This window comes from Scleropages formosus, chromosome 15 (assembly GCF_900964775.1).
Source record: "Scleropages formosus chromosome 15, fSclFor1.1, whole genome shotgun sequence".
NCBI lineage: Eukaryota > Metazoa > Chordata > Actinopteri > Osteoglossiformes > Osteoglossidae > Scleropages > Scleropages formosus.
Genome location: NC_041820.1, coordinates 19,212,809 through 19,284,343, shown reverse-complemented (window position 1 = coordinate 19,284,343; position 71,535 = coordinate 19,212,809). Strand labels below are relative to the sequence as shown.

At 47.0% G+C, this 71,535-nt stretch overlaps 2 protein-coding genes across 4 annotated transcripts; one reads left to right on the top strand and one right to left on the bottom strand.

Annotated features, from left to right (window-relative positions):
- The first annotated feature begins 34,892 nt into the window (after positions 1–34,892).
- c15h14orf180 (chromosome 15 C14orf180 homolog) lies at positions 34,893–50,985 on the top strand. Of its 3 annotated transcripts, XM_018727722.2 has the most exons (10): positions 34,900–35,403; positions 37,680–37,710; positions 40,552–40,638; positions 42,289–42,418; positions 45,320–45,350; positions 45,562–45,670; positions 47,016–47,167; positions 47,876–48,005; positions 48,806–48,832; positions 49,484–50,985. In XM_018727722.2, exons 1-10 carry the CDS (start codon positions 35,251–35,253, stop codon positions 49,687–49,689), a joined length of 1,056 nt encoding a protein of 351 aa, XP_018583238.1. In that variant the 5' UTR covers positions 34,900–35,250; the 3' UTR covers positions 49,690–50,985. The 3 variants fall into 3 exon arrangements, with proteins under 3 accessions (XP_018583240.1, XP_018583238.1, XP_018583239.1); XM_018727723.2 differs by lacking the exon at positions 48,806–48,832 and having other exon boundaries at positions 34,901–35,403; XM_018727724.2 differs by lacking the exons at positions 45,320–45,350; positions 47,016–47,167 and having other exon boundaries at positions 34,893–35,403.
- A 230-nt stretch (positions 50,986–51,215) lies between these two features.
- On the bottom strand, positions 51,216–62,626 carry tmem179aa (transmembrane protein 179a, genome duplicate A). The gene is made up of 4 exons (XM_018727726.2): positions 61,932–62,626; positions 57,263–57,400; positions 56,829–56,907; positions 51,216–53,035 (listed from the first exon to the last, which is right to left on the bottom strand). Exons 1-4 carry the CDS (start codon positions 62,306–62,308, stop codon positions 52,856–52,858), a joined length of 774 nt encoding a protein of 257 aa, XP_018583242.1. The 5' UTR covers positions 62,309–62,626; the 3' UTR covers positions 51,216–52,855.
- Between the last annotated feature and the right edge of the window lie 8,909 nt (positions 62,627–71,535).

Sequence of the window (71,535 nt, the reverse complement as noted above, 5' to 3'; positions counted from 1 at the left end):
TAAGAAAATAACCAATTTAAAAAAAACTCCTCCGGGTGCAGCAGATCTTGTGCATGAGTTACAACTAGCTATTTACAAGACTTGATCAACCGCTAGACCCCCCCAACCAGGCAGCTTTGCTCGTTTACTTCTGCTCGCTCGGTGGTCCCGCGTATGAAAGGTAAAGCACTGAGGTTCTCAGTTCTGGCTCCGTTGTGGTTGAATGACCTTCCCCTCTCACTCAGAACTGCAGAAACTGTCTACATTCAAGAAGGGTCTGAAAACTCACCTTTTCCAGACTCACTTCACCCATGATCTCGCAAGCTCATGTATGGTGTAAATGTTCATGCACTGTGACTTTATGATCATACCCAGATAAGCATTTACACAACCGCTACTCCTGTATTGCAAGTAAATGTTTGTGTATCTATCTTTTTTTTTAAAAAAGAAAAAAAGGGAAGGTGATCAGGATTAGTCTATCCTGAGTTTTATACACCTACTTGTGTGATAAACACCGGTGCATAAAGTGGAAAGAAATAAACTGTTTACTTAAGAATCACATATCTGCAACTATGTCTCTCTTTCTGCTAATATAATGCACAAACTGTATTTTCTCTGAGATGTCTCTCTCTTTGGAGAAAAGCATCTGCTGAATGAATAAATGTAATCTATTTTAAACATAGGATTTATGGATTAGCATGAACCTGATCAATGTTCCTTGATAACTCACAGGCATGGTTTTGTACAAGAAAAGCCTTGGGGGTGAGTGGGAGGGATGGCTACCCTTCAGGATCTGCTCTTTTGATTTCTCTTTGTCCCCGTTATACGGCTGATGATATTTGCTGAAGTTCATTTCAGATAAATAATCAGATCACATACACACGTTTTGCCTAAAATCTAGCCAAATGAAACTTGTGTCCCAAAGCTGTCTTCCGTGAACAAAGTTACCTGAGATAAAGATGGCAAAAGGCAGCAAGACAAGTGAGTTCGTTCAGAATTGTGGAACGCTGAGTCATTTTCTCTCCAATATAAATGAGCAACTGTAATGATCTCCCTATATCAGGGAAAGACAGGCAGATGGATCCTGTGCCTCTCTGTTCTTTTCACGGACTGTCAATGTGTTCCAAGCCATGGGGATCAAGCAACATGAGGTGGAAGTGGAAGGTTTCTTTCGGTAGTCCAGTTGCCCATGTTAAATGGAGCACCTTCATTTGAGCTGATGAGGTTTGTTGTTTTTGCTGGCACACAGATATAGACATATTCTCTTACCGTCTGCATCTCAACCTTTCCAAGACCGAGAGGTCCTTTACCTCCTAGCAGTCCGTCCACCTGTCGGAAGCTCTATTAAACTGGACAGCTTGGTCATCTAACCTGCTTCATTGGTTAATAGCCTGAGAGTAATAGTAGACTCAAGTCTATACTTCTTTCACAAGCACATTGATGCCATAACCCGGTCCTGCATAATATGGCCAGGATCTGCCCTTATCTCACAACAAACATTGTGCTCCAATCAGACCATTACATTTGCCCGCCTCTGGTGGTCCCGCCTGCAAGAGTTTCAAAAGCATGGAGGCTTCCAGTTCTGGCATCAGTACGGTGGAATGTGCGCCATCTGTCACTCTGAATGCTTCTCAATGTTCAAGAAGGGTCTATTCTCAAGATTTGAGAAAAGATCTTCTATATTTTTATTTTATATTCTGTATTTTTCTATATTTTATATATCTTCTGGGTGTCACAACGAGTAGCACAGCCAGCTCACAGGACTTGAGTGGTGCAAGAGAATGTCGGTTCAATGCCCACTCAGTCTGTGTGGAGTTTGCATGTCCTTCTCATGTTGGCGTGGGTTTCCTCAAAGTGCTCCAGTTTCATCCTACAGTTCTTAGTTTCAGTAGTTTGTGAATAGGTGAGTGACTGTATGTGTGTGCTGATATCCTGCAATGGACTGGCATCCCCTCCAGGGGATACTCCCCTCAGCCTTGCTCCCAATGCTTCTGAGATAGGCTCCAGAACACCGTAACCCTGTTCAGGACAAGCAGACATTGAAACTTTGCCATTTTCAAGTGTAACGGTGAAACTCAGTATGTGGGCAGTTTAGTAAGGTACCCCAAAATTAGGTATTTCAAGTTCTGTTGATCGTCGTTATGATCTTATGCATCCACCCTAATGAGGGAAGCCATATTCATCGTCCTCTTGTATTGTTTCCATGCTCATTTGTTAGTTTATCCATCTGGCTTCTCAGCCTGAATCCAGGGCTTCTCACAATTGAAAATTGCTCTGCTACTTCTTGACACTTCCACACACAACCATCTGCAGCTCAATGCACTGCCTGCTTCTCCTAACACCACATTACATCTTAAACATACTCTCTACGTCCTGTGCAATCAAGTGAATGAGACAAGCAAGTGTGATCACAGCTGTAGCATCTCCCAGAACCGGCTGTGGTGTACTCCCTTTCCTTGGTCTTTGGAGATGGTATTGCCCTCGGTCTGTCCTTGTCACAACTTAGCAGTTTAATTACAAGTTTCATTGCTAACATGACTGGTGACGAAGGGCCACTGATGTTTAATAACACTTGTTCACCCGAGAGGAGCTTGCTTTCTTTCTTACGTGGATGCTGAAGAAGCAGACTTTTTCGTTTTTTACGAAACGGGGTGGCGGGGAAATCCTTGTCTGGGAACCGCACAAAAAAAGTTTTATTTGCACTTCTCACTGAAGAAGTTTGCATTTATAGATTTCTTCCCTTTAATTTTTCGGGTAGAATTGGGAGGGAATGTGGAACTGGGTGGATTCCAAATACTTCAGATTGCTCGATAATGTGCAGATAACTCGCAGATGTTGTCTTATGAAACATAATTTGACTAATATTTACATACATTCCATTTACTCATTATTTTTAGTACTTGTGGTACTTAAGATGTTATACGATGGGTCTTTGCTATTTTACTAACAGTCCAGTGATAAAAACAATGTTTTCAACTGTGCAGGTATTGGTAAAGGCTGAGCCAAAAATACATATACTCACAAACCCTCTTACTGACCACCCCTCATTCAATGTTCACTTTAAGAATTACTTAAATTCTCCACTGAGCTTGGCTTTCAGCTTTATTTCTCTCCTTGGTAATCTCATATGGCTTTGTTCCTTCTGGCGATTATGTCTGCAGGACGTAAATGAAATGTTAATTTTGTACAGTGTTTGTCTGGAAAATCAGTGCTGTTTGAAAATGGAGTGCCTGGTGGGCACTCTACTGGAGGTCCGGGTCCCTCTTATAACACGGCCTGCCAGTCTGGAGAAGGGGGGAGGGCTTTGACCTTCAACTGTGTCAATCCCAGTCTGCAGGGGACCTGGGGACATGTCAAGGCGACCATCAGTGTCACTTAGGAACTGTCGATACTTACTGAGTTCTTGTTTGCCTGAGACCCTTTTATGCAAAAAATAAATTGGAAGCTCAGTTGGAAGGGCACAGTTTAAATTACTATTGACCCAGTTATTTACCAAATCCTAAATGTGACCTTTTGGGATATTTAATATCCCAGCTTTGTGACATTAAACACATTGTGTACACTGGATATACTGGGTGTATAGAATTAATTTCAGATGCTTTCGTTATAGTATATCTTAACAGTGCACATTATACTGAACAGTAAAATAGCTCTTTATGAATAATTCATGTTTGCATTCTAAGGTTTTTCTGAATAACACAGGAGCCTGGCAATGAGACAAACTAGACATATAACCGTACCCTCTGCTCACGATAAGTGCTTCCTCCACCTTTCTGCCCCCTTCGTAATAACTCGCCTGCTGTTTAAAAGTGAGTGTGTAATGTGCACACCATCTTACCGAGGGGAAAGGTTCAATTTAAACCGCATCTCAGTTTAGCTGCAGCAATGGAGCATGACGCTGTGCTTGGACCACCCACAGAAGCATTGTGTAATTTGCCAGGAGATGCATTGCAGTGCAAATTTCATATATTTTTATGGGTCTCTCACATCAAAAAACAATGCACTGTTATGTGGTTACTATAACAGCTCAGTGCAGATGTTGTTTTGTTGTACTTAGACTTGTGTTGTGTTAGTTGTGTTAGCCTCTTCTTGACCACAGAAGAGATCTGGCTTTTTTTGTTGGTGATTTCCATCAAACAGCTAACCCCACCTTTGTTACCAAGGCCTTTCTGTAGCATGTTGCTGTATTTTAACAGATTACGCCTGACTGGTCATCCTTACTTCAGTTCTGCCAAAGGTTTGCACAGTTGTGTGCTGTTAACCTGCTCCTCAAAGTGCATTAGTGTTTCTCTTGAAATGTTCAGTGAAACTGCTAGCAAGCCCCAATCATTTTTGGTGCGCTCTCAGCCATTCTATGAAGTGTCAGCTACTATAGGCTATGAGCTGCAGAAGTGCTCGATTGCAGACCACCAGGCTCATCTTTGTCCTTAGTTCCCCGACAGTCACCACTCCACCATCCAGCATTTCCATCCTGAAGCATGAAGGCTTAGGGTGGCTCTGCCTGGATGCGAACCACAACCATCTGTCCTTTGGAAAGACACATCTTTTTGACACAATGGTTGAGTGATGATATTAGTGCCAGATGAAAATGACCACTTTGGATCGATCAATCAATCATGAGTGATTTAAAACCCCTTCAGCAAGGCATTGCTGCCAAAATACTTGTCTTTTTTGGCAAGTTGTTGTCAAGAGGATTAAACATCTGGTTAGAGAGATTCACATATTTCATACAGCATAGCTGCAGAAATGAGCCAAGCTAACAGGCCTGGAGTAGAATAACAAAATTTTAGCCACATTGGTGGAATCACTGTCTAGACATGCCACCACTAGATAGCTCTCAAAACACACTTTACACACACTCTACATTTTACAACATCATTGTTTATTTAATGTGTGGAATTATTTCACATTTATTTTTGATTTTATTTTGTCTGAAACTGTCAGCTGGATAAGAGACAGTGGCATTGCTTGAAAAACCACGCAAAAGTTCTTAGGTGGACTTGCACGACAAGAGGAAACCAGTGTGACCAGTGCCTGCATGGTGTGCTTAAATGTGCTCTGTCAGGTGAGAAGGGTGCAGAGGTGCGTACATTGGGGGAAAAGGTCAAATACAAATTCCAAAATGGCATCTTGTGGCAGTGTATTCCCCTGGTAGGGAGAAAGGTGCTGTTTCAGTTTGTCTGTTTCATACTTGTACAGAGGTATTGATGGACTGACAATGACCACATGTCTCCAGTCCTCCGGTCCTCCGCCCCCAACCCTCAAAGTAAAAGGCATGTGACATGTATTACTGATGCAGATAAAAGACAAACATCCATGTGTTGTTTTGTGCGAAGTTTCAGTAATACAAGGACATTTCCGGGGCAGCAGATTCCGTAGGGATCAGAGCTGCACTTTGCTCTCAAAGGACCCTTGTTTTAGTGCCACCTGCTGCTGTAATACCCTTAATTAAGGTACTTCCCCTAAATTGTTCCAGTAAAAGTTAGTCCACCATAGAAGAGGGTCAATTCTTGTAAGACACTAGAGAAAATGATCAACTAAATAAATGCAAAGATAGGCTGTATTTCATATTTTCAGCCAGGTTTCCCAGTCCTGGGTGAAGCTCCTCATATTGTTGATACTTCAGCACAAGAAACATGCACTTCATGGATACCTTTCAGTTTAAATAAAAATCGCCCATTAGTGAACCAGGTGAGGTGACACAAGTGTGAACACATCTCAGTATGTTGTGGCGGGCCTTGGGACTTGTATCGATGAACATGTTTTTGTTATTCTTTGGAGATTATACTACTTTCGGTTTGTCCTTGTGACAACTTAGCTCTTTAATTAGGAGTGGAACAGCTAACGCTGCGGGTAATGAGGGGCCGGCCGATGCTTAATAAAGTTATTGCCCATGAGAGTGTTTGGAAGCCGTGAGCTGTTTGTAGGATTCCGTCTCAGGTGGAAATTGCAATGCGCGTATGGGAGACTGCGACGCCTTCTGCTAGAAGACAAGAGTGACTGAGCCGCTCATCTCAAGTTCTGGAGACACAGGGGCTTCCACAGGCACTGTGGTCATGTTCCGACTTTGATTTGTGTACCGTTACTGCGTGACATGAATAGTAACAGCCTGCCTGGATGTGAGCTCGAACCTTTGACCTGCGAATGGACCATGGAGGGTGACTGGATGACAACAGCAGGAGGTTCAGCGGGCCTGTCACGTCACACAGCTGCTCTTCTGCCTCGGGTCATTGCCCTTGATATGCGACCACCAAGGTACCAGTGTGAGCGTGAGGCAGCACACAGAAACAGGAAATGGGCTGTAAAGCTGTGCATTGCTTGATTTAGCTGACCGTCCCACACAGGGTCAAGACAGTGTGTTGGGTGCCAGCTCGCGCCCTTTACAATCGTTGTGACGGGGATTAGCGTTAGTAGTGTTCTTGGTCATACTTGCCTCTGGACCTTTTGGTACTTATTGCACTCATGTAAGCGTTTGTGCTGAGAGTAAATTTATCATGACTGCCCAGACAAAGTGATGGCACTAAAACTGCTACACTGCCAGATCTGTGCCATGGGATGTTTGGTCACCTTACCCCCAATGGGTTCCACTACCAAACATGCAAGGCAAATTGACTGCTTTTGCAAAAGCAAACACACCAACAAGGACAACACTCTTTTTCTCTCTCACACACACACACACACGCACACATTGTCCACTGCAACAGGTTGAAGCTGCCAGGTCTTTTTAAGATTAGATTTGAATTTATGAAGATTGCTTCACCTGGTTGTACAGTGTAATGTGCGTCATTGTAGTAATTCACGGTGGCCCCTCGTCTCCAAAGCAGTCAGAGCCCTCGTATTTCAGCATGACAATGTAATCATAGGTTCACATTAAAAAGTCATTATTGTTTAGAATCGAGTTCAGCCAGGAAAACACTGACTATAAAATTCTGCAGCCTTTGTATTTTACGCAGAGGTTTATCCAAGAGTACATGGTGGAATGATTTAGGCCCCTAACACAACTTTATTGATTTCCAGAGGATTTCTCTTTCTTCATACTCTAAGTCGCTGCACTTATGTGAAATGAATCGGATATAATCACAGCAATGAACTCTGCTTAAAGATTACGAATGTTATAATCGCAAGGTTTAAAACTTTAAGCAGGGGGTATTATCCCTCTGATCAGCGTTCCTTTTGTGTGTGAGAAAACAGGTCCATTGCTCGCTCTTTAGTGCCACACGAGTAAGTGAATTTGCCTGCAGCCTCTGTGAGTTAATGTTGTCATTTTTTTTTCTCTGTCGTTCAGACATTATCTCTCCAGGGTTCTTTGCTTAGTTTGGAGAAACATAATTACATGACAGCCAGAATGCCCTGATACAAACCTGCAGCTGTTTTTGTTTAAATGTCCATTTGTTTCATCCAGACCATTTTAATGGGAAATTCTTTCACCAGGAGATCTCGGGATCTCTTATCCTTTGTAAGCCTCAGAAAGCTTGGTTGTTTCAGACATGCAGGGATTCATTTAAACTGTTTTTAATTTCCGGTTACATTTAACTCTGTAGGCTTGCACAGAGGAAGAGGAGCCGCACGCTGACTGCAGATCAGCAGGGGCGAATTCATCAGTCATTGGGATTTATAACTAATAACCTCTCGGTAGGTCAAGGTCATGACTATGGGGGTCATTGTCCTTGACACTCCAGAGCAAGCAGGTTTAAGGCAGAACAAAACATAATTTATTCTGCTTTTGTTACATCTCACTAGGTCTCATGAAGTCCTCTGTGAGAGAAGATTAAGTCCAGCAGAATTGATTGGGTTGGGAGTTTGAGCTGATGCATGTCTGTGAATTGCTGGAAATCATAGTGATGAAGAAATGTGAGAGGGAGCTGATTGTCTGCGAGCCATTGTTCAGCATGCTGGGAATTGAGCTAACCAGTCAGCCCGTGGTCACGTCCTATCACAAAATCAAATGCGGTAGGAATCCATAAAGGATGATGCCAGTACCTTAGTCCAACTGCGCCTTGTTCAGTTTTGCAAATATGTTTTCGAAAATCTCTCAGGAGTGGGTCTCAATGTCTTGGGCATTTCATTCATTTGGAATTTTCTTTGCAGATCAATAGGCTACCTGATGGATTAACTTCCCTTCACCACACACACTTTACCATTGTCATGTGCTGTGTTTTGGGCCTTACGTTGTATCGATTTCACTTGACTTTTTCTTTCTGATTTTCATAAATGATCATGCATCTCTCGACAAAGCCTTTCTGCTCATAAAGTACATCATTTGTCATGGTAAGAAAGAGTCTGGCATAACAAGCCAGATCAGTGGTTTCTTCACATTCCTGAAAAAAACCACAGTTCTACATTTACTTCGTTCTACTGGGAGGGCATGGTGAAGGCTGTCTGTCAGAAATGCACGCCAATGATGTTAGTGTCCCTGGGTGAGTGCAAACAGGGCAGCACTTCACCCCAATGGCATCAGGAACGTTGTCAGTTCACCAAGCCTTCGCCGAACACCTTTGTTGCCGCGCTGATTTACGGCCTCTCAGAATAAACAAACCAAGCCTGCTTGATCACTTCTACCTGTGATTTACAGCTCAGTTTTTAGTGTTCTGAGGAGTCCTCTTTGCCACCTGCCTGAGGCCTGGACAGGTGGGGTTAGTGATGCTGTTGTGTAGATAATTATTTGAGTCAATCCGGCATTTCAGTACAGCTTCTTCAAGAGTTTTCATACTTGAGATCTGCTTTTTTTTGAAGACAACATACTGTCCCTGATGGCAGATTCAGAGTATTTTCCATCTTAGGAGTAACATGTTACACTGCCACTGGAGGTGGACGTTGCAGACTTTGTTGATGTCCGTCATGACCATATTTCTGACCCTGCTTTGTGGTTCAGAAGACTCTAGGTCACTGCATGTTGTTGTATCAAGTGTGGAAATTACCTGGAAGCGAAGGAGAGCTCAGAGAAATGTCATTCAACAGGCAGCAAGGTTTATTAACTTTAAAGCACGCCTGTGATTTATGAGCAGCCTGTCACTTCATTCACATTTAAAGGTTAGTTTATGGCCACAGAGAACTTTCAAGGTTGTTAAATCTTGTTAATGAGATTTGAGTTATAGAATGGTGGGGACAGAAATCATGGGACTTTCGAAACAGAGCATGCTTTCCACCAGCCCCACAGGCAAAAAGCAGAGTATTTCACTGTGTTTTTATGCTAAGGGTTCACCCCAAAGTCACAGGATCACACTCACTTGTGTCTTTGTGCAACACTGAAACTTTATTTCTGAATTCACACCAAGGCAAATTGTTCATTTATATCTCAATGTTTGACAGCTGAAGCCCTAGCACAGTGACTCAGTGCCATTTTAACATAAAGCTCAAGTTCAGTGCAAAGACATAAATCAGCTTTCACATTATTCCAGAAAAAAAATGGCACATGCTGCGTTTTGCCCTGATCTTACATAGAGTCACAGTGGCACTGAATGGGCAAAATGAAGAATGTCGCTGGCATTAACTCCTCATTAGCTCCCATCAGCTGTTCATTAGCTGCGGTCCTTTGCCTGCCGTTACTTGGTGGCAGTTGGTCGGAAGGATAAATCCACATTTTATCCCTGCCGCGGGATGGAGAGGTGAGGACAGGGCCACAAGAACAGGGTGGGTGACTTTTCACACAGACAGGGTGCAGCAGATTCATACGAATGGGAGTGGCCACTCTCCACAGCAAACACACTGCCTCAGTGGTACCAGTCAGATGTAGTCCTCCTTTGGTGGTGGAGTCCTCTACTGGCCTGACTGTAGAAGTGCTGGTACTGGTACTGACACAACATTCCTCTTTCTCTTCTTTCAGCCAATGTATTTTTCACTTTGTCATCTTTTTCATCCCTTGTTAATTTCTTTACCCTATTCACCTCAGTCTCTTTCGGTCTCAGTTTTTCTCCAGCTTGTTCTGTATCTTTCCTGCCTTGTCTCTTGGCTTCTGTTATGTTTTGATTTTGAAAAACCAAAAGGAGCTCCTTTTGTGTTTGATACAGCCTTGAGTAGTGCAGACTGGGAGTTTTTGATCTGCTTAGTCATCTCATCCTAACCCATGCTAAAGCCACAGTCTGCTGCTGGAGAGATGTGTGATTCAGAGCCCGCGGCACTCGCCGTCACCCACCGACTGATGATGTCATGTCGCAGTGAATCGGTCCCGAAGGTGAACTCTTGGAAGTGCATCACGTGCAGTTGATGAAGGAGCGTAGTCCTCCGTCGTCGTTCATTATGAGCTGAAGCGATCAACCGCTCATCACAGAAATTTAACTAACGAATGTCGTTGGAGATCTTCGCAGCCAGCCTTCGGGGGTAATTCTTCATGTTGAACCTTCAGACAGGGCCACTAAATCAGCACTAAGCTGTACCTTCACACTGTGCGCTCCTCTTTTTCCGTAATGGGAATATGGTCGAGCAGATAGCTTAGACCGTGGGACACGAATGACACGACTGATGAATAATGTCTATCATTTTGAAATGAATTATTCCGTGTTATTAAGTTAATTCTCCACTCCGTATGATGAAACACGCACCTCGCGTGGCCTTTGTCTGAACCATCTGTTTAAAGCAGAGCGAAGCGCGCTTAATCAGCTCCGACGAGATTAAATTAACCGTGGGCAGGTGTGGCAGGAAACGACAGCGTAGCCACTTTTCTACTGTTGTATTTGTGGCTTGGCCATGTCGGCACGCCGAGACACGGCACGGCTTCTCTCTTCTAAAAGGGAGATATTCGGGGGAGCATCCATCCTGGTGGCTGCAGAGACGTTGCGGTGTGGCCTCAGCATAGTGGCTGAATACAGGCTTAAAGTTCCAGGAGCGGCGGTGCTGTAGTAGTTTTGAGCATCCTTTAACATGAATTGCAGTGAGACGTTCAGGTGGAAAGCAAGAGCTAAGCAAGAACGTTATTTATGGCGGTGAGAGAACCCCAGCGTTACTGTGTTAATGGGGTTAGAAACAGAGCAGTTCAGAAAAGGCTGTCGTTATTGACCGCAGGACAAGAGCTGTAACCGTCATTTCTCACCGCAGGTTTTCTCCCTACAACGTGACATCGTCCAGCGCACCTCCTCTGTCGGGCCGTTTGCGAGTTTACCGCTACGCAGAGGCACGGGTGACGAGACAGCCGCCCACGTGCTGCATTAGGGATCGGCTGGACGTTCGCGATAAAGAGCGAGTCCAGCTCGCCGCTGCAGGTTGCTTTGTTCTCGGTTAGGCTGAGGTGTTCAGCTGAGCTGTTATTTCAAAGGCTGCTCTACAGTCGCCGTCCTGCCTCGGCAGCTACAGAGAGCCCTTATCTCATTAGAATTTTAATCCCTCTTCGATTGCCATCAGTGGTAACTGGAAAGCAAGTAAATGGATAAAGAATATGAGCTACAGATATCTGCTGTCCTCCCACTCATCAAAGGTCCAGACGGCGAGCGGGGTGCGGCTGTGCCCGGCTCAACATTTCCAAAGGAAAACCCATTTCTGTCCCGATTATTGGGGTCTCGTGGGGAAATGGCAAAGGTCGCTCGGCTTAATCTGGTTATGGCTGTGAAGTGCAGTTTGCGGACTCTTTTTTTTTTTTTGAGTTAATAAAGCTACGGAGAAAAATTTCACACCGCATCATCTGTTTCTATTATCTCTGCCGTCGTTCCTTTTAAGTCTGTTATTCTGAATTCGAACAAACGTGTCTTTGCTTATCATTTGTAAACACCTTGCAAACAAGGTATATTCCAGCGGAACATGGCAATGTCGTAATTATTTTAATGAACTGAAACTTTTGTAATTTCTAAGTAAATGGAAAAGCGCATGTTTAAATCAACAGAGACGTTATTTTGTGGTTTCAAATTCATTGCATGCTTCAAAAAATTGAACATCATTCCTAATTTTTTTTTTTTTTTTTTAAATGAGTCGAAAAACAAATTAGATATACAGTATATAATGTATTTTATAGTGGGATTAGTGTTTTATCAAATTGCTGGTTTGCCAGGGTGGTTTCTGTTGCAGACTAATGCAGTTTGGACATTTCACACTAGAACAATGGTGCCCATTAGAAACAATGTGAAATCAGGAAACCTCTAGGAGTCAATTGTGTCTCTCTCGCACCCAGTATATACCCCTCCACGGTGCCGTGAAGTCTGCACTAGTGAAGATAAAGCATCACAGGATGAATATGAAACCAAACCCTTTGCCCATTTGCGATGTTCTAATACTGATGTTTAACCCCTTCAGCCTGAGCAGTACAAATGAGTGCAAGGCTTTGGGATGAAAACATTGGAGAGCAGGCAGTTATGTCATGCTGTTGTGTCTCCGTGCTGTGTCACAGTGAAAATGTCACTTTTTATTACTTTGTGCCCCTGGTAGCCATAGCATGTTTGTTCATTTCTTCATCGAGATGCAGTAATGTATGCAGTAGCATGAATCTGGACCAGCAGAAACCTAGTGTTTGAGGTCAGGCAGGGGCAAATGGATGTCCTGAGGGTAGAGCTTCGCTGTTGTATGATCGTAACAGAATAGTGAGACAAAATTGAGTTCTATTAGTTCCGGCAAATTTAAGTGTCAGTAGTAATAATTTGTCAGTCTTGCTTGTCATGTCATCGTAGTAGTTTTCCGGTGGACAGAGTAGAGCTGCTGGGGAAGATTGTGTCTTAACAGTTTTCTGCTTAGTGCAGAATAAGTGTGGAGAAGTCTTACTGGAATCAGGCCTAGAGGTTTCGTTACTTAGTGGAGAGGAAGCCATGTGCTCTGTGTGTATTCTCGATCAGGAACTTCATGTCATCATCCAGCGGTTAAAGCAGTGTAGCAGGTATCTGACGAAACTTCAGGCATGACCTCATCTCCTCTGTCTGTCAAGAACCGGGCCACTTTGGACCTGTTGGTTGATCACATGAGCCAAGGTAAGTGTGTACAATTCAGATTGCCTGGCGCCAGGCACAGGCCGCCTGTCCAGGGTGGTCATGGCCATGGCTGGAAGCAGGGCTAATGGCGCGTCACCAGCAACTGTGCTCCCATGGCTGAAAGACCCGAATTTCCTGCTCCTGCAGCAGCGTTCAGCCAACACTCTCTCAGTTCATAACGTCCAATTAGGTGGTCGACTCCGATAAGTTCCTTCCGTGGTGAAAGTAGGCTTGACTTTTATTATTACAGATGAGGAGTTTCCAGACCCAGGGGGGAGTTATTTAGCGGAAGACTGTTTTTGCCATTCCTAATTATTTTTAATGCCACTCATTAGGACTTCCCTCTGGGAGCATTTCAGCACTTCTTTTCTGTATGGACATGATATCATAATGATGCCTCCTTTCAATTAACCTTCCCCTGCTCCCTAATCTGTCTTATCTCGCTGCTGTTACTGCTGTGGATTAAGGAATCGAGAAGCGCAACCCATTGGTCTGAGAAGCACGGAGAGAAACGCACAGACAACGATCCTGGGATTACAAAGTGCCATCCAGTGTGTCCCATAATTCCGCTTGCGTGACACACTTCCTCTTATTGGCTTTTTTTTTTTTTTTTCCTTCTGATGTTGAATTGATAAAAGAGAGAGCAAGGGTGGTTTTGGGAAACTTTTTCCTGATGCAATTTTGGATACTGTCATTTCGTGGTACCTGTCATTGTTTGACAGAGTGACTCCCGTTTGAAAGACTTGGGTGTTTCGTATCGTATCATTGCTGTTGTCCCTTGCTTGTGAGTCGGTAGCTGGATAACATGCCACTGGGTTCACAATCTACGTCACGCATTGCCTGCAGTGTCATAACTTCCTTAAGCAGAAGGCTGTCTGCAAGCTTTCCCACCTAGTGACGTAGTGCTGATTTCCTCTGTGTGTGAATCGAACCCAAAAAAATTGTGCTAAATCATACTCTGGCTTTTTTGCAACCTTGCAAAAGAGATCTGGAGCCAAACATCCCAGTGACAGTGTGCCGAATTTCTTTACGCCGTCCTTCGGAGGCATGATCGCGAATTCTTACAGACACTGATTGACAGAAGCATTAATGTCCATCTGCTCATTATGGAAGAGCATAAGTAACAATATGGAGTGATATATGGGGCCTGACATCTCCAGTCTGTCCTGCGCCACGGCATGATACATGGTTTGGCGATGAACCTCCCTGCCGCTGACCCACCACCATGGATGGACCCAGTGTGGAAAGTGAGGGGCCTGCTTGCATGACATCTGCCTCTTGAGAAGTGTGTTGGACCAGACAGGTGCTGACAGTGAGCCAAACCCACTAGGCTCCGGCCATCCGCCTGCACGCCGTGCCCACGGACACGTCTTCATTTTCTCTCAGCTAGCAGAGACAGATATGAATTCACAGTGTGTTCTGTCAGGGGAACAAGCAAAAAAAAAGCAATTTCCTTTACCCGGATTCTGTACTTTGATAAATATTGATAGCAGCATCTACTATAAAATATGAGCCAGGCTCAAGAAAACACCTTGTGTGTAATATCCTTAGAGGAAGGAGACGAGAGGTTGTTTAGGCAAACCGCCACTCTGCAGATCTGCCTGCGGCTGTGCAGAGGAAGGGGTCCCATCGGTCACCCTGTAACCGCAGCCCTGCCGCGAGGGCATTCATTGCTAACAGACCACACGTCAGCATTCTGCCATGCGATGGGGACACCTCTGTAGTCTCTCCAGTCGATCCGTCCCACCCATTCTGCACAGCGATCCCACCCCATATTTGATTATTCTTTTCTGGCAGACCAGTGCCAACAGCATGGTTGCACATCTCTAAGAAGTGATTATGCTTCCTGAAGAAATGTAAAAAAAAAACACTAGTCATTTATGAGGGAAGATGGGGATCTGGGCCAGTTTCACAACATTGCCTCAGAGTCAACGCAAATTTGCGCCCTCCAGAATAGAAAATGATGTCATCACTTTCGGAGTTCCAGAGCAACTGATTTGATGTCCTTGCCCAGGGTGAGCCCATTACAGCTCTCCCAGCAAATGCTGCTTGTTAGCCGGACATCTCCTCACACAGCCTGAACAGGCCTGGGGGGCACATGGAGCTTGAAGTGGTCACTCTGAGAGCCTGGCGCCACGACGGCTGTGCTCTCTCACCTCGAAGCCTCGTTTCTTTTAGTTAGTTAGGGTTAGCACTGTAACTGGTTGCATTTATGAGCAACTGACTGTCTGTAGATGGTGCCCAGGTTCATCTCAAGGTCACTGGCTTCATTACACATAGTGGTTATTCTTGGAAAAGCTACATGCAAAGCTTTTTCTGCTCCTGTACATAAATGTGTGTGTCTGTGGAGAAGTTGGAAGAAGGGTCAGTTGGGGTTTCATTATAAAATTCATTACATTACCAAATTGTCATTACAAACAAATGATGGGATTTCATGAGCGTTGGGAGTGCTTGCTCATTAGCATCGTTTTTCCACGTGACTGGAGACATGTATCGGCGTCACTGGTATGCAAGCAGCATGTTCGCTTCTACATATCGGCACATCATAATTCCTTGTCTGTAATATTGCGCACCTTGTCTCTTTCCCTGACCCACCCATTTTGGCCAGAATTGGGGGAAAAAAGCCCTGCACTTTAAATGACTGCTCCAGTGGGAAATCAAGACTTGTCATTTAATTAGGACTTGGCTTGGCAGAAGAGCATGTAAGAGCATGGTACCTATTCGAAGGCAAAGACCTTGAATCTTCTGTTCTGGCCTCACACACACACACACACTTCTGCCCACACAGAAAATCCTGAAAGAGGATAGTGAACATGCACATAGACACTGTCATTTTCTGCCAGCTTCATCCTGCGGTGATTTATAGCAGCGGAACTCAAAGGGAAGACATTTTCAGCATTCATGAATCAATTTGGAGCCCATTCATTTCGGTTGGAAACCACTCTCTTGTCATGACAATAATCAAAATATATGCTCTGCAAATGGTCTTCAGAACCATTTGGCGGCGTTTTATAATGCCACCACTTACTTCTTACAGTGGCAAACCTTCATAAAGTACAAGAGTGAGCATGACCATGTGGCAGCCCAATAGAGATCGCACTCTCCAATAGAGATAAAGAAATGTTTTTGTAAGAGGTAATGCTTTAAAGTGGGGGGGGGGGGGGGGTCATTTTTTGGAACTTACGCTCAATGCTCAGTAGAGAGGCCTGAAAGGAAACTGAGGAGACAGAAAATGAGATGAGGCTCTAAAATGAAAAAGGGCTTGTGTCAAGTGTCTTACAGTCAGCTTTACTCATCCAACATACAGCAACAGCAGTGAAATGAAACGTTGCACTTGTACACACAATCAGTTCAACTGCATGAATACTTTGCCTAATCACCTTTGTGGGGGTGATTGCAATGCAGTGTGTGTACAGTTTCTGCATTCATGTGCTCGGTATGGCTTCATCAGCTCGCCTGACTGCCCCCTCAACTGCCAGGTGAATTTGCGCTGTGGGAGTCCAGCGTGTGTGTGATATTCCGAGGAAGTCAGTAGGAGGCGCAACAGAGGGTTCAGATGATGGGATGTAGCTCCTGCAGTCCAGGCGGAGGCTATTCCTGCATGTATGCAAAGGACCTGGGCCCTTGCTGCTCCACGGGCACGTCTCCAGACTGGTCTAAGCGATAGTGGCCATGTGTGCGCAGAGCACACCCGTTGTGTTGGCATGGTTACACTGTGTCAGCGCTGTGCCATTCCCCTGTCTGCCTTTGTCTTTGAATAGCAATGCGATGACCTTGGTAGGAGGATGCTGAGGACCGAAGGTGAGCCCCTCGTGATGAATTTCAAACACATCTGATTTTCCTTTCACACGTAACACAGTGGGCAGCGAAGTGAATTACCTCACTTGTTTGCTTGCTTCACTGCCATGGAGAAAGAGGGTGTGTGTGTGTGTGTGTGTGTGTGTGTGTGTGTGTGTGTGTGTGTGAGAGATGCAGAGGGGGCTCATTCCATATTTATACCTTCTGAGTTCTTTCACGTTGCATTAGTCTCCCAGATCACATAGTATTAATCCTACAAAATTATTAATCTCAGGGTGACAAGACAGATGGGATTGTGTTACAGAAAGCCGTTTGTGATAAAATCTTCCTTTCCAACGATTTTATCTTGTAGCACACAAAGGAATTGGACCAGAAGATGAATGGGAAATGAGAAATTAAATGGGTATTGTGATAAGGTAGATGTTTTTATTGCCTCAGCACAGAGGGAAAAAAAAAAAAAAATGCTTGTATTGTTCTGTTTTATGTTGTGACGCTTCAGCAAACAAGCGCCGTGGAAAGAATTAACAACTCGGAGCAATGTGCCCAACACCTTGGATTTGCGTGATGAACCAAAGTGTGCACGTCACAACGCGGCAGTGACGGAGCAGGTGGCCCGCGTGGTTTTGGATCAAGATGCCTTGTGCTGGCTGACAAAACAGGTGTGTCGGGACTCCTGTGACCCCTCTGGGGGTTCAACTAGGTACCCCCAGCACATCAAAGTGGAAGGGCCCTGGAGGTGTACGCCATCGGAGGATGTAAGCGATACTGCTGGTGTAAGGCACATGCAGTTACCTTAGAGGATACTGTGCTGGAGCAAAGGGCTGCAGGTTTGACTCTCAGGTTGGCCTTACTGCACTGTTAAGCCTGTAGATAGTCTAGATAGGAGAATATACCCATTTTTTATGTAATTGTGTGTGTGTGTGTGTGTGTGTTTGTCGTTTCCTGGTGTGAATGCATTCCACAGTCAATCGAAATTTGGCATCAGGAATGTTGATGACTGTTGTTTTCTTAACTTGAGTCTCTTTACATTGCAATTTTAAACAACTCTTTGCTGTTATAGACAGGTGTGTCCGGTTTCATTCGCACCTGTGCAAAGAGACGGGAGGAGTGGCTGCCGCAGTCCTGTGACCGCCGTACCGGCTGCGAAGCCTTACGAGGGCGCTCCTGCCCTCTTCAGGTGCCGGGCTGTTAGTGCACAGTGCGCGCGCACAGCCGTGTTCGGCGGACCTCGACGTCGCATATTAACGTTCGGCGCTGAGCTGTAATTAAAACCTGAGGACCGCAGACTGTAGATGAACACGCAGCGGTTCAAACGGAAGATTGAAAGTGGAGACCGCTCTCCGGCTCCTGTACCAGACACGACAGCCGTTCTCAGGGTGGCCGAGAAGCGCAAGACGGCGTGTCAGGAGCCACCAAAGTGAAACGCAATCTCATCCTTCTCCCAGGCTTTTCCCCTGGTAATGGAAGTGCAATTAGAGTCTTTCCATTGCCCAGTCTCACCCCCCCAGGCCTCCATTGTGCTGCGAGAAGACCAGTCGCTCTTGCGGTAAACGAGGGTGTCATGAAGCACAGTACGGAGCACTTTCTGTTTCCCCTCCATCGCTTGCCTTGCAGCCCAGTAGAAGGGGGGTTTTTTTCCGCATGCAAGTGGTCTCTTGGGGGCTACACGGTAAATTGGATGCCCCCCATTGCATTACATTAAACCAAAAGCCCAAATGTGATGTTTCGCCTCCCTTGTGGTCCTGTGTGTGTGTGTGTGTGTGTGTGTGTGTGTGTGCGCGCGCGCGCATGAATCCGCGTGATTTTTTTTTTTTTTTTTTTTTGTGTAAAATAATTACTGTACCGTTTTGTATGTTCTGCAGTGGTACTGGACACAGAATGGGTGTTCTGGCTCAGATAAATTGCTTTCAATGAAAATGCATGTGGTGTCATTACTTTTTTCGACTATATCTGTGGAGAGATCTTGAATTCACGGCACAGAAAAGGATGACGGGATCCAGATAAAAAGAAATTGATTTCCTGTTATTACAACATATGTCCTTCTCGCTCCACTGTCACGTGGAGATCGCGTGGCACCGCGCCGGGTTTCCATCCATCTTGCCAAACTCATTAAGGGCTTCCTGTGTGTCCGCGTAATATACATTCAGCGCACGACGCTGTGACCCTGCCTGATCAAATACAATGGATGGCATTAAGAGGAACGAGCTCCCCGGCGTGCCCCCGCTTTCAAATGGGTGTAGCCCATGATTGCAGCCAAACAAAAACTTACTGTATTGCATTAACTTGGTGGAGGGGGTGTTGGGGGGTCTGACGTCATGCTACAGCCCACCAGTGGGTGAAAAGGGGTCACAGAGCTGTGCAGTTCACCGCAAGACACTCACAGTCACATCTGTCACATCCAAATGAGGAAGCACCTCTCAAACCCCGCCTGCCCGAATCCCCCCGATGCCACTGAGCCGAACACAAATGGCTTTAAGTGCCTGCAGCCGCACTCTGATTAAATTGTAGGATTTGAGAGTGGATGGGCGGAAGGGGCTTGTGTCACGGCCGATACGCATTGTCTCGTCTCGTGTGTTGTGCTAAATGACAGACACAGGTGTACCAGGCAAGCAGCAATCATAGCTGATTGTCCAGGTTTGGACAGGACTGCTCCAGCTGATGGGGGGTGCGCTGAGAGGTAAAACATCTGCGTTTCTGAATTTGCTTTCAGAAGAGACTTCTGTCTGCCCTGTCAAACAAAGAACGGTTACGGATCGCGGAGGTATCCTCCCATCAGCCACTACGCTGGATTCGTGAGGGTAAGGAATGCCGGGCTTCGTATCATCTTGGCGCTCTTGGCCAAGCTGACTGGAGAACTACCTGAGGGGTGTGATGCTCTCTTGTAAATTACCTGACAAAGCCCTGGCAATTTCAGGACCCTGCCTCCGTGGACAGCCACTGCTCAATGTATTGACTGGACCTGATGGGAGCTCAGCAGGGTTTATACAGGCCAAAGAGGACATAGGATAAGCCTGGAAATCACCTTGAAAGCACAGTTTGAGCTCATAGAAACCAAAGTGTCCACCCTGCATGAAGCTGAATGCAGCGCTAACTCGTTTCTCCTGGAGGTGGTTTAAATCCGAAATGTCTTTTGTTGATTTTCTCTCTCCCCCCCCACCCCCAGTTACTCGCCATCACAAAGAATTTTTCCAACCTGTTAAGACACGTAACAATAAATCTGCAGCAAAAAACAGCATGTGTTTAGAAACAACCTTGAGTGATGAAGCTAATACAGCAGAATAATTACCATGGATTTCTGCAATATGCTGAGCTGACTCTCCCTGGAGGGACACTCTCAGCATTTTGTAGATGAATTTGGTTTTTTTTATTAGCACACAGTAAAATACAGTCTTACAGGCAGGGAATTAGAACAACAGCCCTGCTTTATCGTCGGAGGAATTGCCAATATAAAAATGAACGCTTGAGCAGATGCAGGCAAAGCTGATGAAGAGAAGGGAGGCCTGACGGTTCACATGGAGCATGTGTTGCTGGGGGATGGCCGCATTGCTGCATGAAAGCTGAGCTGCTGCCACTTTTCCCGCAGTTCAGTTTTAATAACAGTAAATTGCAGAGGTGCGCTTTGATCGGCAGGCTCTCCTCCTGGTTCCCCTTAAATTGGCTCTGCGTTTCACGTCGTAAAGAGCTTTGATTTCCTTTCGCCAGCGAGGAGCAAATCGCAGCAGTTTTAGAGCAGGCCCGAGCTTTGTAAAGGCTGAATTGGTGACCTAGACCTGGACGTTTCTCCTTACATGCTGTCTGGCTAGTAGCTGGCTTTTTAATTTCTGTGAGAGGAAAGAAACTCGATGGAAATGTATTAACGCTGTTGTTTGTTCTGTTTGTCCTGTCCTGCAGTCATGTATTATTGGAGCAGACATTTTGACAAAAAATTACCGGTTTCTATACTCTGTTTTATGTATCCAGTAGTGTTTTATACATTTTTTTTAAAATGTACTGTAGCTCCCCAGGGGGGCGTAGTGGCGCAGTGGGTTGGACCAGGTCCTGCTCTCCGGTGGGTCTGGGGTTCGAGTCCCGCTTGGGGTGCCTTGCGACGGACTGGTGTCCCGTCCTGGGTGTGTCCCCTCCCCCTCCGGCCTTACGCCCTGTGTTGCCGGGTTAGGCTCCGGTTCCCCGCGACCCCGTATGGGACAAGCGGTTCAGAAAATGTGTGTGTGTGTGTGGCACCTCACACTACTGAAAGGTGCCCCCTAGGAGTGGGAACAGGATATTGACTGTAAATATTTCCAGTTAACAAGAGAATAATGGGGTAATGTAAATTCCCCAAATAAATAATGTTGTGTAACTGTAGAGGGATCCACCATAAGAACATGTATAGTTGGTGTACAAGGCTGGCTTGAGGTGCTGGTCCTAGAAGAAATGGGTTCCTCCGAAGAACAGATCTGTTTCCTTATGCATTTGCAAATACTTCTTGCTGTTGCTCTAGTAGATGTTCAATTCTGGACACATTGCGTATGTCTTTGTTAGCCAAGCACCCAACAATATGCACGTACTGTACATCTATTGTGTTCTTGTCCAATATTTCTCAACTTGCTTCTTGACACTTACACAGAATAAATTGCATGAAATATTATAGCTGACATGAATATAGTGTAATATGATATGGTATAATATAGGACATAAAATTTGACAGTACAAATGCCCCACAGGCCAGCTTCTTACTCAATGTCACAGTCACGCTAACAAGCGGTGCTCCCTATGGCCAGGACAAGCAGGATGAGTTGGCTGTCTCTCCCCTGGGCCCCAAGCAGAATGGCTGCAATCTGATCCGCGTGATTATTAATTATTTGCACCGGCTTGGCTTTAAAGGTGGGATATTTACAAGGGACTCAGTGGACAGTAAAATCAAAGGGGCCCCCCAGTTTTTATAGGCCTGTGGAGTCTCCTCTGAAAAGTGGAGAGGACTTGCCTCGGGGGGTGGCCGTTCTTCTTATTGGTCCCATGTCTCTGGTGGGACCAGCATGAGATGCAGTAAATCCTGGACCATCCCCCCGACCCCACGAGGTCTCAGGTCCAGATGGGGGGGAAAAGAGATGAGCATACAGCTGGATCTATAAATCTCTCTTTTTGTGGTTTCGTTAGCGGTGTGAAACCTGTGATAACCCCCTAGGGGTTGGACAAGCAGTGGAGAGGGCCAGCGGGGCACTCTAATTAAAGCCTCTTCATTCCCAAACAACTGAACACGGATTAGGAGCTTATGGGTTTTTGCCATAATGCCAAGACTTTTAATGCAGACCCTCCCAGTCCCTGTAGTGGCTGTGGTTGCATCTCCGCACGAAACGAGAGCGAGCGGCTGTTAAGAGGGTAGGAGAACCAGTCGGCAGAATCTGAAATAATTTCACAGTAGCCCTGCTTGTGAGATTAGTGTAAATGAAAGCATTTAATTTTCTGTGACTGCCACACCTACATGTAAGCTTGACATTCTTTTGAACTTTGCGTGAGGTTGATGAGTGATGGGTGAGAAGAGCCTGCGTGTCCAACGCCTTCAGGGCCATACCCACAGCACGGGAGTCCACCAGAACGTGCAAAACACTGTCCCTGAAATAGCTTGCAGGATAACCCCCCCACCACCACCCAGTTTACACCCACATGCTCTTATCACACACTTCCCCACTGTCTGCGTTCTCTAACTGACATCCCCATCCCTTGGGAGGCCTTGTCTTGCACTATACTCCCCCCATGTCAGACTCGTGCAGTGATGGGTTCCTTTGAGCTGCCCAGGAGAGATGACTCAATCTGAGACCAGACACCATCAAAGAAGATGAGCACAGAGAGATGTGGAGGGGCATTAACACTCATCAGACGTGCCTGATAGACGTATTCACTTGAGGCCACCTCACAAGTCTGCAACCTGCGTGTAAATGCAAGTCTGGAGGTCTGCTGGGTGGTACCGGGCGATGGGCATCAGCACTTCACTGGAACATTCATCAGTAAAGTTTATCTCTTACCTGAGTGATAATTTTTGTGTTGTTTTACAGTCGCTTTAAGCGTTTTCTTTTCTTTTTTTGGTTCGTTGTAAAGGTGTCCATGCTGGTAGTGTCATGGTTATGTGTATCCTGCTGTGAGAAAGGCACTTACCATTAATTACTCTAGTAAAAATAAAAAGCTGCTTAAATGGGTTAATTACTTTGGCTAAAAGTGTCAGCGAAGTAACGAATTCATGCATACTTGATCGTTTGCATGAATCCGTTACTTTGATGCATAGGTCAGCCTTTTTTAGAGGGCGCTAACATGGGGCGAAGGCTGAAGACACACACTGGCAGTTACAGGCATTGCATTGCTCAATATGGACCTATTGACTGCACTAGGATGGGTTTTGATGAGATCACAGTCCCCCTTCTGCCTCGTGACCCATGAAGCACAGTATCATGATGTCAGCCATCTCTTCATCTTCACCTGACTCAAATCGACACTCATTTAAAATAGAATCGGGTGGCAACGTGAGCATTAACAAAATAGGAAAAATGGTAAAATTGCAGGAAAGAATCAGATCGGCTTTAATGTCTCACGTATATAATGTGTATAAGAAAGTCCGAAATACACTCCCTTGCAGAGCGGTGTTTTATTGTCGGTGTGGCACACGCATGCAGTCGCTGTATTTCACCCCTGAAGGACATGACCCTGGGTATTACGCCCCATAACGAGAGTGTCCAGCTTTTAACGTCGTCGTAAATAACTTTACTGTGGCCAGGGCCGCTCCCTGTTGTCTGGTGGGTGTAAAAACTGCAGCGTACCCGGTGTCACCCATGGTTACACCGTGTGCGTTTGCCAACCGGAACAGTGTAAGGTCACCGTCTCTCCAACTGAGGTCTTGCTGTGACTGTATCACGTGCTGCTGATGGCTCGTACTGCTGGCAAAGTGCCACAGCATCCACCAAAGCCTTGCTCTCTCTGATCCATTTTACAGCATTATAATATACCCAAACAAGGTCTGTTTACCCGTCATCAAACCAAGGGAAATCAAGTCATAATTAAATCTCTGTTAATGGTTATCTTCTGTAATGAGGTCATCTGAGAAAGGGCTGAAATGTGGAGTAATGAGTTTGTTGCACTGCCAGGCCTCATCTTGTTGACGCCCAGTAATTGAATGATGCCCAGATACTCACCAAGCATGCTTGGAGGACGTGAAAGATCTCTAAGCTTTGGATGATATCTGGAAATCTCTTTGACATTATGAGTTTAGTTCAAGACTGGAGGCTCCTCATCAAGAAAAGTCTCCGTAAGAACGTATTGCATATGTATATGAGGCTAATGTGTTTTCGTAGAGGAGTAGTAACTCTAGGTAGGCAGAAGTATGAGAACTAATGACGCTGTGGCTCACCACAAGGGGGCAGCTGTTTCTTTTCTTGGGACATCTGGAGTTTTCTAAACCCAAAGAGAGCAGTGTGCACAGGTGAACCAAGCTTTTTCCTTGACATTTTACAAATGGACGTTTGTATAGAAGCTAGAGTTGTCTGACTGAAATCATCCCTTGCCGCATGTGACATTTACATTTTTGTCACCACAACCAAGTCGAGTGCTTTACCTACCCCCCCCCCCCCCCCCCCCCCAGCGCGAATGCACTGCTAAGTTTGCACACCTCATCGTATACGGTCGGATTATGCGTCAGGTCCGGAAATAAAGCCACGGGGCAGTTGAAAGACATCTCCGGACGTTGCCCTGCTTGCTTCCGTGTTGGTGAAGACGACCCTCAGACTCGGTATAAGGTCTTGTTGGCGGAATCCTGTAGCGTGAGCGTGAGGCCAATCACAAGAGTAACTTCTGCACAAGAACACATTAATCCACTCGGGCACAATTAACAGACTTGGCCATAAACCATTAGCCCTTGGTTGCCATTAATGCGCGGTGCTGCCAGAGTGCCTTAATCAGGTCAGACACAGGAAGACGAGTTGCCCTGTTTGTCTTGGGACTCATTCAGCTTCCTAATTATTATTCTGCGAAGTGTAATAAAATCCAGGGATGACCTCTTGGTGGCCTCATCTTGAAGAGGTTGCTAAAGGGATAGCAAGTCACAGACTTTGTTTTTTCTAGTTGCTGAGGGGCGTTTTTTTTTTAGTTCTGAACTTATAATGTAATATATTTTGTTACATAAAAGTCTGGCTAGACATGAAGGGAAGTTTGTGCATGAACCTTCAGTTGTGCAAGAAAACATCAGATATATCGGTGCATTTGGGGAAGTGCTGAAAACTTAGCGTCACGCTGCCTTTGGAAACGGGAGTCAAGACCGTCTGGATCTCTGTGGAACTTTCACTTGTGGATGATCAAAGGTGTAAGCATTCGTACGAAAAGGAAAGGCTGACCTGTTCCGTGATCTAAAGCCATATCACGTGCCAGGCGACACGTCTCCTTTTAATCATAGCAAAAAAAATAACCTGTGGTTCGCCTCTGCAACCCAGGAACCCGTGTGAAAGGCAGTAAGAAAGTGAGCAATGAATTCCACTCCGCTCAGACAGACGAGATAAGTGGCAAGCAGTCGAGGACGTCTTTCTCATACGAGATGGAAATTGCAATATAGAGCCAAATGAAAGTGAATCATAACTGTGCATCTTTGCATGGCCACGGGGGGAGAGAGAAGCGGCAGATCTCCGGAGAGGCCATGCGCCTTACAAATGAGCCAAATAATGGGGTTTCCTGCACAGCGTGCGTGGCTGATGCTGAGAGGAGCTGTGTGTGGCGGTCGAGCCTCATTCTCCATCTCTTTTCCCCTGAACTTGATTAAGGGAACCAGAGAGCAGCCAATCGCCGCAGCAGAACCTGCTTCAGAGGGCCTGCCGGGAGGCCTGCGACCCTGAAATGTGATTCTGAAGGCTATAACGCATGTATGAGACACATCCCCAGTACGCACGCTTCAAGTCAGGTAATGGGGCAGCATGAATGGGGGAGGGATGCACTGCGAGTTTACGGGAACCCTGGGAGATTAGAGCTGTGCCTGACACCCAGAAAAGGTAAAAGGACAGATGCAAGTCACCATGGATGAGGTCAGACCCTTTCTTGCGCTATCTCTTCGCAGGTTTTTTTGTCCCAAAACTAGCAGACCAGCTGCTGAGTCACTCTTGTGTTGGAGATCACAAAGTAATAATCATGAGCAATAATTACTTCATGGTGTCGCAGCCATCGGACCTCGGGGGTTGTGTTTCCCACCTATCCTGGAAGGTCTGTGGGCTGTGGAACGCACGCTGACTGCGGAATAAAAGTAGTAATAGACGGGATCGTGTTACAGTTAGTGTCATCGGTGATGTTCTTTCCTGGTTTTAAATCCGGTCAAGTACAGTATGCACTTCTCTCAGCGGGAAGAACTTGTCGTGAATTATTCTCTGGGAGCGACACTTGGAGATATCGCTCAGTTCAGAGCAAGACGTGTCCAAATGTTGCAGAGATGTCTCCAAAGGGCACTCGGCTGCCCCTCCCCCCATGGGTGTTGTTTGCCTCCTGGAGCCTGCACACCAGCGGGATCAATAAAAGCGTTATTTGCCATAACGTTGGAGGCAGTCTCATCATTGCAGAGGTTTTCCATTTTATCCACAGCCAGACCGATCCGGGCCTGAGCAAACCGCTGGCATGTTAAATGGCCACTTTTTCAGGATGGTTAAATAAGACCGTTTGAAAAACAGACTAAATTTTCTGCCCGATAAAATTTTACAGGCCTTTCTTACCGTGCCGAAGGAGGAAAATAAAACTTCGGAGCTGATGTAGACCGCAGTCATTCTGGGTCCTGGATTGAGAGAGTGATTACACCGAGCTAAGCGGCTCCACCGTTTGCTCCGCTCCATGCTTACCTATTCCCTCTGGCTCGATTCCCTGGTTTATCTCAGTTCTCTTTTACAGCCCAGGGAAAGGCACAATAAGCACGATGCAGGGTTGTACGTGTGTGTGCGCGGAGGGGGTTAATAAACTACAGAATTGCTAAAATGCGTGTTCCCGGAAGGAAGAGGCACACAGTCGCACCAGGGTAAAGAGATGCGAGAGGTTGCATCAAATTCCTGGGTGTCTCCGTGAGTTGAAAAAGGCCCCCACGTTACTCTTCCACGGTGCTCGCACGCACAGGTTTGCCATTCCACATGTCGGAAGACATTTCCAAGCGAACCGTTCGCCAGTGGGGTAGTTTGCGTTTGAGTGCTTTAATGTGATGCGGTAATGAAAACATCATGGAATTTGAATGAGCAGCGAGGTCTTCAGCCCTCCATCTGCTCCTTGGCTTGGCATCCGCTTGCCGCACAGACGCCGTGAGCACCGCCCACTCCGGCCACACCTTCCACCTGGCGTCGATGGAAGGCAACCTCTCGGCGCTCGCTATAAGCACGGAACGCTGACACGGCATGGCAGAGCGCTTCTGGTTTTTTGTTTTCAAAACAAATGACCTTATTCGCTTTGCCCACTGCAGTGAGTGAGGGACCAGTGAAAAGGACTCCAGCCTTCTACCTGGATCTCACCAGGGAGCCTGTGGCGAGAGACGGCGGAGGATGGAAAGTGAAGGCAAAGACGCTGAAGGGATGATGGATGCCGTCACCTGCGAGATGCCAGGAGTAAGGGAGAAAGGCAGGGGTGGAGGGAGATGGGTGAAGAAGACAGAAATTAATCTAAAAGAGAATAATAAGAATGCCTGGCGTACAAGATAAACAATCCTGTTTCATTTTCCACTAAGTACCTTCAAATTGATGCATTGCTGAAAGAAAAATGAGATTAGTTAGGAAGGCAGTAATAACCGGCGCTAAATATCTTATTTACACAGTAAAACCCATTAGGTAAATTACCTTCAATCAGGCAAAAATAATTCCCTAGTCACGTGTTTGTACGACATCTAATAGTTTAAAGGTTTCTGTGGGAAAGGAAGAGATTAACGGCATCTGAGGACGCCGCACCACAGTTTTCCACGTAAGGAGGCAGGCGGATACCCTCAGCGATTATATGGAGATTAAACTGAGCTCATCGCCTCCATTCCTCCCTTTACTGGAACCCAATTGCTCTGCGGTGTAATTCCCTTCCGAACAGACGGCCCCTGGCAGACAAAGGCGGGCGCTGCAGCACGCACCTCAGAAGGCGCAACTCCCTTAGCAGGGCGCTGCCGTCTGCAGCCTGTCGAGGAGACGTGGGACTGGAGGCCATTCGGGTTCTCGCCTTAGCAGCAAGAAGGTCGATGTATGAGTTCTGTACCACCGTGTCTCACACCTGGGCAGTACAGTAGTTACAGCTGTTACCTTTGGACTCAGAGGACCCAGGTTTGTATCCCATTCCTTGATCAGGGTACTATGCCTGAAATAATACAGTGAAAATTACCCAGCTGTATGAACAGGTCAGTAATTGTAAGTAGCTGAAGACCTCAAGATGCCTTAGAGCAATAGTAGAACAGATGTGTACTTGTAGGGTGGTATCACAGCCTTTCAGCGCCTGGGTGGTGCGAGAGGACGTGGGTTCGATCCCCGCTCGGTCTGTGTGGAGTTTCCATGTTCTGCCCATGTCGCCGTGGGTTTCCTCTGGGTGCTCTGGTTTCCACCCACAGTCCAAAGACGTGCTATTCAGGTTCCCCATAGTGTGTGAGTGACAGAGAGAGTGTGTTCCACTGATGTATGGACGAGTGACCCAGTGTAAGTAGTGTATTTAGCAGTGTAAGTCACCACGGTGAATAAGGTGTGTGGCCTGATAACACTAGATAGAGTTCACCGGAAGTCGCTTTGGAGAAAAGCGTCTGCTAAATAAATAAATGTAAATGTATCACACTGGAAAAGCAGCTTTTCAGCCATTCATTCCGGTGATGTCGCAGAGTAGTAGCTGCCTTTAGGTTTTCCTTCAGAGCTCAGCATGCAAGACACGTGCTATCAGAATTAATGTAGAAGTCAATACAGTGCGTATCACAATCTGACTAGGCACACTGGTAAAATAAAAGGAGAATCTCTCGGCCTGGGAGAGAGGGAGGAGAGAGAGAGAGAGAGTAAAGAGCCTCCCTCCCAGCTGTGCTACAATCACCGAGCAATCAGACAAGGCTTCTCGAGTGCTGCATGTAAATTGAGTGAGTCTGATTAATGTGCCGGTGGGCGGTTAATGGCAGCCCGGCATAGGTCACGGAGCACACGCTGCTCCACGGCGCCTCTCTCAGGAGCTGCGGGAGGTAGACGGGCTGCCGAAAGGGAGCCGGGCTCGAGAAACACCCAGGAGCAAACATTGGTACGGTGGAGTGTTTGTTTAGAGAGCGAGAGATGGAGGCTCTGGGAAATTTAAAGTACACTTCACCTGTGTGGATCTGATGACGGGTCAGAGGTGAGACTGGAGCCCAGGTCCCTCCGGGGGACGCTTCACGCTGACCCTGAGCTCAGCCCAGAGAAAGAGACGGTCGAGGAGCCTCTGTGACCACCTCCAGCCAGCTCCTGACAGCGTTGCGCTGAAACTGCCATTCGAAGAAGAGCAGATGTGCCGTACCCGTGTAAACATTTAATGTCGTTAGCGGGTTCGGGTTCCGACGCGGTCCCCTCCATCATGGTGCGCCAGCCGTGTTCTGGAGATAGATCTCGCGTTCGCGGTATTCCGCGGAAACGTGCGGCGCTGCAAAGCCCCAGGCAAAATTTCAGAGCAAATCTAATTAGTCCAGATATGAGTCCTTGCTGTCATTGTGAACGAGAGACCGCCTAAATTGTGACTAAGTGAGGAAATTGTGACCGTGTTAAATTTCCGTGGAAATGAGACGTTAAGGGTTACAGCACCAGTCGGTTCAGCTGGGGCTCTTCAGCACTAGTTTGGGTCTGGGTCCTCCAGCCTGAATGACTGCTCACGTTGTGCTGCGTTACTGCTAAAACCACCGGTTGCACGGATGCGGTCGGCGGACAGACGGCTTTTGTTGTTTGGAGGTGATCCGGCACTGGATTGGGAAAATCGTGGTCTGTCTGGTTGTTGTAGGTGGAGCGTTTGGGTTGTGGAGCCGCAGCCGCTGTGCTGAAACGGGCACAAGGGGGCGCTGGAGTGGAGCACAAAGCGCTGAGTGAAGACGACCGTGTACTCGGTCATATGTGGAACAAGGGAAAGGAGAGAGGTACAGTATGGAGATGAGCTAAACAAAGAGAGATTACTGCTGAGGCTAAAAGCAGATCCGTTGATGAAGATTTACAGCAAATAATCAGTATGAAGTCACCGCGGATAATAACGTTCTCGGTGTTTATATTCGCGGTTATACATCGTTCAGCATTATGAACTGAGAAGTAACGTCCGTTTTTATTTTGCGGGCAGAGGAACGTGGCGTGTTTCAGTAGAATTTAAAGTCGAGGCGAAAGGTTAACGTCTACGCTTTTTCAAACCGTTTAATCCTGGGAGATCGGCGCGTCGGCGTGTCTCCGGAGGGAAGCGTGGCTGCTGTTCCTGGCTGTTTTGAGCTCGGCAGAGCCAAAGGACAAGCGCACGGACGCGGGACCAGCGCCTAACCTGGACAGGATTCGGGCATTCGAGCTGCAATGGCCACGCTGCTAGTAGTGTAGAAGGCCGCAGCGTGGTGCAGCGCACGCGGGTGCGAACGGGTTAACGGCACCAGCTCTGTTTATCGGGAAACCCTGGGAGGTCAGCTAATTGACTACAGCACAGACAGATGGAGGGCGTGTTTTACTACTGATTACATAGAGCTCGTAAAGCCCTTGCTGTGTGCCAGAGCACCGGCATGAGCTATAAAGTCAGAGTCCTTCTAGGTGTGTGTCGTTGGCAACGTGTACGGCAGGGTTCTACGCCACAGGCCCCGGAGTGCCGCCTGGGGGGGGTCTGTGCACCAGCTGACCTCCGTAGGAGAGGGAACTTCAGGTTATTACTAGTGTTGTTGCTGTTGATACTGATGATGATACCGGGGACAGCTGGTAGCGTAGTGGTTAGAGCTGCTGCCTTTGGAGCCGAAAGGTTGCGGGTTTGAATCTCACCTCTGACGGCGGTAGCCTTGAGCAAGGTACTTGCCCTAAAATTGCTCCTGTAAAATTACCCAGCTGTACAAATAGGTAATTGTATGTAGACTAACATTGTAAGCTGCTTTGGAGAAAAGCATCAGCGAAATGAAGAAATGTAAAGGTAATAAAGAGAATAAATGTGCTCTGGGCACATTCAAATTAAGGCTGAATACCACACACACACACATTTTCTGAACCGCTTGTCCCATACGGGGTCACGGGGAACCGGAGCCTACAGGGCATGAGGGGGAGGGGACACACCCAGGACGGGACGCCAGTCCATCGCAAGGCACCCCAAGCAGGACTCGAACCCCAGACCCACCAGAGAGCAGGACCCAGTCCAACCCACTGCACCACCGCACCCCCAGGCTGAATACCAGTATTTTCCAAATCACTTTCAACTGACATATTTGTGTAGTCCATTCTTTTCACTTCGTTGTGTTATTTGTTTTAGTGTTATTTGTATTGTATCTTTGCTTTGCTTTGTCAGTTTAATTTTGTTGATGTTTTACTGTAGTAAGTTATTGTAAATGAGTTCTTAGAATATTATTTGGGGAGTTTTAGGGTATTATGGGGGTGTGGTGGCGCAGAGGGTTTGACCAGGTCCTGCTTTCCGGTGGGTCTGGGGTTCAAGTCCCGCATGGGGTGCCTTGTGACGGACTGGCGTCCCGTCCTGGGTGTGTCCCCTCCCCCTCCGGCCTTGCACACTGGGTTGCCGGGTTAGGCTCCGGCTCACCGCGACCCCGCTTGGGACAAGCGGTTTCAAACAATGTGTGTTTATACCCTTTATATACCACTTCTTACTCTAAAGCTCATTGACAAGCTCCTTTTAAAGATGCTTTATCAAGTAAAATTCATTATTGTTGTTTACAGTAATTTGGGCAATAATGGAAATAATGACTTCAGACTATTACTAATGTGCTCACTTGCTCATAGAGTCCCCAGCAGAACGAGCATCAAAAACCCCTGCTGTCTGGGACAGAGACACTAATGCTGGAAAACTTCTATTTTTCTTTTTCTGTCTTTTTACTCCGTTTTAAAAATCCAATTACAAAAGGTTTGTGTAAACAACATGTCTTTTTTGAAAAGTGCTTGGCTGAGTAATGGCTTTACGTAAGACCTCAAAGCTATTTATGTAACATCCTCAATAAAAGAAAAAAAAAAAACTTTTGACTGAAGGGTTTGATCTAAATCTGTACCGTATTTTAAAAAAAAAAAAAACACATGGGAAAATAGCCTCTGCTATTTCAGTGTCTTTTGTCCCCAGAGAAGCTCTTTGAGAAATATCTAAATATAGTCACCTTTCAGCAAATTATCCTTCGGTGATGCTCTGGCCAACATGACAAGCCATCAGCAGTGAATGCCTTCATCCGGAATGTGCTTGTTGGTGTATCAAGTTCAAGTTGTTTTTATCGTCATTCCTCTATATGGCTTGTATACAGTGGAAGGAAATGTCATTTCTTCGAAGACCATTATTATTTTTTGCTATGACGGTAACACATGTATGCTGGACCAGCAATAATGATCTGTGTTGTTGAGTTTGTGTATATTCTTCCTTTATTATTGTGTTACTTTCTTAGCTACTTAGTTTAGGATTTTCTCTTGAGGAATTAGTAGAATAGTTAGTGTTCACTGCCTGTGTTTCACTTTGCTCTCTTTATATATGTGTCAGTGACCACACACACATTTTCAGAACCGCTTGTCCCATACGGGGTCGCGGGGAGCCAGAGCCTAACCCGGCAACACAGGGCGTAAGGCCAGAGGGGGAGGGGACACACCCAGGACGGGACGCCAGCCCGTCGCAAGGCACCCCAAGCGGGACTCGAACCCCAGACCCACCGGAGAGCAGGACTGTGGTCCAACCCACTGCGCCACTGCACCCCCTGTGTCAGTGACCAAATTCACACAAATAGCTGTTCTCGCGCTGGCAAAACTCCACCGCTGTATTGATGCAGTGGTGTAAATGTTTACTTTGGCGCTATACCAGAGTTTACCTAGGTTGTATAAGTAGTTTATAACTCTGTTCATCGCCTTGCTACTGTAGGTGTCCTGGCTGCTGTGTATTTGAGTGGACTGGAGTCCTGCCCGTCGAACTGAATTGACACGGCTCCGATCCCGGAGCCAGATGGGCTGCGATAGAGCCCTCTCATCATACTAATGCTTTTGTTCAACTTTCCTGAAGGACCCGGAATCAATACTCCTATTACAGGTAGATTTCGATAATACCGCTACTTGAATGTCGATCAATATCCTAATGAAACCAGTGGGCTGCACTCCGAGGAGGCCCGGCGGTCACCCCCGCCTTGGCGCTTCCCTCCGCACGTGCCCTTGCGTTAATCCCCAAATTCACGTGCGACAGCACAGGATCAATAGTGTCGCCAAGGCAAATTCAAGCGGAACAGAAGAATAAATGCACTAATAGAGAATTCCGTTTGAGACGAGCGATCTGACACATGTCTCTTCGCAGTGATTTATTCCTGCCTTATTTCTCAAGCATTTCAGCATTTCCATCACGGTGACTACTTTGTACTCATTTACTCATCTGTCATGACATTGTCTCATTTCTAGCGTCAGCGTCGCATATATTTCTCTCTTATTGCTGCGAGAGGAAAGGCTATATTGGTACATGTATGGTATATGATGACAGCACTTTACTGTGTAAAACAGAAAGGGCGGATGATGCCGAATTTGTCGTTTGCAGCTGAGATCAATGACATTGTCCCCTGCTTTACAGCTTCCCGTGATTTCTCGGAATCCTGTTAAATTGCGTGACGATAATGAAGGTTTCAATTCTCGAGTTTTGAATGAGATTCAAATTTGGGGAAATGTAAACGCGAGTACGAGACACACTTACAGGAAGCGCCGCGCTCGATAGTTGGCCTTCGTGCTGGATGCGTGCATCGCTTATTTGAGGGTGATGCATGACGACTCCAGGGCTATGGGTGTGGGATTCCCGCGCAGGAAAGTTGTCCGCCGTGGCCGCTGGAACACAGAGGTGCGCTCTGTTGACTCTGGTGTGAGATTACGTAACGTATATCACCACAGGGCGTAACATCAAACGGAAACTTCCACGGCGGCGCTCGGCTACGGGAATACACCGCAGCATGGAGAGCGTGACGGGACCCGGGTCCACGCGGGCACAGGTAGGCAAGAGGATTTCGTGGTCTCCGGCCGATTGTACCGCCATCTGTAGAATTAACTTCCGATGAGAGTCATTACTTTGGCAGCGTAACCCAAGAGACTGATGACCTACCCTGACATCAGTTCGAGGAAAACTGAGCGTGCATTGTTCATTTTCTTAACGTGGTACCTGGAGCGCCGGGCACGACGCGGTATGCTGCACGGAGTCACCTTGGAGACCAAGGAAAAAGGCAGCAGTCGCTCCGCACCCTGCACCCGTCCGCTCAGCAAATGCGGTCCTTGCTGTTTGTGATGTGAAAAAGGGCACCTGCGTGCATTAAAGAAGGGCCAGCGCTGGCAGAGGAGCTCATTTCCACACTCCATCGCCCAGACAGCATCCTGACAGGAGCCGTGGTACCGTTAGACCCCGGACTTGCACGCTCACATGAAGTTCTTTAATACTGGCTGTAGGTATGGCAGCTTGTTGTAGGGGTACAAAGAGCCGATTCTGCATAATGCATGAAGGGGAAATATTTCCATTTCTTTGCTTTGCTTTTGCTTGGCAGACAATTATGACCTTTACAGTTTCACACTTGAGCCATTAATAGAGGTGGGTATTTTTACTGCAGTAATTCAATTTAAGTTCATCGCTCACGGGAACAGCGACAGGCCCAGCTGGATTTAACGTGAACTGATTTTACCAGTTGGATAAAGTTTTGACTCCCCTGCGCTTGCGCTCTTTTTCGTATCGATCATGCAAATTGTCCCGGCGGGTAAATATTGGTCCTTGTTGTTGATACAGCGAGATGAAGCTGAATGCCTTGTCGTAACCGCCCGGTGACACCCGACACCGGAAGGCTTCGCTTCCCAGCGCCGACAGCGCGCGGCCGGACCTGTCATCTGCTGATCCTGCTCGGCTGCCGCGCTTCACGAGAGGGGCACGCTGCGCTTTCACAGTCATGTTTTCCTTTAATAATTCACGACCGGAGAGCACCTTGCCCGCGTTTACACCGTCGTTCCCCGTCTCCCTCTCGCTCGCACGCAAGTGGATCGCAGCCTGTCGCGACAACCGTACGTTAAGCACGCGTTGCGGAAGAGTGCCCTCTTATCCTGCGATCAGAGCCGCGCACGCTTCGCTGTCGCTCTGCTGGAGTTCTCCTCAAGGCGCAGCGTGTAGAGCGGCTTCCCATTCCTCGCACGTGAGCGGGGGGCACGCAGGCGCCGTCGCTGCATGCGGCGCGTGCTGCGATTGGATGGGAGCGCTGTCCGTCGGGCGCGTGTCGCGTGCTTCTGGCAGCCGGGCTCCACTCCGAGCCCAAGCAGCGGCGCGGAAGGAGGAGGATGGACGGGAGGAGTCTCGTCTGCCTGTTCCCGACATCCTGCCCTTGAAGGCAGGGACAGCAGCAGCAGCACAGCGCTCTTCTCCTCCTCTGCCTCTCTTTTTTTTTTATTAATATTCTCCTCCTGCGGTGTCTCCTGGACCGGTCGGAGGTTGCGATGGGGGCCCGGTCATGTTGAGCGGGGGGAGGGAGGGCCTCTACGAGCTGGGCAGCCGGCTCCAGCAGCAGGGCGAGTCGCGGGCAGCTCTGCGCTGCTTCCTGAGCTGCCTGCTGGGCCTGCCGCACGTGCACAGCTTCCGCTCGCTGCCCGACTGCCTGCACCAGGTGAGCACGCGTACGCAGACGCGCACGCCTCCGCGGTTAGTCCACGCGGTCCCGCTGGGGCTCGCACGCTCGTCGGCGTGTTCCCGACACGGACGGCGAGGTGAGCTTCTCATCTGGGCTCCGGCGCAAATGAGAGTCGTTAGGGCTTGAATGCATTCGGATGAGACGGGCTCTTCGTCGCTGTGGCTCTGCTCTCCAGGTGAGAGCACTGGGACCGGTGGCCCTTGTAATTTGGCTTCAGTTATTTAGACCGTGTTGCTGGATGTCATGTATATAAGAGCATGTATACTGAGCAGAAGGTGTCTGCTGGGAAGCTCTTGCAGTGTCTTTCTCGCTATTCGCTGCAGTGGTGTGTGTTGTGCTCGGAGCAGGTTGACCTTGACAACTGCGAATGTGGTTTGCCCGGTAAAGTTATCTGTCATTGTCACGTGTAACACACACACACCGTATGCGTGCTACTTTTAAAGAAACATTCTGGCGGCTCTCCGCTCATGTTCGCTTCAAGGAATGTCCAGTGGGAATGTGCTTGTTTCACGTGGCAAATCTCAGCACCCTTGTAGGACAGAAAAGAAAGAGCTGTTTATCACACAGCGAATTGTTGAGCTCTGGGGAGGTCAAAGGTCATCCAGGAGGGCCCACACAGTGTTCCCGGAGAGCCTCGTACGCCTTATTTTCGTGAGCCACAGTTGTACTTGATGGCAACTCGAAAGTTCTCGGTTCTGGCTATGTTGTGGTGGAACGACCTCCCTCTCTCACTCAGAACTGCTGAATCCCTGTCCACATTTAAAAAGGGTCTTAAAACTCATCTCTTCCAGACTCACTTTTCCCATGATCTCTTAAGTTCATGTAAGGTGTAAATGTTCATGCTCTATAACTTTAAGATCATGCCTGGATAAACCTTTACAGAGCTACAACGTAGCGTAAATGTTTATATATATCTCAAAAAAAAATGATTTCTATGAAGGCGAATTGGAATTGTGGACAGTCGGATAAAGTTTTATGCTGCTACTCGCGATGAACATTAGTGCATGTTGTGGAAAGAAACTAACTGCACTTGAGAATCACATGTCTGCGGTGTCTCTTCCTGCTAATGTAATACACACATCGTATTTTCTATGAGATGTACGTCGCTTTTGAAAAAAGCTTCTGCTAAATGAATACATGTAAATGTAAACCAGGCAGTGTACCAGCCTTACCAAACTACAGGGGGTGTGCTACCCCGCGGAGCGCAGGGCCGCGGCTGGGACGGGCTCGTTCTGTCTGGGCGCTCTTGATAATCATTTCACAGAAGATGGATGAAAATAGGCCTCATGTGAACTCCTGGTACAAACTGAGGTCTGCTGGGTATACATTTGCATACCAGTAAAAAAAAAAATATATATATATTTATATATGTACACACGTGCACACAAAGTGACAGAAAAACTGTTCTCATCTGAACATAAAAGGTGGGGGAGACAGCTATTTTCAGCAGGTTTCCTGGCAAATGACAATTCAAAGACAACCATATCCCAGCCAAGCCTGGGCTGTCTGCACTGTTCATGCCTTATCTTAACATCTCAATCTGCCAGAGCATCTGAGGAATTCAAACTTGGACTCAGAATACTAAACGATGATGGTAAATGTAACTTTGGGGAGCACAATCTGTTACATTTACATTTATTTATTTAGCAGATGTTTTTCTCCAAAGCAACTTCCAATGAACTCTATGTAGTGTTATGAACCCACACACCTTATTCACCGTGGTGACTTACACTGCTAGATACACTACTTACACTGGGTCACTCATCTATACATCAGTGAAACACACTCTCTGTCTTTCACACACTATGGGGAACCTGAATAGCATGTCTTTGGAGTGTGGGAGGAAACCAGAGCACCCGGAGGAAATCCACGGAGGCGTGGGGAGAATATGCAAACTCCACACAGGCTGAGCGGGGAACGAGCCCACGTCCTCTTGCACCACCCAGGCGCTGAGAGACAGCAGCGCTACTCTCCGTGCCACCGTGCCGCCGCAGTGTTACTCGGCTGTGTGGAAAACGCATCTTACGACGAATCTTACAATGACTAATTCTTCAGCCTCTAGGCAGGGCGTGAAGCCCTTATCCAAAACCTGTGAAGAAGCCCAGGCACAAACTGCACTGTGAACCAAAAGAACTGACAAAGGACTTTTTGTCTCCAGATTGTTGATGCTGGTACCACAAACACACAGGCAAATGCACTAAAGCTCAGGCCCCCCGAACGCCTCGGCTCAGAATTGTCCTTCTCTCTTGCAGATCGCCGAGCTCTTCATAGAGGAAAAGAACTGTATCCTTTTGCATGGGGGGGGGACACACCCCGGGGTGTGCTGGAGAGCAGAGGCGGTGCCGCTGGTACTTCACCTAGAGCTTCCGTGACGCTGTGGAGTGGGCAAGCGGCCGAGGTCGGTGTGAGTGAGGAACGGTCTGGCGCGGTCTGCTGTGGCGTGCTTACCCAGCATGCCCTGCAGTAAAGCCCTTGCGCCTCCCTTGCGTCTTGCAGCTCCCTGCTCCAACACACAGATTAGGTCACGGGGGACCTTCCGTCATCTTTCGTGTCACATCGGTGGCCTGTCTGATCCAGCGGCCATTCTGCTGCGCTGCCGTTTCTCCTCCAGCCGCGGGGCCACTTTGTGCTGAGGACATAGTTCTAGAAGTGCGGAGTCAGACTCTTCTCGCAGGGCAGCCGCGCATTCTTGCTGCGGAGGAGGAGAAGGGGCTTCAAGGTCACGCAAGGCTGATGAATAGTGGGCATCAGCTGACAGCCTGGTGGTTGGAAACAGACAGCTGGGTACGGTAACCCTTAGCAACCCCATACCACCCTCCCACCTGTAGCAAATGGAGGTATCTGGGACTTGTCACGTATGAGTACGTGGACGGTCCTCAAGAAGGCACGAATAATGAATCTCGTAGAGAACAAGTATGATTGTTGGTCTTGCTCTCTGCGACAGACGCCCTGCATTTAAAACGAAGGTTGAACGGTTTGCCTCCGGATGCCACGTGTGAAACCTGCTGACGGGAAGTACCAGAGATCGAGGCTCCTTTTCCTTTTCCCGGCAGGCTGCGGTCACAGTTTACGCCACCAGGCCTGATTTTTCCGTGCGAGCTAAGGCTTCGGTATCGTCGCACTTTGTTCCTGCTGCTTAGAAATACCGGACGGGAAAAGGTCCTGGTTTCAGCTGCTTTATGTCACGCGCCTGAATCGTGCGGCTTGCGAGAGACGTTGAGCCGACACGAGCTTAAATCCTCAGGAACCCTGTTTTCTCTCGAAAAACCACACGTAATAGTCTCTGACTGATAAGCGCATTGCTGAACAGCGTATTTACCGTGGTATTTTCCTGTCCGATCTGGAGGAGCACACGTCAGAAACGGCTCTTGTACATAGAAGGCATTAGCTGGCAGAATAAAAGGCGCGGTTAAATATTTATGTAAAGTGTAAAACTCCGCAGAGCCGCTAAGCTCCTCTGCCTCCGCGCCGATTCGGTGAAAGGAAAAGCGAGCCGGGGCCTTTTTACACGTCGTACGGAAAAGTCCCGGCGGACTGGCCTCCTGGCACGAGAGCCGCCCTTTTTGGTGAACCTGCCGCAGCTGTGGTCTAAAAATGACTCCAACGCGCAGGTATGCGTGGCAGCGACCCTGTCCTTCCTGGAGAAGATCCTGACACCGCAGCGGTCTTTAAATAACGCTGTTGTGAATGTTAAATTAGGACCACGGCGAGCGGGAGCTGGCGGACGCCGGTGAGACCCGTTACCGCCCGGCGTCACGGAGAACACGGTTGCGGTGAGAAACATCTGTAGGGTTCGGAATCCTTTTCGTATGTCGGGGAGTTCGTTGGCGTGGATGATTATGGATTGTTTCCTTCCACATGTGCTCAACACAGTAGAAAAAAATCCTTTAAAACAATACACACACACATCTTCTGAACCGCTTGTCCCATACGGGGTCACGGGAACCGGAGCCTAACTCGGCAACACGGCGTAAGGCCGGAGGGGGAGGGGACACACCCAGGACGGGACGCCAGTCCGTCGCAAGGCACCCCAAGCGGGACTCGAACCCCAGACCCACTGGAGAGTGGGACCCAGTCCAACCCACTGCGCCCCCACCTTTAAAACAATAAGCAGAAGAAAATCATTTTGAAGCAGCTCGTAGTGAAGCTGTTGAAGATGTGGCGTCCCCATCAGACTGCCTCGTGCCCGAAACCCCACTTGGGCGAATAAAACCCAGACATCCTGCAAGTGGGTCTACTGAAATATTTAAACATCGAGTGAGAGGGAGCGATGAGGGCCACCCGTCGTGCACTCGCATTTCACGCCAGAGGGTGGCGGCACGGTTGCCATGGATACGGTGGACGGGGCGCCGCCTGGACTTCCGGCCGCCTGTTTGCCGAGAGAGCGGACGACAGAGGAGAACGGGGACGATGTTAATGATTGACCATCCTACAGGGTGCGGTATCGTGGAGACTGTCCCCGCTTGGCGTTAATCACTGGGCTTTTCTGTTTACTGTTTTACGGATAGACGGACACCAGCGGGTGCTGACGTCGAAGCTGGGTCGCGTGCCGCCGCCCCTTTCTCTGGCACGCGCTCGTGTTTTGTCCGCAACGCAAGCGCCTTGTTTGCCGTGCGTTCCTGTAGCAGAGCGTTTCCCGGCATTCCGTGGTTTTCGTTGTCGGCAGCAGAGCCGAGACACGTGCCGCAGGAAACTCCCCTCTTTATGTGGGTCGCCGAAGCGAAGACTTAAAACGCACGTTTATTATAAGACCTCTTCCCTTCCAGGAAATTAGGCCGTTTTAGGGCCCCGGTACCTTCGTGTTTCGCCTTACAACACAGGGCTCACGTGCCTATTTTTAGGGTGAGCGCAAGTCTGATTCCGCCCGCATCACGCAAACAATCCGAAGCGCTCAAAACAACTGGCAGGAAATAGCTCGCGAGAAGGGGGAACGGCTCATCCCCATGGAGGCCGTCCCACGAGCGGCCCCCCGAGGCACATCCTCCCTACCCCTGCACTCCTCCCCCGAGCCGGGACTGGTGGGCTCTTGGGCAGGTGGAGTTTCTCTTCTCTTTTTTTTTCACGGACGCTGGAGGAGCAGCACCATAAGACCGCTACAGCTGACCCCTTAACCGCCTCAAACAGATGTGAAAGCTCTCCGCTTCATCCAAGCAGAGAAGATGTTCTATGAGGTGGCGCTGATCGAGCTTACCGCCCTACAAGGCAACGCAGGCAAGTGGAGGTCTGCCGCGCGTGCGTACGTGTGTGTGTTCGCACTCGCCCGGCGTGGAGACGGCTGCAGGGGGTCTCGCTGTGACCCTCCCCGTGCCGTGCTACGCTTCCGGGCGCGTGTCTTTTTATTTAATTAGCGCATTTGTTTCCGTTTCATATTCGATGTTTCGCTGAAACGACTCGTAATCTAAAAAAGATTTGTCCTCCCGAAGCCGTTTGCGTTATTGAGTGCGGAACGTGCCCCTTGGGGGATCTCCGAGCGCGGAGCTGCGATGGCAAACGTTACGGCGTCTCCCTTTATGGGTCCAATTCGGCGTTGGTGTGTCATCAAAGTGAATCATGGTGTATTGCGGCCCCTCCCGGGGAATGAGGTCCTGCCACTCTAATGGGTGGCGGAGACTTCCGGAACGACGCTGGCACGCGATGAGCTTTGCTCCCGTTGCCGACGGCGCGGAGGGAGCCCCGAAAGACGCCGCGGCGCGCGTGTCGGGTTGCGTCCGCTTAAGTAGGAACCATTGCAAACAGACGCTTGTAAATGACATCTGCAAACCCCCATTAGGAGTTGCATGTGATCAGGGGACTTTGGCCTGAGGGCCACGATCGGTCCCCTGCTGTTTTCCGGCTGGCTTTGGCCCTTGGCGCTCCGGCCGGCGCTGACGCAGCGGCCTCTCGGCGCGCACGCGGGACACGGGAGGCGAACGGTACCGAAGACAAATGGCTTTGCTGTGCGGCACCTGATTAAGGGCTCCTCGCGCCTGTGGGAGCGGGCGGGCGCCGAATCGGCACGTCTCCCCTCCTCCTCACGGGAGCGGTGGCTCCGCAGGCCCGTTCCTCCCCTTCGCCTCCCCTTTCTGTTTGGCCCCCTGTTCCAGAAGGCATCGGTGCGGCACCGGGTTCGGTAATCATCTATTAAAGTGGCTACGCTGGTTTCTAACCCTGCTCCTAATGGATCCCTGTGCATTCCATGTCCTCTTAATTCATTAAATGGTTCTTTGTGATTTCAGGTCACCATTAATTTTTCACAGTTTAAACTGCATTTTTGAGGAATACCTGCAATAACCTTAAACATGAGCAAAAGAAGCTCTTTAATCCCCTCCCTTAAAATGAGTATCAGTGGTCAGTTTTTACTGAGCACCCACCCGACCGATCTTCGCCTTCCGGCGAATAAGCAGCCGACCGATGCGGCCGGTTGACGTTCGTTCAGTTTCAAGCTCATGTTGAAAATTCGAACGATCGCATCGTTATCACAGGAATGACCCCATGCTGAAAGTATGATGTTCTTCAGGTTCAGATTCATCACGGTTTTGAAACAGTGTTGGAAGTTATCCTCTCTCATTGGATGATGATTTGGGTTACGACTCAGGTTGCGGTTAGTGCGTGTTGTGTGTGTTCGCTGCGTTACGAAAAGACGGGCAGCAAAAGCAGAGTGCACCCCAGCAGCACGAACCAAAGGCTATAGCGAGTTACGAGCGGGCGAGCGAACGCACGTGTGTCTCCGAGTTCTCTTTTGCGCGCCGCTCTGCCCCGGTCCTGCGTGACGAGGGCTACAAGGTGGCCCGATTCCCATGCCGGGGATCTGGTTTCCTTGGCCTGCGGCGGACGGCCTAGCAGCCCCGCGAGACTCTAGTTACACGTCCTTGTGCGTGACAGGGGCTCAGGAGGCGTCTCCGCCGGGCTCTCCGGGATGGGACTCTCCAGAGGAGCCGCTGGAGCTGTCGGAGCTCGCCTCCCAGGCACAGGACTACGAGAGACTGGCCCAGCTGTGCATCATGAGTAAAAGGTAGGCCACCTGCCACCTCCACCCTACACACACAAAAACACACACATCAACTCTCCCCACCGTTATAATCTCAATCTGCCGTATCTCTGCCTCCCGGGATTAGACGGACTTCCTCCAGGGCTGAGAGCGGACGAATAAAATGCGCGTGGTTAAGGTCACGGACGACGGGTGCTGCGCGTGGAGGAGGTCGGCAAGGAGAACGGCAGCGAGTCGCGGCGCGGACGATCCGAGTCCGGTCCGCTCGGAGCGGCTGGTCGCCGCGACCCTGAACGTGCCGAATGTGTCTTTCCCTGTTCTGGAGAATGTTTCCTGGCAAGGCTGGCGATTGGTTGCTACGGTATCTTTTCGTGGTCGCCTCACTCGCGTCCGCATTTTAAACGTGTCGCGTCTGCAAACGACGAATGTTCTCCTTTCTTTTCTCGGCTTTCGTAAAACCGTCCTCGGCCGCCGCGTGCTCTCAGGTCGCCGGTTTGGTTTGTAATCCGCGAATATGGTGGCTGTTTCGGTCGTCGTACTTTTGTGTTTTTCAGTGATGTTTCCAAGTAATCTGTGTTCCCCACCTGAACAGCAAACAGAGCAAGGGGGTCATTGCTCCGTGTGATAGAGCAGGCAGTGTGTGTGTGTTCAGCGTTCTCCAGGGCTTGTAACGGAGCTGCAGGGAGCACAAAATGTACATTCCCTCACTGTCGCTCTCACTTGAACTTAATACGAGAGCTTTAAGTGTGTGTGGGTGTGGGTGCATCTACAGGGCAGCTGAACAGCAGCACTCTTGTGACTTTCGAATGGACCTCGATGCCAGTGTCCTGGTGTCATTTTCCTTTTCTGGGAGATGTTTGTTTGACGCTTGGAGCAGCATTTATCTACGCCGTCAACGGCTTTCGCAACCGAGCGTTGACCTCGATTGCCTAAGCGGTGTTGGCGCTGGGGTGCCGAAGCTGTCTGATGTATGCCGTCTTCCTTTCTTGGCCGGCGGGCCGGCATCTCGGAGCGCGCGGCGACCGCAGTCCCAGCCAAGGCTCCGAAGATCCCGTAAATCACGTCGATGCCCCCTCTTTAAAGGCCAGAAGGGTCTCTTCAACGAAGGAGCAGCAGACCCCGGAGATCCCGCATTGTTAGCGTGACTTTGAAACCCGTGCTCGGCCTTAGGGTTGGACCAAGACGCGCTCGCCCTTCTGCGCGAGCTGCACCGCACTCTCGCAATGAAATATTTACAACACACTCAAGAGCTCTGTTCCCATCTGATGCAGGATCCTACACTCGCACTGCGCGGTGTTCAAGTGCGGCACGCATGGGGGGGCGGAGGAGGAGGACGGGCCTGATGAAGTGTTTCAGAGACGAGGAGGCGCTGAGGAGGACGGCCCGACAAGGTCGTTTCTGGCAGAGAGAAGCGTACGTGTTCTCTGATGCCAGCGATAAGGTCTAGCTGCACCCAGGTTCATATCCCTTCCCTCCCTCCTGACAGGAAATGGCTCTTAAATGTTTCAGTGTGTTGGAGGGACTCCACCGGCTGGACATCGATCGCATGTCGAGAGGAACTCCGACACCGGGCCATTACTTATTCAGGGCGCTGTGGTTCGGAACAACGGAGCGGACTTCGGCGCCATCGCAGGTGGCGTGCTCTTCATCTCCGCACGCGCAGTCGTGATGAACCGCGCGGGAGAGTAAGAACAGGATGCTGGGTAGAAGCGGCCTTACGGACCCAGCAATCGCCGTAGACCCCGTGACGAAGCACGGGAGCTGGACTGGCGTGGCCGCGTTTGGCGTCGAGCGAAGGTTTCCACTGAGCCCATAATCAGGGCCCTGTCCGAGTGCCAGGTATCCGGGCTGAATCAATGCCCTGCCGCTCGCAGATCGGTTACAGCGGTCGCTCCGAGCGCCGCACGCACTCTTGGCCTCCTTCGGCTGCGCTACCGATGGCCCGCAACGTAACGGGGACCAAGAGACGGCTCCCTGAACTGCCCCCTCGCCCCTGTTTCAGTAGATCACCCTCTATGTGAAGAGGTGGTGCACATTTTCAAGTAGTACATCTGTATTTTTTGTTCCAAAGATTTCTTGTTTCGGCATAGATGACAACTACCGTATGTAAGGATCGCAAATGTTTCGTAATCGTTTCATTTACGACTGACGTAACGATTCCCTTTAAATGTGTTTTTTTTTTTTCCACCACGTGGTTAGAATGGTGAAAAAATGATCAGCTTTACGAATGAAAATCTAAGCATCAGCATCATCTCTTTGGGTTTTGGACAATGAAACAATGGGGTTGGATTCTGGGGGGGGGGATTTCCAGTAACACGGAAATACTGGACAGCAAAAGGTCCCGGTTTCAGTGCGGAGAAGCACAGACGAGGATTTAAGGAGCGCTAATGAAAAACCGGCAGCGGCTCGGCACTGGCGTCCTGTGACTCGTAGCGATGGAAGCTGAGCGACGGCTTCAGCCTTTACGCACGCGGTGTTCATCGGCTGGGGAATAATGCTGGTGGTGGGGGGTGCGAGAAGCCCACAGGGTTCATCTGTGTCGTGAGGGACCTCTGAAGTTTGCCGGGGGGGGGGTTAGGGTTACGTAAGATCAACGTGCTGGATCATCTTGAAGCATTGACCTTGTGTGTAAAGAGAATTGGTGCCATGTGTGTTTAAGCAAAAGAGCGCTCGTGTGAGCGTGCGCACGCACACACACACACACACACACACACACACAAGGACAGCAGGTGCAGGCAGAGAGCCAGTGTGAGCCTGGTAGAGCCTTATGAGAAATGAGGCCACTGTAGCTGCGAGAGCCCCGTGGGACTCAATACCCCCAGTGAACAGGCTGGCAGGCAACATCCAATCTCTCACACACACAGAGGGAGGCAGGAGAGACACTGATGGCGAGTTTTTTTTTTTTTCCCTTCTCTTTTCTTTCAGACCTCACCTTGCCTTGGAGTACAGCGGGAAGGTATGTACTCAGCAGTGGTATCGCACACTGGAGATCTGGAGTGTTATTTGGCTGCTATGTTGTGTGTGTGAGCGATGTCAGCTGCTTCATTCACCATCGCAACTTCTGAGGTGATGGAGATGCTGTCCAGAGACAGTGCGACATGCATCCCGGAGTCTTCATAATCGGCACAGCAGCAGCGACATCCAGCTTTCCTTCTTCTGTCTCTCAGGCCACTAAAATTCGGCAGAAGGCTTTCGGCAACGACCACCCCATCACCGCCAGGAGCCTGGAGCTGCTCGCCTCCGTCTATGCCGAGATCGGCAAGACCGAGTACTCAGGTACATAAACGCACTCGGCCTGTACCTGTAAAGTTTGCGGGTGACTATAAGAGGGACCAGGGCACTTTGGAAATTAATAATAAAGGAGTAAAACAAATGGAGAGCGAACATCTAGGTTCTCTGTAGATTTCAGGTCAAGACCCCCAGCTGTGTGAGTTAGACTATCAAATATTAGTATCCTGATGGCTTGTTAGCTTGAGAATGGGTTCAGGGCTCCCAGATGAGCATAAATATGATTTCTCGCTCAGCGTGGCTCCGGCCTCCCGCTTGCTCCCGAGTCGTCGTGCCAGTGAGCAGCTGGGCTCATTTTGTTCGGAGTACGACCTCACAGTGAACCTCCAGCTCATTAAGAGCCTTTTCTCAACTGTTCAAATTCCACTACAAGTATCATTACACATGCAAAACTAATACTGGGTCCCCAAAGGCAGGGGAAAGCCATCTTACTGCATACATGAGGTTTTCATTCAGATCATCCAATTATGTTAATATGCTGCAATTAGCCAAATGGGTTGGACGTCCCAAATGCGATCTATTCATTCGTTTGGTTGTGTTGCCCCATCCCGCTCTGCGCCCAGTAGCTGTGATTAACATTGAGCGTTGATCTTTGGACAACCTGCTGTGCTGTGTGTGTGTTTGCTTGCATGCGTGTTCCTCGAGGCTGACAGTTCTCCTTCGTTGAATGTACCGCGTTTGAAGGTTTGGCACCCAAAGCTGACCAGACGATAAAGTTTTGCTAGAGAGCAAACCAAACCTTTAGGGCCCGAGCCAACAGCCGCTAGCGGAGGGGAGGAAGTGGGTGCTAAGCTGTGCCGTCTCAGGCTCAAACCTTCTCGCACGACCTCTGTAAATACGCAGAGTGCATGACAGCAGCATGGGGGCCACTCTGGGTAAGAGTCAGCTGAGCAGGACAATAAATAAGTAAGTGGTTGCGCTTCGGAGGCCCATCGGGGACTTGAGGACTTCCCACAGAGAAAAAGAAAAGCTTCCCACCACTTGACAGTTTGAGGCCAATGTTTAGTGGATGTTTCACTCTATGAGGCACGTTCTGTTCCTCCGGCCCCCTGTCCGGAGGACAGGCTGTGCGCTGCACTCCGTGCCAAATGGACGGACCATCTGTGAGGGATGAAACACCTGGGGAGCAGAGACCCACACTGGGGTTGTCCTTGACACCATTCCTCCTTATGGTGCTGCCTGGTTCCTGCACAGCAAGGCCACCTCCTCTGGCCTAAGACCAGCATCCAGGGCAGCTCCTGGAGCATCCGAACTGGTCCCGACGTCACCTTAGTGACAGCAGCCAGGCTCATCGAGCGAGAACTCAATGTCCTGCTGGTGCTTGTTATTCCAGACTCGTTGGGCCAGTGCGTGTCAGCGCTGTCAAAGAGGTTCGCCACCAACGAGCCCTTCAGCAATGCCCTCAATGGCACAGCCTCAACCCGCAGGGTCCGCCACCACCACAGGAAGGACCCCCACCCTCCAGAGGAAGCACCAAAACCCCAGGTGTCCAGATTGTGTCCCTCTACTTCTGTGTCTCCTTCACACCGACAGCCAGTGGTACACAAAACATGCATGGATGCATGACCCTGAACAGCAGCATGACCCTTAAAGGACACAGTAATGATAATATCTTAAAATGATCATACCAGAACTGTAATATGCAAGCTGACTGTAAGACAGACAACATTGTTGTCTGCATTTGCACTGTTTCAGCGATGAGTGACGCTTGCTTTGGATGCAATCTCGATAAGTTAAATTATCTGCCTGGAATGTCTGTTGGTGCTCTAGAAACGACAGGAGTGAAATGTAATGGAGCCGAGTCCCACGCCACTGAAGCTTGGACAGTGTACCGCGGTGAACATTTATGTTGTTTGCATATGAACCTCTTGGTTTATTGGCAGATGGCTGTCGATTTGAGGAGAAACTCGTAAGATGAAAACGTTATCTATTTCTAATAGATATGCAGCAAAAATGAGCACAGTGTCTGTCCCTTCAGGGTGTGCGGTTCATCTCCATGCAAAGGAAGTTAAAAAGTCCCTGTGGCGCCTGTGTCTCTCGCTGCTCTTCCACTACCACTTACAGCTGTGGCCCCTGGTTGAACTCCTCTGAAAAGCCCCACCCCCCCCCCGGAGTGTGTTCTAAAGATCTGCTAGGTTTACTGCACATCTGTCTGTCTGTTAACGCTCACTCACCCTCGCCAATCCTGCCCAGGTCTCCACGTGCAAATTTCCCACCTCCATCCTGAAGAGGTCCAACCTCAGCGGCAGCGACACAGAGCCCACCCAGAGGCGAAAATCAGAGCGGCGGGTTCGCTTCAGGGAGCCGGAGAACGTTGTGCACGGTAAGTCAGAAGGCAAAGGTCAGTGGTCCACAACTTAGCAGAGCGGCAGGTTAGGTTCACTTCTTAAACTTGTGGCTTTGTATTATCGGTCCGGAGGCCGAGTCGTGCTTCACGGCAGCACCGTCGCACAGGTTGAAAACACACACATTGCTTAGACTTCCCCAGAGGCAGGTGGTGCTGCCATCTGGTGGTCATAAGACACCACTGAAAAGTGTTCGGCAGACTTTTGACCAGAAATAAAGGAGCAGAACGGCAGGAGCTGCTCAGCCTTAATCATATGGGCTCCAGCTACCTGATCTTGATTTAATTTGTAGACAACCCCACCAGTGCTGCATAGGTAAGTAATTAAAAGAGACCTGGACAGGGGGTCTGTCAGCAGAGACTAGTAGAACCTGGAAAGATTGCAGTGGTTCTTTCCAGGCCTTGCTCTACTGGCCCAAACCACAGTTGTGTATTAGACAGCTACTAATGGCTTGGAATTGTTATGAGCTATTAAAGAAAATGAGATGAATTTGAAAATTGCGCAGAATACTGCAAGGAACAATTGCCTGGGGGCCAATTGTTAAAAGTGTACTGCTGAATTTAGCACTTGCTTATGTGATTTGCGCCTACAATTAATTCCATATGCAAATGAGGTCATTGGCAATTTGTAACACCAGCACTATTATGGTTATTAAGCCAGTAATTGGTAGCTGTATGTGCCCATACATGCCTATATTTGCAGCAGTAACTTAGGTTGTTTATGGCACCTGCGGTTGTCACGGAGACATTCACTTGTCCCTCATCTGTCTAATTCACAGACATCCCACAGTGTGACTGTTTAATAGGTAAGTGGGACTAAGAGTGGAACATGGTTCACTAACTGCAACTTGTGTGCGCGCACCAGTCACACCTATTAGCGGCAGCACGGAGAATGTTTGTGACTAGGGATGTACCGTGGTGCATGATGGGATGAGTCACGTAGCAGTCTTTTCAAATGACAGTTACTCTGGAAGCAGTGTTGAGGGCCCAGACGTGCTGAAAATAAGCGGACGTTTAAGACAAAGCTATGACCCTCGAGCCCCGGTTAACGTAACCTGGAGCAGTAGAGATGATCGCAGGGAGGTGTCTACCCATCTGTCACCCTGCTGCTGTGGTACTGATGGCTGGTACCTATGGTAGCAGAACGTTGTGCTTTTGTCCACACACAGGACCACCTCCAACAGTGTTGCGGGGCCACTTACCATACATACTGCACGCCTTCACAAGCACAGCACACACCTGTCACTGGGGAGGCATCTTATAGCGGTTCACCTAACACAGTAACTCCTCGTAATGACACTGTAAACGTTTCGCTGAGCATCAAACCCACATGGTCTAGGACTGGACCTCAGATGAGGTATGCAAATATGCAGCCACTTCTGCCTCGACAGCACACGTCAAATGCATTTGGACACAGGACTTCCACTTGCCCAGCTGAGTTGCATCTTATGTCGCAGATTACGACGGCTCTCCCTGTCGGCCGCACCTGGCGCTGTTCGCCTGCTTCTTCCTGCTGCTGTCCGTGCTGGGGGTGGCGCTGTACTGCACAGACCGGCGGAGGCCACTGCGCATGTGTGAGGAGCTGGAGGCCCTGCTGGCCGTCTATCTCCTGCAGATGAAGCAGGTTGTGTGGGCCTGCTGGATCTGGCTCACCATGCAGTGACTGTGCAGAGCCAGGAGGGCGGCGCTCCAATGAATTCTCCACTGAAGACCTGACCATCGTAAGGTCGGCACCCCCTTCACAAGCATTTCATGCTTAATGTTTAAACAACATTACGACATGCAGAAAAGCATAAAAATGTATAGTCGGTTATGTAGCCATTATGGATGTATAAATATTTAAGCTATGGATATGTCCTATTCAAGTTGGAGGTTTGTAGAAGATTAACAGCGTCAGCACTGAAAAAGGTTGCGCTCATTACAAATTGCATTTTTACCATGTAACCAGGGTCAAACAACAGTGCAGGCAAATATTTCCCTGGGGGTCCAAAAGCAATTTAATGTAAATATTTTAAAATCCATTTCACAACACTGGGTCATTGTCCTGCCGTCCAGAACTTTTAATGCATATTAATAGAGTAGCTGTGTTGAGGAGCTGGCCAACGAGGGCAAGATAGAGCTCTGTGCGAGGGGCAGCCGTACGGCTCGCAGACACGAATCGCTGCGGGCCGTGTTCGTTGAACGCCGTCGCTCGGTCCCTCACCGAGCCACGATCTTCCTACAGCCTGTTCGCTCGCTTCATCACTGCTGGCTCCTCCGAGGCTCCAAGCAGAGCCAGCATGAGATGAAATTCCAGCACAAACGTGTGTATTTGTTCCGTATGGCAACGTGCAAACCACGGATGACCACGGGCTCTCGGTGACGACGTCCCGGAGGTCCTGTCCGTGCCTTTAAGCGTTCGTTTCTTTTTAGGCGTAGCAACAGAGATGCCACAGGAAATGACGGTATGTCTGCAACATGAGTACACGATGTCTTGCTTTGTTTGATTTTAAAGGCATTTTGTATAGACTTTACTATGTTCATTTTTTTTTTTTTTTATTGCTCTTTGGTATTCAGGTTTTAAATATCAGATGCTGTTTAAGATGGGAACTATGGGACTGGTGAATTCCTGTGAAATCATAATGTTCAGTATGTTTGGTGCATTTACTTTTATTTGGAACTAGACATATATAAAGGCAAGCACAGTAAATATCAGCATAACAAAAGAGCATAAGTATATGTGTACCGTGGTCTATAGCAAACAGCTTAAATTAACCTCATGAGTAACTGATGCCTCCTTCCCTGTGAGGTCCTGACAGAACTGTACAGTAAATATCCCAACACTTATAGCTATGTATTGTTTTACTGTACTGTAATCTACTGAATTACCGTTAAGCTAAAGTACCCAAGTAGTTAACTACTCAGTCTCTTTTAAGTACATGTGCACACAAGTCCCATCATACTGAAAGCAAACCCCCCCCCCATATTCCTGTATTCTGTCCATTTACCCCATATGGATCCTACTTTAGCTGTAAAGTGGGGGCAATTATTTCTCTGCACTGAAATCATTTTACCATTACCAAAAAGCACGAGTTTGTGAAAAATCTAAATTATTGCCATGTACAATTCAATTAGAGCAATACCACATGTAACACTTTCCAGTAAATATCATTTAAACAGGTTTCAGGGAACACATGGAGTGTAGGAAAGTGTGTTAGGAAGCCTTTTACTGCAAGTTCAAGCAATACAAAGCAACAGTTGTCCAGGTAGATACACTATTTTTTTACACAATAATCCATATTCTATGCTGGATTCAGGAGAGGTTTTCAGCAATAAATAAAAGCATGTTCACAAGGCCTTTTTCTGCTCATCTTTGTTTAGTAGCTGTATTTCACTGCTGATTGAATGTACGTGATCACTCTAAAAACAAGTGCCTCTTCTCTTTTTCATTTGGGATTCTTTTCAATAAAAAAACCGGCATTGCCAACATAACTCGATGCTGTGCTTGATGAACCCAGCTGCTCATCACAATGTAGAAAAAGGGAACGGAAAAGGGCTGGCGGGTGAAAACATCACAGAGATGCAGGGCAGCCAGATGAATGCAAGTGCAACATGTAATAGGAGAGACAGCCTGCAGGCCCTGTGCCGCAAAGGGGAATGGAAACTAGCCGTGTCTCAGCACAGCGCTTACCCTCGGAACCTTCGGTCCCTTCCAGAAGGTGCCGTGGCTGCCATTGACACAAGATACTCGTGCTGTCAGCGCAGCGCCAGTCTGCGATCCCCAGGAGGACCCACACTGTCAAATGCCAACCTTGCCACGAGTTTGTACCAGCAGTATCATCAGATGGTCACTTCTTGTGAAAGCTGAGTAAAGCTCCTCACAGAATCGCAGCTTGACTGCAGGCTGTCTGGTGGACAGGAGATTAATTTGCTAAACAACACATGTTCCTTCATATAAAGTTGAACTTTTTACACAATGCTGTTTGGTAGTCATGTACAGGTGACGCTGCAAAAGCACATCACACACACACATACATACACGCACACTTGCTGCTGCATGCAAAGTACTCCACAAAGCAGAGTCTACTAGGCCACAGGTTTCACCAGGACAAATGTCCATCTCTGAAGCAGAGTGTTGTTTACAAACCTCCCCCACCGACATCACCTTCCTCCACCCACGGGGCGCTGTGGAAAGGGCTCGTCCCTGCCGCGCTCTATTCGTGTTGCCCGGGTGCCACGGACTGCAACCGAGACGACTGAAGTTGCACAGGGCCTGATGTGGCTCTTTTTCCCTGTGCTGCCAGCTCTGTGTCACAAGACCTTCGCTAGAGACTAGTAACAGTGGACTGCGATCACTGTGTTGAGCACTCACTTCACATACACGTTAGGGAGAGAGAAAAGGAATACGGAAGCCATTGCTGTTTAGCCCTTTTATACATCTCTGGGCAAACTATCCACTGGGTTTCACAACAGGGACTACACAGTGCCGTACTTCTCTCCCCGTTAAGGAGCTTCTTACTGCCTGCACTTGACAGTGTGTGCCTTAGGGGAAAAGGGGCCTCCCTTGTAAAACACATGAATGCTTGTTAAGACTGAGGAAACAACAGGGTTGCCCTATATCAGCTCCAAGAGCTTGTGCCATAGTCCTGCATGGTTTCCATAGTTACATTGATAAAAGAGGAGCAGAGGTACAGCACCAAGTAATGCAACAAACCTGCCACAGGGCCCAACGGGAAATGTGCCTGGTTTAGCGTGACCACTCTGATCAATAGCCCATCCTGCCAATTAGTCATTTGGTCTGTCAGTCGGTCCGAAGTTTGTAAGCAACCCGGGTGCTTTTCACAAAACCCCTAGATCATGGCATTTTTATCGTGAGCATCGGAGGGACGGTGGCCGGCGCGACCCAGCAGCAGCTCCTTCTCATGCACGAGGCTGTCCAGCAGGTCTTCCTGCCGGTAGTTGTGGTAAACCTTCAGGAAGGCCAACACCGCAATGCCCAACCAGGTGAGCCAGGCTGCCCACAGGCCAAACTGTAAGAGAGAGCAGGCCAGCAGTCCAAGTGAGCACTGGTCAGAGCATCAAACTTCAAGAATACTGCTCTTGTTGCTACAGTTTTGTGGAGAGTATGTATATTACCTATGATGCTGCAGGCTAAATCAGCAGTATATACAGTGATGTGTAAAAGAAAGCAGACCCTCTTTCAATTCTATGTTTTGACATTTAGGATAAGTAACACGCTGTCCTCATCGGGTACTAACTAAATCCAACCTCGTGCAGAACAAACATGACAATTTTATCATACATGTAGTTGCAGATGGCACAGTGGTACCCGGATTACTGGCTCATTGAGGTCATTCGTATTTCAAATATAAAATATGCCAACATGCAGAAGCTGTGTTTAAAAAAAGTGTTACTGTTACATCATCCGTATCAATTAGTGAATTCTAAAGCTTTAAGATTTGTGTTGACACAGAATGCCAAAGAAACTACACATACAGTGACCTGAGATAAGCAACTGTTTCAATGCTAATATTGTATTCCACACACTACAGAGTGTATAATTGCTCAACGAGGAAGATCCTTTACTTATGGAGCACATTCAAGACAAGTGCCAAATTGCATTTGACGCTCTTCTCCAAAGCGACTTACAACATTAAGCTACTTACAATTACCTGTTTATACAGCTGGGTACTTTTACTGGAGTAATTCAGGGTCAGGAGTACTACAGTTGGAGGCGACACTCAAACCTGCGATCTCTGGGTCCAAAGACAGCAGCGCTAACCAAATTAAAGGATCTGCACCCAAGGATCTACAGGCCTCTGTCACCATAGACAAAGTAAGTTTATGACTCCATCATCAGGAAAATACTGAACAAGTAAAGTGAACATGAATGACTTTCATGTAAGGGCAGCCAAGAAAAAAAACCCTTATTTATGAAAAGAACACTGCAGCACGGCTCGGGCTTGATTTATATCACACATTTTGTGATACACGTGGACACATCATCAGTGATTTAACCTGGAATTACGGGGTTTTTCAGGTTGTCTTCCAACATCAGTTACCCTCACCCAGGTGACCCAAGCAGACCTCAGCCTGTTTTCAGGTATATGCTACTCTGAATGCATAGCTCACCTGTCCTGATCTGGAGTCATACAGGTGCCTTCACCATACCCTTGGTAACAACTCTCAACCTTCCTTCTCTAGCTGCCCAAGATACCAAATATACTGTAGACTCTACAAGAAATTTCTTGCAAAGCCCCTGCAGCCTACTTCAGTGGGCACACACCTTGCCCTGTAGCCTTTGGAATAGAACTGCTCCACCAGTTCCTCATATTTTGCCATCTTTCTTTCATTTTTGTCTTTTATCTTCCCATCCCTTATTATGGTCTGCTTCGACAGCTGGCAGGTCCAGATTTGTGCTATTGATAAGCATGATGGAGAATCAACTTCTCTCCAGCTACGTGGATGGTTGGATGGACGAGGTAGCACATCATAAAATGCCTGGATTAAGAATTTAATACAATGAGGCTCTGCTCTCCAGACAAGACCTTGCATCGAAAAACTTGTTCCACCTCATTCTTGTTACCTGCTTCTGCACTCCTACCACCCTAGCCATCCATTCTTCCTCCTTTGCCACACACACTTCCTCCTGTATTAGCTTGCACCTCTCCTTCCCTTGAACTTTGTCCTATCGCAGTGATGGAACATTCCCAATGCTGAAGCAGTAGGTTTTCCCTTCCTCAGCTCCAGTGATTTGCTGACTTAAAACTTACCCTAGCCCATGTGATAATACTCTCCAGCCCCTGCAAAATCCACCTACATCCTGGGATGGACAACGCAGTTACTGATCTTGCACTTGATGCCTGGACCTCTACGCTCAACCTCTGCCAACTTCTCAGGCATGCTCATAGCTAGTGCAAACAGGATCACGATGGTAGAGCAGCCTGTAATTATCACCTTCTCCAGCCTGTACCACTCAGATGTTGCTGCTCCTGATGTGACCCTCAAACTGAAATTACAGCAGTAAACCAGAATGAGGTCCTTGATCTTCCTTGGGATGTGATACTGCTCTAATGCTGCATCCACCACTTTGTGGAGAATTGAGCCATAGGTATTTGCAAGGTCTAGCCACAATGAGGCCAAGTTTCCGTTTCTCTCAAGAGATCGAATAAACTGGGTCAACACAGCAGTATGCTCCATGCACCACAGCACCCTGGGAATTCCACCTTTTTTCACTGACATATATGCACTTTTGAGAAAGAATGCTGTTAAGCACTGAGTGACATTGCTGAAGAACAACTTCCCCTCTATACTGAGCATAGATAAACCCTGAACTGGTTCATTGTTTCTGGATTCTCCTCCTCACATATCCCCAACCCTTCACCAAATTTGCACTACCGTGGAACTGTGCCCTTTCTCCAAATGACCTGCCAAAGCCTATACTACAGAATTGGAAAATGCTTGTAGACCTTGAAGGGTACTGGTACTGGGCCTGGGACCGGACTACCTTGTGCTTTCTTCACAGCCTCTCATACCTCCTTCCAAGTAGGTTCACCTTTGCCCAAGTGGAAAAGTGGACTATGCGGTACATACAGAACCACTTTTCCACTCGGGCAAAGGTGAATCTCTTTGGAAGGTGAACCCACTATGCGGTTCTATTAAGGCTCTACACTGTTGCAGCTCCAGAAGTTAACTTTCTACAGCTGGCCACTGTGCTTCTGCCCCAGCAGGCATCCAGTGAACCCAAAGCAATCTAAGAGACTGATCAATTCATACATAAACATTACTTCAAGTTATTGCTACTGGAGCAGGTTCTATAAGATATTGACCCATCGGGTGCACTTTGTCACACCTGGCTTCTGCATATCTTTAGTTACATAAATAACTCCATCGATCTATTGTCAATAAGTGCTTGTCCACTGCAGGGTCACAGTGGTCCAGGGTCTATGCTGGAGGCATAGGATGTAAGGCAGGATATATTCCTGGATGTTATCATACATACACTCATTCACACACACTGTGGGAGAAAACATGCACAGACTGAGCCAGGAGCTGTGAGGCACCAGCACTACTTTATTTTTCATAAAGTTAAGTTTATCGACTGTGACTTGGTGAGGATTAGTTTTGGATTAGTTATGTCCCCATATGTAAAATCACTTGAACTTAAAGAGGGTCTACTTTCTTTTAGACATCATTTTGCATTATTCAAGATACTTAAGTTTCATTACTAAATGGAACTGCTCATGTTCTGTATCTGCACTTGCTTCTAGATCTCAGTAATTATGTCTATATAGCCAATCTCTAATAAATTCTAAAAAGAAACTCAGTTATGAGTCTGACTCACAAGTCTCAAAACAGGAAGAAAACAGAAAAGGCTTGATTTTTATGCTTACAGAAAAATTTTGGTTATTAAAAGAATTTTCTCTGAATTACTTATGCTTAAGATCAAAAAGTACTGTATTATATCAATCAAGGCTAAATACATTTTCCCACTTATTATTTACAATATAATAAACAGATGGTACAGGGTGAAACAGCTCAACTGTTTCACTTTTCCTACTGCAGATCTAGGATTCGCTTCTAATAATAAAATTAATAATTCATGCCATAAAATTCAAAGCGGAAGAATGAATAGGTATGTGTATCTGATATGGGCAAGTAAAGGGCAGTGAGCTCAGTCAGAAGAACGGATGACCAGACTGACTTTAATAGTGTGGGGTTGGATCTCATGTATAAGACCACACACCACAAGTAACTAATCACAGTGTGAACAGTAGAGCAAACTCTACAAGGCGGAACTCGGCTGCAGCCGGTTGCACTCACCTGCGCTATAGCAAACTGGTCATAGAAAGAAGAGTTGTCCAGGCCCAGCTCCAGATCAGTGTCCTGCATCTCCTCACAGCTGTATGGGAAGAGCAGTGTTGAGACAGAATAAGGGCCTGGCTTTTATGCTCCACTCATAGTTACACACGCATCCAAAATCCTAATAGGGAGAGCAAGTGACAGACAGCACGGTGGGATTTGGTATCAACTATGCACTGATACCTGCAGAACAACACTAAGTGGCCAAACAGGATGTTCTTCTCAGCAGGTTTCAGTACACAACTGCTCCAGGCCTGTCTTATCAGCCCCAGTGCAGACAATGGGAATCTAAATGAGATCTGCAGATCCCACGTTGCACCTGTGAACCCTATCACAACTGCTTAGGAACTGTCAGAAAATGGGAAGAGAGACATTGGCTGTGGATGGAGGCCTACCTGCTGGGTGTTGGCCCACCCTCCGTGATAGCATCACACCATAGGTTGAAGCCCACACTGATGATGGTGCTAGCCACAAAAACAGCAAAAACCACCAGAGAGCTGACCAGCAAGTTCAGGAAGGCGTTGAAGATTGAGCTGAAAGACAGATTGGGAGAATAGGAGAGACTGAGGAAGAGAAAGCATTTTTAACTTTTCTCTCTATTAATATAGTCTCTCACTTTGTATCTTCCTTTGCGAATAACAGTAAAGTCCTGTGCTATAGTGTAGTAACTGACACTGACACGCTTTACCCTCCACTCATACACATTTACTGTAGAACAACACAGTCCACTCACACAGAGTCTGAAACTGCTTGTCCCAAGCGGGGTCGCGGCAACACGGGGCGCAAGGCTGGAGGGGGAGGGGACACACCCAGGACGGGACGCCAGTCCGCCGCAAGGCACCCCAAGCAGGACTTGAACTCCAGACCCGCCAGAGGGGACCTGGCCAAACCCGCTGCGCAACCGTGCCCCCCACAGTCCACTCACTCACCTTCAAAAAACTTATTCTAGTGTGGGCTGCACTGGCTGAGGACAGACCATGGTTCCCTTTGAGCAGTCACAGTCTCAAACTCCTCCTCAGGGATAACCAAGTATTTCCAAGTCCAACTACAGATATCACTCCAGCCTTATCGGGACCTGCCCCACGGCCTCCTCCCAGTGAGATGTTTGGCTCTCCTCCAGCAGAAGATGTCCAGGGGGTATTCAAACAAGACGCAAATAAAAACATCTCAGCTATGGAGGAGGTGTGAGTCAATCCCACTGGCCTCCCTGACTGTTAAGCTCCTCACCCGGTTGAGTCTTGAAAACCTGCAGAAGAATGTCATTCCCACCATTTGTATCCACAACTGGTTCTTTTGGTTACTATGGAAAGCTTGTAGCCTTAGATGATGTAGAGCAAACTGTAAGTACATCCTTTGGGCAAGGACTCAGCTCCCCCTTAACCAGCACAATTCAGTATAGCTGTAGCACCAAACCACTGGGTTGATCTCACAAGTCCTGGTATCACCACTTAGCAAAATGGGTCCGGCCAGAGCAACAGCTTCCCTCCACAGCTACGCAGAACAATCTACCTTATTCCGGAGGAGAATCATCAGCTCAGATTTGGAGGTGTTGACCTTTATCCTGACTGTCACACTTTGCTTCGAACTGCTCTTCTACATGCAGAAGATTAGAATCAGAAGAAGTTAACAGGGCAACATAATCCACAGTTACCAGGAAATAAATCCCAGTATCTACTCACACGCACGTAGACCAGTGAAATACTCTCTCTCAATTCAGGGTCACCAATTCACTTGAAAACATAGCTTTGGAGTGGGAGGAAACCGAAGTACCGGGACTAAACTTGTGCAAAAACGAAGAGAACTTGCAAACTCCACACAAAGTGAGTTGGGATCAAACCCACATCCTCGCGCACTGCCCAGGCACTGTGATACAACAGCACTACTCGCTGTGCCACAGTGCATATGAACCATTAGGATATATAAATAATTAACTTAGATAAAGGCCACATTGTGTAAAGATGTGTTATATTTTTCACTATTTTCGCACAATATTAATGCTGTAATATATAATCATATACAGTACAGTATTACATTTTATGCTTCAGTTATTTTCAGTGTCACTTTTACATCTATTGTCTTTTGCTTTTTATTCTCAGCACCAGCAAAACATTCTTTTTCATTTGGTAGGTATTTTGAATTAAAAGTGTCTTGAAGGGAATCACTAACGAAAAGTTTTGTGAACAAAACAGACACCGCTAGACACCGAAACACAGAAACCCAAGCAATTACGACTGGCTTTTTCAGCAACATACCCAGCCGATGTCGACATACAGCAGATGGAGTGGTCATTGTTACTTGTTATGACTAAACATTGAGACTTGAAAATAAAGAAAAATAAATAAGGTTAATGGAACAAACGTCATAAGTACTGGCTTTCAGTCCTTGAGAAAAGTGTCTGCTAAATGAATAAGTTTATGAAATCCTTTTGTCCGGCTTTTTAAATCCGGAAACCACCACTCGTCTGTAAATAAAGAGGTACTGTCCCAGCCTTCCATCCAACGTTCAAGAAGAATCTTAGCCGAGAACTGCCAGAACTTTACTGTCAGCACTTCTGGACAAATCTCATCCATGCCTGCAGCCCTGGCAGCACAGAGCTGTCTTACTGCCACAGTAATGTCAGCCTACAAGATGAACCCTGATCCCTCAGAAGCTTGTAGCACTGTCTTTTGGACTGCAGCTACCAAAGCCTTTTAAGACTGTCAATATTCCAGTCCATTGTCTGCAACCGCTTGTCTCCAGGAGGCTCGTGGCGAACCAGAACCTAACCCAGGAACACAGCGCGCAAGGCCAAAGAGGGAGGAGGCGACACCCAGGACAGGACGCCAGTCCACCGCAAGGCACCCCAAGCAGGGCTTGAACCCCATATCCAGGCCAAATCCGCTGCGCCACCGCGCCCCCCTACTGTCAAAATTTTTCTGGCAAATTTGGATATCCTCACCCTAGCTATACACACCAGCCCTTGTTTAACTTCACAGCTTCTTTTACTGTTGATGTCCACCAACAGGTTCCTTCTCTTTCACCATGACAGGCACCAACAACCTTCCAACTGCTGCTCCTTGCCGAAGCCTCCATAACAGCCTCGAACATGGTCCTTTATGATTCAATGTCTTCCATCAGAGTGGAGAAGAAACACTTGTGGTAATGAGAGTTAATCTCATCAGCAAGGCTCTACCAGGTGCTCCCAGGACAGTCTTTCCACTCATTTTCCAGCTGCACCAAAGTCAACTATTTAATCCACAGGAACAAGCTGACTGTACTGCACCCACCTGTGGGCAGGTGAGTATCTCCACACCCACCTCTCATGTGGTGGGCAGGGGTAACCAGAGAAGCAAAGCAACTACCCTGACCAAGAAGTCCAGTTCCAGAGCCAAAAACATGTGTGGAGATCAAGTTTGCACCCTCCTATCTTCTGTGCAAGTTCCAACTCCTTTCCTCCCTACCAGTGTGGTACCATTCCGTGTACCAAGAGCCATACTCCCTTGTGTTGGTCTGTGCTGTCTAGATTTGTCCCAACAGGTCCTTGACCAGTCTCACACACCTTGTCCTAAATGGTGATGAGTCCAACCGCAAGGCACTCATCTATCAAGCAGCAAATTTGCTCCAGGTCTGGCTCTAGGGTTGGATCCTAGTAACTCAGGGAGAGTATTTATATTACTGTTCTGAACTTGTTCGGAAGACTATTATTTAAACTGGTGCTTGCCAAGCCATTCACATTTGACCAGGTTATGAATGGTAACCCTACCAGAAGCACAAGGCTCCAGACAACATAGCTTTCGGTATTCCGAGGCACTTGGAGTCACTCCACCACCACAAGGCCACAATCCATGCAGGAAAAAAAAAAATACAACATAAACCTTAGATTTTTTTCCCCTCATTTCTCTCCTTTGTTACGGATTACTCTTATTTCCAGGTTTGCACTGCCACAATTTTATGGTAATTACTATGCAGTAAATTCACAATGTGCCAAAAACCTGGACAAGATTCTGAACACTTAATTCTGCATCCAGTCCACAGTAAAAGATGGGAGGATAGCTTTGAGGAACATGGCGATGTCGTTCACGGTAGCACGGGCTGCTCTGGATGTCAGAGGGGCAGTTCATCTCTCCGGCAGATGAGGCTGGATGGGCAGCTCCAGTTTCCGGTTCACCCCCCTCCCCTTTCAGCTGTGGCCTCCTCCCACGCATTCGCCACATCACCAGAGACTCTTTTGAGGAAGAGAATGTTCTATTGTGCCATTGGAGTGTCTGTTACCAGTGTGTACACAGCTATATATAATATATATATATATATATATATATATATATATATATATATATACACACACATACACACACATAATGTTCTAGGAGAAAAGGGTGAGGTAGACTGGAATACATGCAGAAGTGAGTGTATTACCAGGGTTAGGAGAAGGATGTATCACAGCAGTCTACACTTCATTCACCTGTAATACATGAATCTCTAAGACAGGTTATCTAACAACACAGGTTTGCAGCAAAAACGCAGGAGTGATGGCTCTCGGAGCTTTGTGCAGGGGCGCGCGCGCGCACACACACACACACACACACACACACACACACACACACAGTAATGGATGCGTCGGGCCAATGCTGCAGTGTTTTAAAAATGTGCGCACACACCATCCTCAGTAAAAAGGGGATTCTTTGTGTAACCACCCCCCTGCAATGTCTGTTCAATGCAGAATATTGCGTGTAAATGTGCCGTTTTCCATATTGATCACAAATAATCCCGCAGTGCCTGATGATGCCGGGTTCCATCAATTACACAACAACAACCAGCATGACTGTGGGGGGCAGGGAGGGAGGGAGGCTTTTACAAATGCATATCGGTCTTTAGAAAATATTCTTCAGACTCTAAAATGGAAATGCATCTTGATTGATTGTGGTTTAACAGATTTGCGCCAAATTAATATTAATAACCTGCTGCTGTAGCCGGTTACACACACGTCCGTCCAACAAAACCTCCGAACTACCCCGCGCGCACACGCACACACACCCGTTCAATCGATCAACACTCAATCGCACGCGCGTGGTGGCGGACACTCACTCGTCGTGCCCTTTGCAGAGGAAGAAGAGCAGCCTCCACGCCTGCACGGCGGACAAGATGAGGGAGGCAATGCCCACGAAGGTGACGAAGCTGCAGGAGGATTCGGGACCCCACTCGTCCACGACGAAGCGCTGCTTGGCCACCGTGATGTTCTCGTTCTGCCACATGCCGCGCGTGAACAGCACGCATCGCCCCTGGAAGTCGTCGTCGTTCTCGGACAGCGGCACCACGGCCACGAAGCCGAACGCGAACGCCAAGAAGTAGAGGACGCACTGCGCGAACAGGAGGTTGTCCAGGGCCATGTTGTTGGCGAGCCGGGTGCGCGTTCGCGTCGCCGAGTGCGCGCTGCGGCGGAGGCTGCGCCCTGCACCGCGCATTGACGCAGAGCGCGCGACACCGCTTCTGTCTGTGTGCGTGTGTGCGGAGCGAGAGCGCGGCCCTCGCGCCGTGCGCGCAGTCTGATTGCGGCTTCACACCTGGACACAGGAAGGGGATGTGGAGGCAGCAGAAGGTGCGGAACGGGAGACTCGCCGCTTCGTTTGTGTGGGCAGCTGCCAGCTGTGAGCGTTTCTACTGCTCGGCAGTTTGACAGCGGACTCTAAGGTTCTAGAAGTAACATGATCAGCCCAGCAGTGTAGTCAAGCTGCAAAAGGCAGCGATCTTCAACAAAGCACAAGCTGAAATTAAAAGGTGTATAAAAGTGACACAAATCAAATGTAGCATTTTTTTTTTAACACACACACACAAACTGAGCCGTACAGTGAGTGTTACCCGCCCTGGGTGCACTAGTCTTCCACTGTGATGTTACCGGGGGACCTGATATTAAATAATCGCCCCAATAAGTAAATATATTTTAAAAAAATAATATAAATATAAATAATAATCGCAGAAATAAGTTATTGGTGACCACGCCTGGCAATCAGACACTTTCCCCAGAGATATGTTACTGAACGGGTTCAATTTAACTCGACTGTTTTTTTAAAAAGTGTGTCTACATTTAAAAATTCCTATAAAAATGTTTCACAGAAAATATTGTACTGGCACATATCTTTTACACTACCTGTGTTTTATACAGAAATTGTAATTTATCCTTATATAGCATTCTATCCCGATGAGAAACTCAGAGTGGTTTAACCGATTAAAAAACTAAACACCAACAACAAATGAGAAATGAGAAAACATTTCTTGACTCCTGCTTGTACAATGTGATTGACTGCGCTACCATAATCAACATCCAAAAACATGACCGCCAGGTTCCCCATAGTGTGTGAGTGTTACAGAGAGTGTGTTCCACTGATGTATGGATGAGTGGCCCAGTGTAAGTAGTGTATCTAGCAGTGTAAGTCACTGCGGTGAATATAGTACCCTTGAGAAAAGTACTTAACCTAGATTGCTCCAGTAGAATTATCTAGCTATATAAATGGGTAAATAATTGTAAATACCTTAACATTGTAAGTCACTTTGGAGAAAAGTGTCAGATAAATGTAATTATGAGGTTTTCATTTGATTGTTACTTAAGGGTGAGAAAAAAATTTAATTCCAGTCAGTAAGGGGCTGGTTCGTTGTACGTAAGTCGGACGTTTGTAAGTTAGGGACTGCCTGTACATTTATTTATTTAGCAGATGCTTTTCTCCAAAGTGACTTCCAATGAACTCTATGTAGTGTTATCACCTTAGTGGGAAGTGAGATTCGAACCTGCGACCTTTGGGTCAAGGCAGCAGCTCTAACCACGACGCTACCAGCTGTTCCTAATTAAGCCTATTATATTTAAAAAAATTGAGTTACTGTACATACAATGGTTGATAACAAACGGGCGCTACTTTGCAATGCACATCAAAACATTGTGAGCCTACAGCAGTTCATCGGCTCGTGGGCAGGGCGCATGAGCCCGAGGTAGGAGAGAAAGACTTCCTTCTTTTCAGTCGGACCACATTGCCGTTAACAGTCACAGTGTCTCCATGTGTTACTGTATTTGGCTTTAATTTTTTTGTTTTTACCCTCCAAACCATGGACCAAAGCGTAGATGTGATGCAAGTAATGGTGATGCATCAGAGAAAAAGAAAATGATCATGACTGAACTAGTAGAAATAAAACGAAAGGTGAAACGCCAACGAAGATTGGAAGAGCGAACATTAAAGTTTCTTTAATGTTTTGCACGTGGGCGAGTGCGCGCGCGCGCGCACACTTTCTCTCTCTCTCTGAGAGAGCACTCTGCTATAAAAGACACTTCTCAACCTCTTTCCAGTTACGAAATGTCACTCGACACAACCTCCCCCTCTGCATTCTCAAACCTACCTCGCTTTGCTGTTCCAAGTCCTGTTCCACGTCTCTTTGATAACGACCGCCGCCTTGTCCCTCAACTACGATTTCAGATCCTCGCCTCTGTTCACTTCGCCGATCGATCGATCGACCGACTATGAGAACACGTCTAGACTTTTGAATCTGAATAAATGATCCTGCACTTGGGTCCAGTCTCCTCCGTGTCCTCTATTCATCATGACAGTAGTAACATATTATTAACTCTTTCTGTGTCACTCTCTATTATAATCACTGTATTTACATTCACACACACACACACACACACACACACACACATCGTCTGAACCGCTTGTCCCTACGGGGTCGCGGGGAGCCAGAGCCTAACCCGGCAACACAGGGCGTAAGGCTAGAAGGGGAGGGGACACACCCAGGACGGGACGCCAGTCCGCCGCAAGGCACCCCAAGTGGGACTCGAACCCCAGACCCACCAGAGAGCAGGACCCGGTTCAACCCACTGCGCTACCACGCCCCCCCCCCCCCTTATTTACATGTATTATTATTTTAATTATCATCATTATTATCATCATCACATTGTATTATTATTACTATATTGTATATTGTATTGTATCCAGAAGTGTTTCTTTAATGTTTTTAATGCATACAAAGGTACACGATATACCATATACTAAGACAAACACTTGACAAACTGATGTTAGATACCCACCATATCTAACTGTTCCGACTTACATCAAAATCCGACTTAAAGACAGACTGAGGACAAAGAACTCGTTCGTAACCGGGGGACTGCCTGTAAATGTAAACATGTAGCATCCTAAAACATCACTGTAAAAATCCAGTCTAATTAATAACTTTGTCACACTTGACTCCCATACAGCAAAAAACCGCTTCAGTGGCTTATAGAAATATTTACCCTGTAATACAAGGGATTTATGATTTATTCCAGCATTTTTGCCTTACATGGGCATTTTGCTTCCACAATAGGTTAAGTTCACCACACACACTTCAGACATCTGCTGCAATAGCGTCCCAAAAATTCAAAATTTCCATTTAAAATATGCAAAAGACTAAAAAACTAGATAAAACATTTGCTGCAAAAAAGGAGCTTTTATAACTATGTGTTAACACTCAGTAGTGAAGAACCTGACAATGAGAACCACAACAGTTTAAAACAAGCTGTCCAGGAGTACATTAAAATACATTTTTTGAAACACAAGCTATAAATAAGGTAAAAATATAAGACACATTTTAAACACACTTTGTGGTTAGTATGTGGTGCCTGCACTGGAGAAAGGCGCTGTAGCCATTTCTTGACAATTCTTTTTCAATCAGGTTTGTCACACAAATCTGCACCACTTCCATCCTGCAAGTTGTTATTGATAATGAATGAGACAATACTGCTCTAACAAAATGTTTGTATAAAGTATATGTTGGTGTTATTTTCAGGAATGAAAATACAATTATTTCTGTATTTTAATTAATTTTAGGTGACTATCTGGGAGCTGATTTTTTTCACAAGAAATTATGGTAATTCTACCCCCCACAACAGGAATTCACCTAGGAGGGTGATGCTATGGAAGGAAATATTGCCACTATTTGAGGGACAGATGTATTTTGTTTTAAATAATTATCATTTTTAGTTACCAATTGATAATGATGCCAGAAAAGCAAAAAGTGGTAATTATCAGTACACAATAATGAATAATTTTTCACAAATATCCCTGCAATACACTGTTCTGGTGTATTTGCAATTTTTTGTTACACATTAGTGTTGCAACTGTAATGACTGAATGATTACTGTAAATAAGTATACCAATTAACAAAGGTGGGCAAAAAGTTCCTCAAATGTTGGTGCACTGGATACAAAAACTACAGAATTTTCCAATGTGGAAAGGATAACTGATGGAAATTATGCCACGATGCAAGGATCTGTAACTCAGTCTTAACAAAAGTTAGATTACATGAGCTTCACAAAACAGGTATTTGTAGTTACACAGTCACTTGGAACCAATTTTTTTTCCAAGACGAGGTCACAAAAAACCATAACCTGGAGTAATAAGCATATAGCGTGAACCATTAACTAGTGGAAAAAGTAATATTCTTTGATGAGTTGGGGCTTACTGTGTTTTCTACACCTGGACAGATTTATGTTTGAAAAAACCAAAGGATGCTTTCCACTCACATTGGTATTTTTAGCCACTCGACACGGTGGTGAATCTGTGATGGCAGCCATTTCATGGGAGTCATTTGGTCTGAAGATTGCCCTGCATGGTTTTATAGCAGCCAGGGAATTTTAGGTGACAGGTAAATCCAATGTTACAAAGGTTTCACCACAATGTTCCCATACTATAAGACGATAACATCCTCATGCACGCTATAAAATGGATTCGAGAGTGGTTTCATAAACACCAGAATGAAGTCAACTGCTTTCCATTTCCATCTAAATTACAAACACTAAACATTACTGAACCTTCATGATGTTAGTTCTGGAGCAAAGAGTGTAGATTTCTGCTTCCATCACACTTCAAATAACTGGATCTTTGGAAAATAACATACTTAAAGAGAGACCAATGAAACTTGGGTTTTCATTAAGCCTTTTCCAAGTCACACCAGCCAATACAGAGCTTAGTCTGACACTAAATTAAGAATATCCCGAGTAAACTACACTATGTAATGGACTCATACTTACAAAAGAAGAAAATCTGGTAAAGCCATTACATTACAAAAGATGACTCTGGTTCATATTGCTCTCTCAGATCACAAGAAAAGAGTCATGTAGCAGAAAGTAAGTAGATGTGCTTGTACACCTTGCATAATATGACCTCCTTACTGCTGGCTACATGGAGACCGATATCTCCCACATCTGTACAGCAGAGTCAGCCAAAATTTCTCTAAAAAAGCCCAAGGCGTTGCAATCCTCTGTCTCCTTCCTCTAATTATGGCTCTTTAGTTGAGACCTTGCTTAAGGTATTACAATGCAAACAGGGTTCCAAATTATCAGCCTTACAATTACAAGGAAACAGCTTAAAACACTACCTGCTTCTCCAACATTACCTCTTCCACTTCCTTCTGCCAATCCACCTTTGTTCTTCCTCTGTCACCTTATTATTAATATATTTATCTGACACTTCTCCAAAGCAACTTACACTACGAGTTGTTTTTTTCCCAGCTCAGAAGAGCTTCCCTGTGGTCCCTTTATTTGTGCTATACCTCTTACTGCTTTACAAGTAATTAAAATCAACTGATGCTTGACCTGGGACAATTGAACAATTATATGATAAACTGCATTCTGAACCACTGCTTTCTATGCCAGAATATAAGAGTAACTCAAAATGAATCTATAATATTGAAATATTACTACCTGGTCATTATGTGGTCAACTATTTTGTCAAATACAAACTCTGCAGATGTTTTTTGACTTTAAGACTTCAAGATTCAAGAGACCAGGAGTAAAGGCTACTCACCTTAATGTTGGAGCTTTGATCCTTGATCAGCTCTTGCTCTCGATCATCACAATGAAGATGGACACCTAGAAAAGACTGATACTTTAAACTGATTCCAAAATAATTGGCCCCAAAACGGTCCTGCCGAGCCATCTAAGAACTGAAAATTTGTAAACATGAACTCAGGCTCATAAATAAATAAATTAGCACAGAATACAAGAGAATGCAGTGAGGCTGTATATTTGAATAAAGTAAATTGTTTTATCTAAGGCATTTTTACACACCAAGTTAAACTGATGAAATTCTCATGTCCATAACTTTGTATGGTTACAGACAATAACAGTCTAGCCTATTCATAGCATTATTAGATGCTTTTTGTTTCAGATGAGGTTGCAATTAATTCCCCTTTAGTGGGTAAATAAACAATACAGCAATGTTTGTAGAAAATACCAGTGAAGCATGAAGAGTACACTTATAGTATTATGTTCATTTTATTTAATCACTTTTGAAACTTAAAGAAATAGTACTAGTAAATAGTAAATTCGGAAATACAGAAATGTATTACTTTGAAAAGCTGGATTAAGTCTAGAGTCAGTTCCAAATTTACAAACTCTGGAGTAACAGACTTCTCACTATTTCAAACTTTCTTTAGAGGTATTTATTTTTCATAAAGAGAGTAGGCATACCAATCTGAATCGTGCCAAAAAGTTTCAGCCAACGTGCCAACAGAGCGATGACATATAGTAAGCACTGCCTTGTGCTTTTCAAGAGTGGAGAAATAAACAGAAGAGGAACAAGCAGTAGAAGATCCTGTGGCTTCTACATATACCAATTCTGAGCCTGTCAGTGAAGTGCCTCCTCTCCATCATCCTCCAGCTGTATGTAATTCCTCTGGTTCCAAGCTGATCTACAGTTGTCGTATATGCTTCCAAGGTAAATTAACATACAACGTAGTTTTTTTTTTTTAAATTCTCTTACAGTATGATTTTTTTTATTATTGCACATGTTATAGGTCTTACTGAATTTTGTGCAATGTCAGAGGCTAATAATAATAAAAAAAGATATCCCCAGATGAGCTCAAACAGACTGGTTTAGCTCTGGCCAGGGGTCTTTAATGTACTTTCTTATTTAGAACAGGTTGCAAATAACTCCTGCCAGGGGACTTGGGAACTCACAGGTGTGTAAGCCACTGGCTCAAGAGAAGGAAGGAGAAGAGGGAGGAAGAGAGGAAGGAGAGGAGGAGGAGGATGGGGGGGACCAATCTGCAGCACCCTTCAGTTCCCCCGGAAAATGCCTGTAGTTTGTCAGGTTGCTGATATTTACATTTATTCATTTAGCAGATGCTTTTTTCAAAGTGACCTATAGCTGAGCGTAAAACAGACCTCCAACAGACAGCGATACACACACACAGATCGGAGATTGTCCAACTACAGTCGTTTAGTCTAATATCACCGTTTTTAACAGCATACAATTATACAAGTAGCTGAATAGGCAAGTCCCTCACATTCAGTGCTATCTTCCATATCTTCCACTTACAAACTTTATGAGTAAGGAACCGACTTTCGGTCCAAATTCAGATCTTAAAGAGGAGCAGGTGAAACCGACCAAAGCAAAGAATGATGGTACTAGCACCACGTTTTTATAACAATGGAACATGAGCACTTTTTCTCTGCGCTGCAGCTTTGTGAGGTAAAACGAAATGGAAACATATTCGCTGACCTTATAACCACGACACGCGTTCCTTGACTAACATAAATAAATTATACTTCGCTGGACCTGAACACACACAATTTGCTGAAGAGCTCAAGCAGAAAACCTGCGGCGCGAGCTGAGCGCCGTCAGTCCAGCGCGTGAAACAAAAAAACCGCGAAAACGAGTAAACCCGCCGCGCATGCGAGCAAATGGTAAAATAAAGAACCACGGCATTTTCTTCTTTTCAGTAGGTTAAATACACAATGTTTGCGCAAGCACACAAAATTCCACAGGAATTGCTTCACAAATGTGACACACCTGCCACATCTCAGCCTGCCTCAATCAATGCCTGCGTGTCGAGAGCACACCCGCTAGCAGAGACCGGGAACTAAAAAAAAATGAGCAATTACGCTCGTAAGATGCATAAACGGGCTTCGGGAAGCATATCCAGCTACGAATCACGTCAACAAAAGTTCAGGCCCAGTAGGTCTGCTATGGGACCAGGAGTTTCCTTCTGTTAAAGCACGATCATTGCGCCCCCTTTCGGCAAAGTAAAGCTCTCCACAGAACACAGTATGTGCGCCATGGCCATACGCCGAGTGTAATTTTTTGTTCAAGCGAAGACGTGTAAGTGCGCGTTGCTGTGTTTTGTCAGTATGAGAAAAACAATTTTAAGTCAATATGAGCGAATTATTAGTTCTATACACTTCATTGCATTTAGTTATGAAATCCCAAACGTATTTTTACGTTAAAAGTTTATTTTGACTTTGAAAAGGAACCCGTTGAAGTCAATTTCACAGTGGGGGGTATTACGTGTTTCCGGGCTGTGGCCCTCGCGTGGACGCGTTGTAGCGCGCGGGAGAGAAAGCGAGAGGTGGTGCAGTGTGTGTCAAGGGCAACGAGTCTCACACCAAGTTAACAGGGCTTTCTGTCACATTTTGTCACATTTTGAGAGAGTTCGTTGAGCCAGTTTGGGTCTCTTGCTTTACCGCATTGTGTCTGAAAGTCAGCCTTGTCTTTGAGAAAGAATACTTTGGTTGTACACATTTCTCACTGCCGATATACCATTCATATCTGCGCGTTTCAAAGTTCATCCTTAAGCAAAGTCAGCCATCCCATCTGCCTCGTTTTACTTAAGGCCCTACAAGGACGGAATCCATTTCTGAATCATAAGTAAATTTGTCATACTTCAAAGAATAGTGAGGATTTCGTAAAAAGCACAAACGTGACTCCAGAAAGTTGAGATGTTGAGATCTTTTGCAACATGATACCTTTTATAAAACAGTAAATTAGTGTAAGATTGTGATCCAGAAGACATTTGGGACAGACACAGTAGGGCAGTGAACGCTGGTGAAGAAGTCTCAGGAGGGATGGACTTCCACTCTGGTGAACACACACACACAGACCATATTCACCTGGGCTGCTTCTATGCCTCACTGCTCATGGACACACACAGACATCTCCCAGGATGTCTACAGGGCTGCAGAGGCAAACACACAGTAGCACTCTTTCAAAAAACTAGGTTACAAGAGCTTATTTGTAAAGGATTCTTCTGTAAATAAGCCTTGGCATCCGCTTCTCCTGTATTGTATGTAAATGTTTGTGTATCTCAAAAAAAATTTTAAGAAGGTGATCAAGATTTGTCTGTTCTGATTTTTATGCAGCTACTCGTGTGATGAGCATCGGTGCATATAGTGGAAAGAAACAAACTACTTAATAATCGCACGTCTGCGATTCTGTCTCTCTCTCTCTCCTAATGTAATGCATAAATTGTATTCTCTGAGATGTACGTCGCTTTGGAGAAGATCGTCTGGTAAATTCTCGATTCTAAGCCTCGTGATGCGAATCGTTGCAGGTAATAACATGCTGACCGATAAATTACTGCACAAATTGGTGAAATGCAGTAGGCCAAAAGAACTAAGACAATAACATATATCCTACAGTATACTGGCATGCATTTTGTTTTTAATGTTCATGATTTGTGGTGGCATTTCAAAGAAGTGCCATTTTTTGAAAATGTGGGAAAATGTAAAACATCACAGCATTACAAGCATCTAATTGATCGCGGATGTTACAGTACATTACATTTGCATAATGTACATCATCCTCCTGTCTGACGGTATGAGCAACATGTTGAGGCTGTGATGCAGAGGCGCAAGGAAAAGATGTAGCACTTAAACTGTATCCAGCTT

Bases quoted from the DNA above. Each gene is read 5' to 3' on its own strand.
- c15h14orf180 (XM_018727722.2), top strand. From the start codon at position 35,251: ATGTTGAGCGGGGGGAGGGAGGGCCTCTACGAGCTGGGCAGCCGGCTC. The intron at 45,351-45,561 runs GTATGTACTCAG...TCTGTCTCTCAG, and splicing joins CCTTGGAGTACAGCGGGAAG to GCCACTAAAATTCGGCAGAA. The intron at 45,671-47,015 runs GTACATAAACGC...TTGTTATTCCAG, and splicing joins CGGCAAGACCGAGTACTCAG to ACTCGTTGGGCCAGTGCGTG.
- tmem179aa (XM_018727726.2), bottom strand. From the start codon at position 62,308: ATGCGCGGTGCAGGGCGCAGCCTCCGCCGCAGCGCGCACTCGGCGACG. The intron at 57,401-61,931 runs GTGAGTGTCCGC...TCTGTCTTTCAG, and splicing joins CTCTGCAAAGGGCACGACGA to CTCAATCTTCAACGCCTTCC. The intron at 56,908-57,262 runs GTAGGCCTCCAT...CTTCCCATACAG, and splicing joins GGTGGGCCAACACCCAGCAG to CTGTGAGGAGATGCAGGACA.